Genomic DNA, 72,089 nt, shown 5'->3' with positions numbered 1-72,089 from the left:
GTGAAGGACCAGAGAAGGGGGCTAAAAATGTTAGTCTAGGTAAGAATGGGAGAGTAAAGAATGAAAGTAGCAGACTGTTCAGAGTAATGACCAGTAGTATGCTCAGTCAGGATTAGAGCAGGGGCTCTACACAAGATTACCACAAGATCAAGAAAAAAACATCTTAAATAATCAAAACTTTCAACATTATCTCCCCATTGTAATTTGTTTACTTGGAGATTCCGACATAGAAGTTTTTACACTCCACATAAAATATCTTTGATGTTTAACAAACAAGACAGTTGCTGGAGATGAAACTTGAATGTAGAGGCTAATTGGGAGCATATTTTTTATGATTGTATAAAGCTAAAGTCTTATTGGTCTACTATTAATATCTTCTTTCAGACAATATTTGATGACAATTTTGAGTTAACTAAATCACTGGTGTTGTTTAACTCACCAATCCCTAACAGTGTTTCAAGAAATAGACAACCAATACTATGGACCTTATCATCCATAACCAGAAAGATAATTACAATAAACTGGAAAAACAAACTTCTCCAACATTTAAAGAATTTAAAAACCTTACAATGACTGTTGGACAGATTAATTTGAACACAATAAAGAACAGAACCAACAGAACTACTTCATTCAAGAACTCCTGGATAATAGTAATGGATGCTTTGGATAAAATGGACAACACATCTAACTAAACAGATATTATATACTATGTTATATATAACATTTTCAGATGTTTAGACACCTATGTAAATACCAGAAATAAGGGGTAAGTCCAGAATAAAAAATTGAAACCCAAATGCTGGACAAGGAAGGAAGGAAAACCAAACTGCTTGTGGATTTATTTATTTATTTTACATTTTTTGACCGGGCTAGTCTAGCTGGATACATGTCCAATTTCAGTAGAAGCCCGGGGAGAAACACTCGCAAACAGAATCATAAAAAAATTGTAAGAAAAAAGTAGTACAAAAACAATGCTAGTAGAACAGCCAACAAAAAGACATCAGGTGGAAAAATTGCTAATCAAAGGTATTGCTAAAATGAGAGAGAAAACATATGTAACACTGATATACACAAGACAGAATTTGTTAAGTAAATTACATAAGGGGACTAACATTGATTATTTATTTATTTATTTTTGTCACTGTAGACTAACCATCACAAACAACACCCATACCACACCTGACCCCAATCTCCCATTTATACACATATCCACTGACATACTCATACTAAACCTAAACATTCACCCTATCATAAATAAAACAGAACAGCTACATGGAACCATCTCTGTATATAACTCAGATATTATAGTGATTACAGAAACATGGCTTAAACCCCAAATTAGAGATAACTTCATAACTCCACCTGGTTTCAATATATTAAGAGTAGACAGATCTCACAGAAAAGGTGGTGGCATTGCCCTTCTTTACAAATCCAATTTAAAAGTTCAGCTACTTCAAAAAGAAACCCCAGATTTCAAAACTGCTGAGACCCTATTCACCAAAATCCTACTAAAGCAATACAAACAACTAAACCTACTCAGCATTTATATACTACCAGGAGACAACATTAATACACTAGATTCTACACAAACAAACAAACAAAACCACCAAACATGAATCCACCTTAGACGGGATCCTGACTAACCAGCCCAATACTGACCATCTATCCGGGATACTACCTGATTCCCTCAGTGACCATAACCCAACCTTTCCCCTTCGGCACAAACTAAAATCTACCAACACCCTCGCTCTCTTAAAAATCCACTCCCACAAAAACTTCTCCCCAGTACAGTTCTCAGAAGCCCTAAAATCCTGTGACTGGGCTCCTATAAAAACCCTTCCCCTGGATATTGCCGTAGAATACTTTAATGCCAAATTCCTAGGGATTTTAAACCAACTAGCCCCACCGAAAACAATAAGATTGCGAAGTAACCCTGCTCCCTGGTTAAACAAAGATACTAAAATCTTACTCAAGACTAGAGACAAAGCTTGGTTAACTTGGCAAAAATACAAAACTCCCAAAACTAGACAAAGCTTTGCTGAGCTCAGAAATAAAGCAAAAAAACAGGTCAGGTTGGACAAGATAAACCACTATATTTCCCTACAAAGGAAACATAACAACAACCCACAGAAATTCTGGGCTGCAGTAAACAACATCCTCCAGCCTGGAAAAGTCACCACACCACCCCCAGGTATCAAAGGTATTGATTCACATATAGCCTCTAGTTTCAATAACTACTTTACTTCTTCAATACTGAACCTGGTAAGTGCATTATCACCCACAAACCAACCTCAACCCTTAAACTACCAGACTAACTCCACCCCCTTCACACTCACCCTAGTATCAACATCTACCATTCAAAATCTCTTAGCTAAATTCAAACCTTCCACCCTAGCTGCCAACAGTCTTCCAGCTAAATATCTACAAATTGCATCCAAGGCCATCACCTACCCCGTCTCCCTACTTATTAACAGATCTATCACCCTGCATACTATTCCTTCATTATGGAAAACCTCATATATCATCCCCCTCCATAAGGGAGGTCCATCTACTGACCTCTCCAATTACTGTCCCATTGCAATCCTATCACCTCTCTCACAAATTCTAGAAAAATGTATCCACCACCAACTCCTTACCCACATGCTAACCAACAGCCTTCTAACTAAAACCCAACATGGTTTCAGACCTTCCCATAGCACCAACACTGCTCTAATTAATTTTTCCAATACCATAAACTCGCACAGGAACCAAGGAAAGCTGGTCTCTGCCACCTTCTTAGACCTGTCCAAGGCATTTGATACAGTTTCCCATAACAAACTCCTCACCTGTCTAGCAGAACTCAACCTTGATGACTCCACTCTACGATGGTTTAACAGTTACCTAAACAACCGGTCACAATCTGTCAAATGGGGCAACTTCCTATCCCCCCACTCCCTGTAACATGTGGTGTTCCACAAGGTTCAATCCTTGACCCCCTTCTCTTCAACATATTTACAAATAATCTCCACCTAGCTACCACTAAAGTCAACATTGTCCAGTATGCGGATGACACTACCCTAATCTGCTCAGCTACAAACATCCAACTACTTCAAAGTAAAGCCCAAGAATACTTCACTGAGGTAGAAAACTGGCTAAACAACTACCAAATAATACTAAATCCCCAAAAAACACAGCTAATACTATTCCACCCAACCAAAATCTGCAACGCCACCTTTAACATCATGTCTACCATTGGCACCCTCATCACTCCAATAACTGAAGCTAATCTCTTAGGCATCACTATTGATCACCAACTTAAATACAACAAGCACATAACCCAAACTATCTCTAAAGTCCATAAAAAACTAGGTTGCCTATATCATTGCAAACTATTCCTAACACCTGAGACTAGAACAACAATAGCCAGAACTCATATCTTATCAACACTACTTTACGCCTCTCCAGTTCTCACCAATATTAACAAAACCAATCTGAACAAACTCTCTACATGCTACAATAAAATAGCTAGGTTCACTGCCAATAATTGATCACATTCCCACCATTTCCTGTCCCTAACTAAACTGCACTAGTTAGAATTTCCAAACCTCCTATGCTACCACCAACTGATCATAGCCCAACAAATTCTCTTCCATCCATTGATGTGCCCTGTCATTGCCGACATGCTAAACTTTCACAACCCTAAGAGGGAGCTACATTCATGTATCAAAAACCTGACTGAAGTTAATCCATGCAATAAGAGTTCTGAGGAGGCCTTATTCTCCTATGATGTTGCCAAAGCATGGAGCACCCTCCCACCTCAACTCAGGCTACAAAGTCACACAGGCACCTTTAAAGGCCTTCTTAAATTACACAACAATACTAACCCTCTCTGCAACTGCAAAGACCCCCCTCCCCCTTGAAAGCCCACTTTTCCATATGTAAGTGACCCGTTGAAGCCTTTAATGCATACATTATACTCTCACATGAAATGTACTTTTTGTATATATTGTAAATAATTGTACTACTCCTGAGTATCTTATTGTTCTACATAATTGTTTTTGTACTTCATTGTTTCTCTTATCTTGTATTCCAGTTTTATTGTTATCTAAAGCATGTATGTACACTGTTATTTCTTTGGAGCTTTTCTCCCCAGGACTCCACTGAAAAAGGACACATGATGTCCAGTTGGACTTATTCTGGTAAAATAAATGTTACATAAATAAATAAATAAATAAAACAATATATAAAAGAAGGTTCAGGAAAGTCCCTGGAGATGGTTTGCCCTTTGTGAAGGAGAATTTAATGTCCAGCGCTCACTTCTTGAAGTGAAAAAGTAGAGTGAACTGAGGGAAGAAACCAGAAGTGAGTGAAAGAGAGACAGTGAGAGGAACTTCCAGAAATAGTCCAAACAGCATGGAGTTGGCTGCAATCTTGTTCTTACCTCTAAGACTTTTAATCAGATGAAACTGCACTTTTAATTTCTTTTGTATGATAAAAAAGACTGGTGTTTATGCTGCCTTTATTGTTCCATATTGGTGGATTGCAGTGGGTGATGTTTGCACACTATTTTATGTAAAGTTGCAAGACTGTACCAATTTTTGTTGACATAAAGGAGTCAACGATTTGAGTCTGTCTCTACAGAGACTGAGATAGAAAGAGATATAGCAGAAAGAGAGACAGAGAAAAAACACGAGACAGAGTCTTGTGGTGATTACTGTGAAATTTTCTTTTTTTAACAAGAACTGCTGTGTCTGAGTCCATCTACCAGAATAATAATTGCAGAGACCAGCTATCACAGGCCATTGCTGCTGCAGCTGAAGGGATGGTGGCAGGGACCAAACGGATGACTATTTCAAGTATAGTTCTACCACTGAACAGACAAGGTGAAAATTCTAGAGGTGTATCTCATCACTTTTCAACAATGAACCCACCAAGAGGGATGGGACTGAGATTGGCCGAGATCTTTTCCTACTCAAATCTTTTCATTAAAGTTTAAAAGATGTAACAATTCATAATGGAGAAAGAAAAAAAAATGTCAGAACAAGAATGAATGCAATAATGAAAAACACTTTACATCAGTAAATCAAAACTATTTACATAGGTGTCTATTTAAACAAAAGCAATTATTGATCATTCAAATTATAAGTCTATTTCATGTCATATTATGTTCAATTTTTCCAAGTATAAATATAACTTTTGACCAGGAGTTGTAATATGAAGTGACGCTGTTCTCATTTTGATTGTAGAAAATTCCATTTGAAAAACATTAATTGCAGTATTCCTGAATTCTTTAAATGAAGGAGAAGTCTCACTTTTCCAGTTCATACTAATTATTTATGTGCAATAGCTAATAAACTCCATAAAAGTGAATATTTTGATCTGGCAACACGTTTAGGTATTGCAACATTAAAATCAAGGATTTGGTTAACTTAAATTTGTCATTGAAAGCAATTTGCAAGAAAAATTCAAATTTTTACCAGAATGACTTGAGCAATTTACAGTCATAGAACAAATGTTGCCAGTTTGCTTTTAATTTTAATTGACATCTCCAAAATCCCATTTAAACATTAGTTCCATTTCATGAGAAGTAATAAAAGCTCTATATATAAATTTCCAAGAAAATAACCTCCATTCCAATGAAAAGGTTACTTGTTTTTGAGATAGTAGCATTGCTTTTTTATCTTCCTCACAAGGACGTTGATTATTAATTTGTAATAGTTCCCAAAATTTTGTTTATAGTATAATTTTATATTTTTGACTACTTTATATATTTTAGATAAGTACCCTTTTCCTATAACAGTTTGATTTTCTAAAATAATCATACAGTCTATGAATCTGAGAACAGAATATTTAATAGTTAAATGCATTAGCGCTAGTCTATTAATAATGACTTGCCTAAAAGCATGTATTTCTAACCACATTTCACTATTTACATATTTGTTCATAATGTAATCCACATAGAGAACTTTCTCAGAAGTCATTAACAGATGCCAATGTATTACTTTTTTCTTTGAGTGCAATGATTTTTGAGAGAATAAAAGTGCTAAAGTTAGTTATAGGAAATAATAGAAATGACCATGTTATAAATTCTGGGTTATTATTCATAAAACTTTTAAATATAATGTATTGGGTATATATCTGGAACATATAAGTTTGTTTTTGCTGTCCAAAATATATCCCCCTTATCAGTCATAGAACATTATTATAATATTTTACTGTATTGAACTGGTAATGAGTAATTTGATGTTAACCAAATTAATTCTTGTATTTGTTTCCACTTAGCAGAATAATTGGAGTTTAACCATAACATTATTGTCTTAATAATTGATGATAACATACATACTTTTCTATATCTGGAAGACCAATTCCACATATTGTCCAGTCTTTTAGGTAATGAGTTAGTGCTACTCTAGGCTTATTATGGTACCATAAAACGTTCAACATTAATTTATTAAATTGATGTATACACTACTTAGAAAGAGGAAGGGAAATAGCTTGTATAACATATATTTGTTGGAAAAATAATCATGTTAACTAAGAAAAATCTATCTTCCATTGTAAAGAAATGTATTCTATCTATCCATGAGATGTTTTATTTTGTTTAAAGTATTAGTATAATTAATTATGAATATTTCATTAATATCATCTGATAAAATAATCCCTAGGTACTCAATTCTATTGTCCAAAACTGTATATTTGGAGAATTTCTTAGTCATCTTATGTGTTTTACAACTTATAAGTAATATCTTAGTTTTATTGTCATTAATTTAAGACCAGATACCTTTTGGAAGACTTCCATTGTCTCAAATAAAATTTGTAATGAACAGCCATAATTGTTCAAGGTTAATAAAATATTGCCTGCAAATAGTTGAATTTTAGAATGCAAATAATTACTAAAATGAATACCTTTTATATTAGCATTATGTCTAATACAATTAGAAAACAGTTCTATGACCAAAACAAATAGTAAAAGTGACAAAGAACACACATGTTTAATACCTGTAGTAATTGTAATTTGCTTAGAAGTATAAGATCTAATTTATTTTATTTTATTTTATTTTATTTTACATTTGTTGACCGGGCTAGTCTTACTGGACATATATCCGTTTTCAGTAGAGGCCCGGGGAGAAAAGCTCCAAATACACGAAGTAATACAATTATTACAAAAGACCAAAATAAGCATAATACAAAAGTACCAGTGTAGACTTATCTTTAAGCTAAAGATTTTTAATATAACATTCTACTCAATCACACAAAACCATCTGAAAAAATATTCCTCCAAAGCCAGTAACAAATAATCCAAATGAACTGAATCAAAACCACTATTGATGTCTAAACTTACCAAAGTCATTTTAGCATTGATATAGTCAGTTATTGTGAGTATTCTTTTAATATTGTCATATGAGTTCACCATTAAACAAGTTTGATCTTTGTCTATCAGCAAAGGTAAAAACTGTTTAATTCTATTAGCATATATTGCCATAAAAATCTTATAATCAGTATTGGTTAGGGAGATGGGTTATTTTTCAAGCAAGTCTTTAAGTTTAAGCCAAGATTTATTTGAATGTATAATATTAGAAGTTCTGATCGTTATAGTATACAATTCACTACTGCGATTTTTGCCATACTAATAAATTCAATACTAGAGGGGGTAACTTTACTTTTCCAATTTTTAGTAATTACTTTTCTGGCTGTAGCAAAAATATAGCAAAGATGAGGCACTTCGGTTTTTGGAATTATCTCCAGAATCAGAGCATTAAATAAAACTAAAGCTCTAGAAATATTACATCCATTTGAGCATAGAACTTGAATGAAGTTATTAATTCCTTTCCAAAAAGTGGAGATGACTTCACATTAATATACCATATGCATCCAATCAGCTATTATTTCAGAATCATATCTCCAGCATTTAATTCTATTTGATTTATATATAATTGCAATTTTGTTATGAGTGAAAGAAGCTCTGTGTAAGAATTTCCAAGAAAATTTTCCAATATAATGAAGATGTGGTTTTTATCTGAATATTTTAGTATAATCTTCTTGTATTCTTCAGAACAGAAAAGTCTTTAATATTATTTTTTTGAAGAACAGTTCCAATAGGAATTGTCTAAATATGTGAAATCTAACTTAAGAATGTTATAAATTTGTGACAAATATGATTTATTTTTAATTGTATTATTATTGATATTTGTTACGAATTCCAATAATTTGGGGGGCAGTTTCTTATCTAGGTTAACTATCTTATTTATCTCTGTGTTCACAAAGTCTCTAAATATTTGTAAAATTAACCATTTCTCAGAATCTTGATTGTATTTGGACCACAAATTTTCAACAGCATATTACCATTTCAGAATTGATACCAATAAGTTGAGTTACTTTGTTGTTTCAATACTAGCATTGTGTTGAAGTTATGAGTTTCTAAGCAGTCGTTTGTACTTGCAGTCGGAAACATAGAAAATATTAAGTCTTTAATACAGTAATTAGAATATGTGAACTTTTGTAAAGAGGAAATGGTGTTATTTAAATACGGAATTTGAGAAGAGGGTATAATTCCATTTATGCAAAAAATTTTGAACAATGAGATAATGCTGTTAGGGACTATTTGTTTATGACTGGTTGTGATATATTTATTATTTAGTAATAATATTTCTTGATGTATATGTTTGGGTACCTTTCAGAATCTCAAACTACTGAAATCCTGAATTTCAGTAGCCCAAGACCAGAAAGGCGAAAGTGCAGAATACCGAAACCCCAGAAACACGAAATTCAAAATCCTGAAGTTTGGAGATTTTGAATTAGTGGTTCTGGTGTTGCTGTGTGTGAGTGGATGGTTGAAGATGTAGGTAAGTATTTGTGTTTTACGGGTTTTGGGTAGGGGCTTTAGTGTGTGTTCATGTGTTTTGTTAGTGTGATGTGTGTGTACGAGGGGAATATAGCTTGTGTAGTGGTGTTTTGGTGTTTTTGTCCTTGTAGTGCAACCTCAGAGTTAGTACATTTAAGTAGGGGGGTGTGGGGGGCTTGCTCCCCTGCTTGTATGTTGGGTAGGTGTTTGTGTTTGTGTATGTGTAGGGAGGTATATGTTTTTGTCTGTGTGTGCAGTATGTTTTGTATAGAAGTCGCGATTTTAAAATTTCACACTTCTGGGGTTTCAGCTTTATGGATTTTTGGCTTCATGGTCTCGAGATACTGAAATGTGAGATTTCAGTATTTTGAGATTATGAAGTGAATCCATGTGTTTCCATTTTGAATCATAAAATGAATTTATTCACAACACAATAATGTTTACAATTGTTGATGTAGCATACAATTGAATATCAGGAAATCATATTCTACGATTATCCCAACTTTTTCTGTGCCAATCAAGGGAAACACTTGGTTTATTAGGATGCTAAAAAAATTTTAAGTAGGATATTATTTATCTTCATCACTTTTTGGTGGATGTGTTACTAAAGATTGTAAGACAAACAATATTTTAGGGAGAATTAACATCTTAATAAGTATTAATTGTTCCTCTATAGTAAATAACAATTTGTTCCAATTTGTGACTAAACTTAAAGTTTTATGAACAACCTGTTGAAAAGTTGTTTGTGTCATTTCTTTACTATTACACATAATGGTTATACCAAGGTATTTTTATTTGATTGGTATTCCAATTGAAGTTACAATATTTTTGTATGAATGTTTTACATTTTTATTGATTCATAATGTACTTGTTTTATTATAATTAAATCTTAAGTCTGAGATTTCTTCAAACTGACTCAGAACTAATTATATGGTGTAATGAATGTTCTATATTTCCTACTGCTAGTAAAATTTCATCAGCAGAAAGTTGAATCTTTAGTTTGAAATCTTCTTTTATTTTGATACCATTAATTATTGGCTCTAATACTATTAGAAAAGGGTTATATATCTAATGTAAAAAGTAAATTTGATAATGGACAGCCTTGTTTTGTGCCTTTTGTAATTTAAAGGAATTAGAAAGAAAGGAACATATTTTAACATAAGCACACAAGTTATTGTATAACTTAGAATTTAGTGCAATTAGCTCAGATGAGAAATTAGTTACTTTAAGTGTTTTAAGCAGGTACGACCAATTAACTGAATCAAAAGCCTTATCTAAATTGAGAATAATGATGGAAAGTTATTTTTTATTTTTATTTGCATAGTGTTAATGTATGTATTCTTACTATATTATCCTGTACATGTCTAATTAAAATAAACCCATCTTCTTTCATTGAAATCTTCTAAATGCCCCATAGTTTGAAATAGATTAGTTTATAAAGCTAAATTAATCTCCCCCACTTCAAACAGAATGCAGACTGCAGTTTTCCATTTGAAATTGTCAATCCTCAGAAATATGCAGAATGCAATTATCTAAACTTAACTTATTCAATACCATACTTGCTAATGCTACAATTTTAGCATAAAAACAAGGTAGATTATGCAACCTGTTCAGAATCAATATCTCATAAGAATCTTCGATAGTAACTTGATTATTTAAACTAATCTTTACTAAACAAAATGTCTTATGCCACAAAGGTTAGATATCGGAAAAGACTCATCACATATGTTACCAATCTGTGCCAGCATTGCTTATTTTTAAAAGTCCATCCCCATTTTAGATGTAATCCAATATGTTCTTTAAAATATCTTACTCTGTATGGTCTTGGAGGGAACACCACAATAATTTATGCTGTTTCCAAAACATCTTAAAATCTAACACCTGAAGTGAAACTGAAACGTTCTAATTCTACTCTGCAACAAATTATTTTCAAATATATTATGTGTTTATACTTCCATATATTTTTTAGTTTAAATCCTATTAAAAAAGGCAGAGATAACTTTACTTATTGTTTTTACCAGCTTTGCAGTTAGTATGACCTTTGACCTCTGAATATTTGCTTGCTTTGCCATCCAGGTTTTTGCTCAGCACTTTGCACAACAATAGCATAATATGAAGAGAAACAAAACAAGAAGAAACCCTCCAGCTCACAACCTTAGCAGGAAGACAGAGAAACAACCCCAAGTAAGAACAGAACAAGAAAAGCTTCAGGTGTGGCTCAAGCTTAATTTTTTAAAAATCAGTTCCCTCGAGGAGTCGGAAACAAGATGGGCCAACATACACACTGCAGCAGTGAAGCATTCCCCTTCACACATGAAAAATACTGTCCAAACAGCTGCTCACATAAAAATACATAACTCTAAATAAAAAAACACCCGCACTTCGACACACGCCTCAAACACAAAGTATAAAGCAACCTGTGCACAAACAAAACTCCCAAAAATTTCATCAGCCCAAAGAAATCCCTACACCATCAACACAGTATTAAGGAGCAAGACAAGACAAAGATACAACATCCATTTAAGACAAAGGCACGCAGAATCACAAGACCCAGTTAAAACTCTAGAACAAATTATAAGAAGTGATATACAGAAAAACATATAATATCACTTTAGTTAACAGTATTTCAATCTATAATTAATATGTATATATGAATATAATTAATGTTTGTTTATTAAATCAAAGTAACTATATAACACAAAAATGAAAATAATTTAAAAAAATGAAAGAAAGAAGGAAAGAACAGATAATTGTTAAGAGCTTATTTATACCAAATACAGTATATTATATTATATCAAAATAAAACATTAATTACAATAGATAATTTAAGATGTTAAAGAATATAGGGTAGTCATTTAAATCACTTTTGCCTTACATTAATGCACATACAGTACATATTTTTGTTTTCCTGCTTGAACCAGTTAGACCATTTGTTGTAGAAAAGAAAGTAGCACCAAATATATATAATTATAAACTATATAAATCAAAAAGAGAACATGTATTTATTTATCATTTAATTTCTTCTTCTTGTCAGTTGTTTTCCATCCATTTTTTTCTGCATGTCTTTTCAAAGAACTATTGTTCCAATTCATTTCTTCTGTTTGATCCAGAATTATTTTGTTTGTTTTTAAGAAAGGCGTAGCTGATTCCAATGTTTCAAATATTTTAGCACCATCTGTAAGAAAAACTTTGCCTAGCTAGAAATAATAAATACACTTTAATCTGTCTCTGTTTCAATTCTCTTATCAAAGGAAGTAATTACTTTCTTTTTGATATTACTGAAGTTGATTAGTCATTGTCAAACCTTATTGTATTTTCATTTAGTTTAATCAGAGAGTTTGACCAAGCAATTTTTAATAGAAGTTCCTTATCTTGGCAAGAAAAAAAATCTCACAATTATGGATGTCAGATTCGTATTTACTTTTTTGATGATGAAGGAACTGCAAGTGACCTGTGTGCTCTTTTGATGCCATATGATAAAGACTCAGATAAGTTCAAAGTTTTAGGGAGCCAAGTAGTGAGAAAATTAACTATGTTGTCACTTTCTATTATTTCAGGTAAACCACAGATGTGACTGTTGTTCTTTCTAGACCTGTTTTCAATGTCATCTATTTTGTTTAACAAAAAGGTGTTTTGCTTTAATAAAAAATCAGTATCATGTTCTTTTTCTGAAACCCTTCCTTCTATATTGTTTAGTGCATCTTCCATACCAGAAATCTGAGTCTTCTGTTGCATTATTATTTTATGTAACTGGTCCATTTGTTTGTGAATTTTTCTTTGAAATTATATAGTTTATTGACAATTCTATCCAATTTTATTGAGAGTTCTTGCATGTTAGTAAGTCCTGATTGTAGTTCATTCTTTAAAGACAATTCCTGAGAGTTAGTTTTTGAGTAACTCATTCTGAAAAATAAGCAAAAACCTTTCTGTCTGAATAATGACAGGAATTAAAATAGATGGAGATGTAAATTCCAGACATAATCTTCCAAAATCTTGAAAAGAAGATAATTCCACAAAGTTGAGGAGTTTAAGATGTAAAAAAACTTTATAATTCCTGTCAGAAATACAACTTAAATAGCAGAGCAGAGGAACTAAGCTGTTAGCCTGTTACCATCTTGGACACCCCCCCCCACCAAGATCTTTTCAGCCCATCTGACAGGAGAAATGTTAAAAATATTTGAAGATATAGAAGGGACTGAGTATCATGACTATGACAAGGTTAAAAATTAATTGCTTGCCAGGGTTTATGTTATCATAGAGACACATCCTCAAAAGGTTCATAGCTGAGAATTTTTATAACAAAATGATACAATCAAAATTAGGTGACAGAAAATGTATAATTAATTTACTTGTTTGATATTAAAGGTCAACATACTAAATATAAAATGGTAAAAATGTGTTCATTAAAAATATGAAGTTGGTTGTGTCAAACCCTTGCTAAGGACTGGGGCTGTGAAAGTTGAAGCATTTTAGCAATAAGTTAGGCTTGATATTTTTTTCAAATTACCAAAGAGGACCTCAGTTTCGGGATGTCAAGGTAATGCCATCTTGTCAAGTTAAAGGTAAAAGTGCAAAAAGTCCTAACTTAAAACTTTACAGAATACTACATTCACAAAGAAATAGCTTCAGAAAAGGATAGTGGCTGAGTCAAAAAGTGAGCACAGCATCTCCTTAATGTTGCTTCAAGACCTAAGAGGTCTGTTGTGAGAGGAGGTTGAATAATAGTTTAGACTTAAAGGGTTGTTCAAGGCCTATCACTGAATAAATGCTGGAAAAAATAGGAAAGAAAAAACTGGTATTAAATGGGCTACGGCCATTAAAAGTATGAAACCAGCTTGGCTTTACTCACAACAATTCAGATGGTCTGTAAGGTTTATAATCACATAGTCGATCGCACTGTGTGTGATCAATGTATGTGCGTAAATCAGGTAGCAGAACCATTAGTGAGAGTACTATATTGTCGAACCTTACAATAGCGAACAGCCACTATAGCAAAGTATGACAGTTTAGTGCAGATTGCACTACAGTGGGGATTCGGAAATGTACCCTTTCCTCAGTGTAGTGCAATCTCGGAGTTTGTATATATAAGTAGGAGGAGTGTGGGGGGGCATAGCCCCCCCACATGGGGAGTGCGGGGGGGGGGCTTGCCCCCCTGCAAAATATGTTAAAATATGTTTAGCGGTTATGAGAATTTCAGTGAAGTTGAAATGTTCGACATTCGACTTTACTGAAATGCTCAGTTTGTCATTTACTGTGGTCAGTGTTGTGATTTCCGAACATTTTCTTCAGATATCTGCACTTTTGGCCACAGTAGTGTCGAACATGTGATGGTAACCGGTCTGTAAAGGGCAGAAAGGCATCCAGTGGGGATGAAACCAATGGTTTCAAATTGGGAATAGTTAGCTGTAAGACTGCATGGTGCATGTCAGTAAATGGTGAAATATCAAGAGACCCAAAGCTGTGTAAATATTGATATATATATAGTATATACAGAATTTTTGCAGTGAATGTGACATAAATTAACACTTTTGTTTTAAGGCAGAATGTTTCTTTACACAAGTTGGACATGTTTCTTTAAGAGATAAGGGAGAAATTGCTGTATTAGTAAGAAGAGATTTATTTTTAATGACATAATTAAAATTGTAAATTAGGAGGGCTGCGGAAAGGACTTGCAGAGTTTGTCTGCCCTTTGTAAACATTGTAGCTTGATGGCTGTTTTGACAGCTTTAAATGTATCTGTCAAATGCTGTGGATTGGCAAGTATATTTGAAAGAGCTGTCAGAACATGACATTTCAAAACTAAAATAAAGTAAGCAGTTAACCTGACAGTTGCAGCATTTCTATGTAAAGTGTAAATAAAACGTTTTCCCCTTTAATGTATCTTACTTCTCTGTTGTTACAAAATGCTTTGAAAAGTGTTACATTTTCAAATGGACCCCCACTAAGATACATCTCCATTAAAAAAAAATCAAGTTCGGCTATGGAAATTATTAGTACACCACTAAAGTGTCAATATCTAAAGCATCAAATAAAATAAAAATCATCATGTCACAGCTCCTAACCAGACAGAAAAGTACTGCAATATTTTTGGAATAATTTTAAAATACATATGTGTGGTGCACCCTCTGAGGAGGATTGGGCATGGGGTTAGCAACTTGATCCTGCAAAATGTATACCTGCTATGGAAATGAGTGCTGAAGGGTGCTTGTTGCCCGATGTGCTGAATGCACGGGAGCGAATCCACGATATATATATATATATATGCACTAAAACCATATGAGGTGACACATTAAGAGGATTTTGATGATTAGATGTACCGAGCATGAAAAGGAGAGGGGATATATAGATGGAAAGACTTTTACACCCCGGTCAACCAAATGTTTTAATTGATTTATTTTTGTATGCGACTTGGCTGTTGCTCAGTATATGTGCAGTAGTGTATCGATGTTTTCTGTTCGATGTTGTTAACATTGGCATTTGGGAGTTTTGACCAATGTCAGTACATAGCATATAGATACAGAGACAGTGTAAAAAGCAAAGACGGTGGTATTATACCAGGAAGAAGCACTAGTTGTCTGAGTAAAGAGAGTTAAGCAGACAGAAAATGACTTGTAGGAAGAATAAACATAATTTGAAAGGAAATCCAAATAAGGATGGGAAGAAAAAAAAGAGATAAACAATAAGGGAATCAAGATTAAAATGTTGATATGTATTGCAAGATCTAAGGTTGACATTATTATTAATCAATGAATTTTCATGAAGGAAGAAACTTCAAAAGCATAATAGCTACTGTGGAAAAATTACAAAGAGGTTGATTCATTAATACATATAGAAATTGTGTAGATAAATATTGACTGAAAGCAGCGACCAATGAATTAGGAGCAAATTTGAGGTTTCAAGGCAGTTAACTGCATTAGATTTATGTCAGTAGGTCAACAATGCTTTCAGCTAAGCCAAAAATCTGACTTCATCTCACTGACACTGCTTAAACTGAACTTCGGAAAAAAGTTGTTCTTGTGGCTTGTCTCTTAGGCCCTTATGTCGAGGACACCCCTCCAGAGTTTTATATATATATATATATATATATATATATATATATATATATATATATATATATATATATATATACCTTTTCAGAGGTTGCAGAACAATGGAGGAAGATGAAAGTTGCACTGTCCCAGAAAGTGGTTTCAGACAACTGCCTTTGCATGGATGGCATTTACTTAAATGATCATTGGTCTGTTGATATGTTCCTGATGCACTTCATCATGTTACACCACAATCCTATAAAAGTATTTTCTGAGGACCTGTTGTCAGGTAGTTTTACTCAGTTTTCTCACACATACTGACAGTGTATTTCAGACATTAACTCTGACCACAGAAAATCAGGGCACTCCATATGTGCTGTGACAATGTGGTCACGTGATAGCTGGTAAAGTACTTGTACTTTTTAGGTGAGGATACAAAGCTAGAAAACAAAATATGCGCACATGTGTGCATGCAGCATTGTGACTTAGCAAATACAATTGTACACATATCTTTTAAATACAAACACAGGAGGCTGGATAGCAAAACTGAATTTGAAAGAGACATGCAGTCATCATCATTCGTAATATATTTATGAAGAGAAGGTATAATCTATCCAAACAGTTCAGATAACAGCATCCTTTCATTCAGTATTCTAGATGGCATGACTTAAGTTACATAATTTTGATTAGCACAATAAAACTTTATTGTCTGTACTTGTTTTTCATTGAAAGCAAAGTGCATCGGTTTTTAAACACATAGCCGCTGTGAGGGCACTAGGGCATCAAACAGGGTAAGGGTAATACAGTTCATTGCTCCAGTATTACAAACAGATAATGGATACAAAGATCCTATATTGCTCAAGCCATAGAGACTCATACAGTTCATGGCCAAGTAAGAGAACCACAGAGTTCTGAATATTCGACCCTTGCATGCTGAAACCATATTTTCCATTGAAAGATGAAAGAAACAAGACTATGCGGTAGCCCTACAAGTAGAGTAATGATTTATTTATTTTTTTGGTGGGGTGGGACCTCTGTTTCAATACAGTGCAAGTGCCATCCAGGGTGATATTTACTGCTGGTACATAACTCTGCACTTTTAAGTGTGAATAGAAGCACAGCTGAATTTCTTTAAAGTATGTTAGCGATGACATGATAAATCTTTAACTGGAACAGTAGACACTGTGTTTTAAATAAAGTTATTAATCTTTAATACTTCAAGAAGGAAAAAGAAAAACAGGAGGCAGCCTTTTCATTTACATTTTACTGAGAAAATATTTGAAGACCATAGTTTTAATAAACTGTGTAGAAGCAAATGAAAAGTTTTCTGCCTTGTCATTTTCTTCTTCTTAACATCTAGCCTAAGGAATGCAGATATTTATTAATGCTTACTGTTTTATTATTCTATTCATGTGGTTTCAGAAAGGTCATTTATTAAAATGTGCAATTCCTTTTAAGCAGCATTTAAAAAAATAAGAAATGCCACATTTGTATTGTCAAGGAACCCTTCTACTGAAACTCTTGTTACCAAAATATTGAAAGGTACCCAGGTTCTGTGTGATTAAGATTAAAAAGGCCAAAACAAAGACTTTGTCATGTGTTGTGGGCTGTTATACAACAGCAAATGTGCTGCTTTCACATACTGAACATGCCATACTGAGTGTCAAATACCTAAACACTTAGTGCTAAATCTCACTGAACATGCCATATTGAATACCTAAACACTTACTGCTAAATCTTATATTTGCCTGTGAGTAAGTCAGTTAATCATGAAGAACCTAAATTTAAAAAAGGAATTTTGTACATGCAAAGAAAAATATGATATTCAGATATAAACAGCATACTGCATTATGCAAAGTAGTGCAGCTAGCATAGGAACACAGAAGGATAAATTCCTGATTATGCCATCATATACCCTGCCACTGGAATAGGCTGTCCTTCCTTATCAAGCAGAGTACTTCTCTAGCAACCTTTAAAATCAATCTGGATGACTTGATGGGTGATCACAAATTTTCACCGGGGATATATGGAGAAACTCTTGTTTAATGATGGGCATTGCAATTCTTCCACAGTATTGGATGGATGATGTGCCTGAGCTTCTTGATGGTGTTCTTTGTACATAGGCTTAGTAAAAGCCTGCAAACTGATGATTATGGCCCAGAAAATATGGGTTGAGCTAATGGCTTGGACTTCTGAGGTGCTTGCAAGGAAGCATAGCAGTGCCCATCCTAGGGGGAGGTCAGACACACATTGATGCACATCATGATCAATCCCAGGAGGCTGGGGACGGGGTGCAGTGTCCTTAAGAGAAATAGATGTGCGACATCAGCTGACAACAGTATGTCCCCACTGCACATCTGTGCATGGGAGGAATGCTTATTTGTTTATTTATTTATTCTTTGTTGATCAGGTTAGTTTCACTAGGCTAATGGCGTCTTTTCAACAGAGACTTGAGGTGGTATTTATACTACTATGAGAGATTTTGTTGTGGGATCAGAGAACTTCCCTTACTATTTTCACCAGGTGCCATAGGATGTTTACAGCTATCTGAGCTGCAACAACTCAGGCATATAGGACCTTCTAAGAGGTAGCTGGGTGCACAAGACCCAGGATAAAAAAGTGCCCAATCTTGGTAGGCACACTGGTGCCAGGACTGGAAAAAAATGACAGTGTAGAATCCTCAAAATACAGAAACATTCCTACAATGGGGCTAGGCCAGGCCCAGGGGGAGGATGGCCCCCCTACTGTAGATGGAAGTAGCAGTCCACAAAAATTACAACTGATAGGCCAAGGAAGAGCCATAAAGATGATAGAGTGGACTATTGAGCATAAGAAAGAAATTATGTATTGTTACTATTATGCAAAAAGCCAGAATTTGTAGATACAAGATATACAAAAAGATTATGAGAGAAATTAAAAGAAAGAAAAATACTTCCACAAGAAAAACTGTCAGAAGCCTCAAATAAAAATCTGTGTTCATTAATACAACAGATTTGGAAAAAACATTATATAGACTAAGAAACTTTGGTCTGTTTGGAAAAAGTCGCATCTGAGGAACTGTGAAAATATAAACAACAAAACCTAGAGATTTTTGAAAAGTATAAAAAAGAAATATGGACATGGGAAAGAAAGAGAGATTTGATATGGTGTAATATTTATGCAAACCTGAAAACCAAATTAATCAATAAAAAAAAGGCAGCCCCAAAGATATTCGAAGAGACATACAGTTAAAGGCATCCAGATATGGAAAATTTCACAATAAAGAAAATAATATCACAAAGAGGGAATGTAGAAAAGAAGATTAGAAAAGCAGAAATTAAAAAAATAGAAGCTGAAATTATGGAAAGCATGTGAAGTGAAAGATTTGGTGTATAAGGCCTAACACAGGTTACATCACAGCATGATGGAACGAGTTCCCAGAGTAAGGAGAAACAAGAAGATCAGGAGACATCTGAAGACGAAATATGGACACGGGAAAGGAAAAGAGATTTAATATGGTGCAGTATTTTTGCAACAGAGAAAGCAAAACTAACCAATACAAAAAGAGCAGCGCCAAAGATATCTGAAGAGAAATACAGGCAAATGAATCTGGACATGGAAAACCTTACAATACAAAAAATAGGAAGACAAAGAGGAAAAGCAGAAAAGAAGATTAGTAATGGAGAAGTTAAAGAAATAGAAACTGTGGTTATGAAGTACCTGTGAACTGAAGGACTCAATGTAGAAAATATAACTCAGAAAGCACCACAGCAGGATAGAGAAATAGATATCCAAATTAAGGAGAAACCAGTGGAATGGGAAACAACCGGTTAATTGTCATATGAAATTGAAGAGAATGTGCCACAGGAAGATGCTACAAAACTTTCTACAGAATGCCCGCAGAAAATGGAGAGCAGAAAATGTGGCCTCAGTTTAGAAGAAAATGAGCTAAGAGAAGAGTTGCTTGATTTAATATATATATATATATATATATATATATATATACATATATATATATATATATATATATATATATATATATACATATATATATATATATATATATATATATATATATATATATATATATATATATATTAAGCTCAATGAAAGAAATAGACTGAAGAAGGTCAATAAAACCCAAAAAGTCAGAAGTTTGATAAAACAAATGAACACAGTAATTAGGAATGTCCATAGAGATCCATGTGCTATAACGGAAGTAAACAGGATATATTACTGTGCAGCTAAATTAATAACTGATAACATTCTACCTACCACAAGAACACAGAGCAGTAAGGGAAAGGATGGGGAGAAATCGAATACCATCATGGAAATATAGAATAGAGAAAACTATAAACAGTTAAGACAAAAAGTGTCACTGTTAGAGGAGCATAGAAGAGGGAACAGATCAACAAAAATACTCAGAAAGATAGACGTAATACAAGCAATGCACAATATTATAACGGATCAGGATCTATCATGCACTATCGCAAATAACAAACTAACAATATCAGCACAGGCAGAAAAACTTAGAAGATACATAGATAAATATAAAGGAAAAGTACAAAATAAGCAATTTATTGATGACCCCAAAAGGTTTTATAGAAAATTGGGAAACAAGGCTAAAGGAATTGAAAGACCACCCTAAAAAGAAGAAATATATACATTTTGGAGAAGTATTTATGAAGATCCTGTGGAACATAACTAATATGCTGAATGGATAGAATAAGTAAAAGAAAGTATAAGAAGTTCAAAGGTACAGGATATGAAATGGGATGAAGTAACAGCCAGAGAGAGTGAAACAAAGTTAGGATAAGCCTCTATTTGGAACATACCAGGCCCAGATGCAGTACCTAACTTCTGGTTAAAAGTATGAACATCTTTGCATGAAGATTTAGCCATGAGTAAGAACTATTTATATGTATACACTGAGCAGACACCAACAACAGGAAAAACAATGCTCCTGCTTAACAGTGAACCTGAAAGCTACCCTAAAAATTATGGACCAATAATTTGCCTTCCAACTACATGTAAACTACACACCAGAATCGATGGTGCCAGAGCTTATGGCCATTTAGAAGAAAACTCAATTATGCCAATAGAACAAAAGGGCAATAAAAGAAAGTGATATGGAACAAAGGATCATTTGTTGTTAAATAAAGTCATAGTGGAGAACTGTAAAAAGGGGAAGAGTCTAAGTATGGCATGGATTGACTACAAAAAAGCATTTGATAGTCTCCCACATTAATGGATAAAAGAGTGCTTACAAATGTAAAAGATACACCCTACAGTGATTGACTACATTACAGTGACCATGAAACAGTGGCAGACCACTCTGCAATTAAGCCATGTTAAAGGACAAATTATTATTCCAGGGATAAAAATTCAAAAGGGGATATTCCAGGGTGACTCCCTGTCAACTCTGCTATTTTGTCTTGCGCTTATCCCATTATGCTGTCTACTTAACAGCTTGGGCCATGGCTATAATTTGGCTCCTAGAAAACAACAAAGTGTAAAGACTTCTCATCTTCTCTTTGTTGATGATTTAAAACTGTATAGCTCATCAGATGAGGAACTGAAAGCACAACTGCAAATAGTCAAAACCTTTTCATGTGATATAAGAATGTCATTTGGTCTTGATAAGTGTGCAAAAGCAACCTTAAAGCAGAAAAACTGCAGGACCAGGAAAACATCAGTTTGAGACAAGAATGTTATATAAAAGAACTTGAGCAAGAGGGAGTGTATAGATGTTTAGGAATTGAAGTATCAACAATAAAATATGAACAAATGCAAATAAAACTTAGTAATAAATATCTTAGAAGAGTTAAACTAATTCTGAAAACAGAGTTGACATCTAGGAACAAAATCCAAGCTATAAACCAATTTACACTTCCTGTCCTAACTTACAGTTTTGGAGTGATTGATTGGCCCCAAAACTTGTTGGATAGATTAGATAGAAAAACAAGAAGGATACTTCATGCTCACCAAGTGAGTTATAAAAATCAGTGCATACCAAGATTATATATTCCCCTTTCCAAAGGAGGCATGGGTCTCCTTGAAATTGATTACATGTATAGATCTGCAACTGTGGGACTGCACACATATCTACTGACCTCACAGGTCCCAAACATAGTGAAAGTTTTGAAACATGAGGAGAATAAATCTAAGATGACTTACCTGCTTAGTCTAGCAGAAGCATATCGACATCAAGCAGGAATAGAAATCAAACCAGAAGTAAATAAAAATTAACCAGCAACTGAATCTGCCAAAAAACAAAAGAAAGAATATTAGGTGAAGGATCAGATGAAAAGGAAAGAAATGTGGAAAATGCATAAATATAGTTACAAATATAGAAAACTTCTGGAAAAACCTCATGTTGATCAGGATCAAATGCAGGAATGGTTAAGGAGAGGCAAATTCAAGCCAAAAGATGAATGGTTAATATTGGTGACCCAAGATAGTGGACTACACACACATTGGCTTACAAAGCCCATTGAACATGTGGGATAAACAGACAAATATAGGTTTTATAAAACAGAACTGGAAACAGGTGCACCTTGTTGCTGGTTGTGACATACTAAGTACAGAAGACTGTATACTGAAATAATAATGTGGCAAGACTGTTGCACTGGGGATTGTGTAAACATTATGGTACTGAAGTAGCTGAAAAACACTTGAAACATGAGCCAAAAGCATAATAAAAAACGATGAAGTCTACATCACATAGGATCACCCATTAACAACAGTTTAAAAGGTAGATGCGAGAAAACCAGATATAGTGGTCCATGAAAATTAACAAAAGTAGCATTGATCATTGAAATTGCTACACCCAGTAACTATAGTGTCTTGCATACAGAGAGACATAAAGTCATAAAATATCAGGATTTTGCAGGCAGAAACGAGAGCAATGTGGAGGAAAGATACCTAGATAGCTCCAACAGTAGTAGGAGCAACAGGTCTTATAAAAAATAATCAACAGTTCTATTTAGATATGTTAGCAATACATGTAACGCCATATGAATTGTAGAAGGAGTCGTTACTGGGCACATTACAAGTGCTGTAAAGAGCACTTCTGGCTGACATCAAAGATTGAAACAATACTAATTTCATGAACTTGAATCGTACTTTGACTTAGGAATGAGGTCCATTCCCATCATGGTAATAGAAACCCAAAAGACTTGGAGAAATCAAAATGTTTTCAAATAGAATTACAGTGTTGGCTACAGAATGAAATCTCATCTAGTCACCTGACTCTATGGTTCCCACACTACCCCTTACTAGAAATTGAGATGGGATCTGGCACCGATGTGTCACAACTCACACATACAACTTTAACTAAGGTCCATTTCAGTATCTGGAAACTTTAAAGCAATTCCAACATTTCTACTCTTCCTGCAGAAACTAACAAGCTATTCTCTGTCAGCATGCAGACCTGTGAGATAAAGTCTTTATATGCATTTCATCAATTACAACAATGCAGTCTGACATACATGTATGTTTCTTTTCTGTGCTGCAGGACCCACCGTTGATACATTTTTAACAAAAACAACTTTACAAATACATTTTAACACAAGCATCTGTACAAATCAGTTTGACATTCAAATGACATATAATTCTTTACAAAACTCCAGCTAGCTATGCTGGCATATGTTACACATGCACTGCCCTACTCATTATGGCACAGCTGTCACTACTTTACATCATCACAGCTCCACACAGAGGAAAAAAAGTTTGAAAACTGACTTCTCTGCCCTCTAGCCAATAAATAACCACACTTTGAGCTCCCTGCAGTGATTCCCAGCTCAGAGAGCCTAGGTAAACACCTTCTGCCACATGATATCTGATCCTGGAATTTCTTAATGTAAAAGCAAAGGAAAAGCAGCTCTCGAATACAGATTAAACAAAAAACAAACAACTACCAAATAGCTACATCCCTGGCTAATGTGCCCTTCTGCAAAGTGATTTGGAGGTGTGCAGACTAGAAAGGACAACAGAGAAATGACAATTTTTTCCACAAAATTAAATAAATGCTTGCAAATTATTACAACTGTAGGGATCACTGTATAAAGCAAGGACAAGTGTATTTAATCAAGAAAATATTCTTGCCTTAGCTTGGATGACTCTGGGTATAGCTGAAATACTGGAAAGCAGTGCAGATTTTTCTATAAATGAAAAATGAGCCTTTCAACCTGAATTATAGTAAAGAAAAAAAAGCTTATAAACTGACTCCTATGCCTTCTAGCCAATAAACAAGCACACATTGAGCTTCCAGCAGTGGTTCCCAACTCAGAGAGACCAGATAAACACTTCCTGCCACAAGATGTCTGATTCTGTAACATCTTAAATGTAAAAGAACAGCAAAAGCAGCCATTATGTACAAATTAAACAAAACAAACAATTACTAAACAACTAAGTCCCTGGATAATTTGCCCTTCTGCAAAGACATTTGGAGGCACGCAGACTAGAAAAGCCAACAGAGAAATGATTATTTTTTCCACAAAATGATATACATGCTTCAAAGAATTCTCAAAAATAGTAGGAGTCACTGTATAAACCAAGTACAAGCGTAGTTAATCAACAAAATATTCTTATCATAGTTTGGATGGCTTGGGATACAGTTGAAACACTGAAAAAGTGCTGCAAAGTTCACTGTAAGTGGGTGTACTTACTTTAGTCAAATAGCTTCTATATCACCCTCTGAAACATTGAATTCAAAAGGTCAGCAAACCGAAGCTTGACATATTATCACATATGTGCCAAGAAAAAACATCAATGTATGCAATTTTCAACCAAAAAACAAAACAAAACTTTTTTTTTATATTAACTGTGCAATTGCACAATCCCTGGGGAAAGGGAATATTCCCCTATGCAGGGATGGCCAATCTCACACACCTATCTACCATCTGCATATATCCATAAAATGTGGTCAGTTAAATAAATGACAGACCTGCATTTAGACCAAATGCAGGGTGCTCATATAGATATAGATATAGATATAGATATAGATATAGATATAGATATAGATATAGACATAGATATAGATATAGATATAGATATAGATATAGGGGACCACTTCAGATTGTCAAAACCCCAGATCATCAAAGACCACATAGTTAAGAAGAAAATAATGAAAACCCATTTCAGCGAAAGACCAGAGCAATGAAGATCTTCGCAGGGTAAGTCATCTGTTGGCCAACAAGGTGAACTTTGCCCTTTTCCCAACTGTAGTGTGATCCCTGAGTTTGGTATATTTAGTTGGGGGTGTGTGGGGGGTGCAGCCCCCACTTGGATGAGTTAGGGATGGTGTGGTTTATGTTTTGTGAATTTTTGGATGAATGACTACTTACTCTGGGAAGATCTTCATTGCTCCGTTTTTTGCTGAAATGGGTTTTCGTTATTTTCATCTCAACTATGTTGTCTTTCATGATCTGGAGCTTCGATGATCTGAAGTAGACCCAGATATAGATATATAGATATATTTAGATATAGATATTTAGATATAGACATAGATAGATATTGGGTATCTGCCCTTTACATGGTATATACTTGATAAAGTGCAGGAGGAATGAAAGCTGTTGTGTTATATTATTATTTTAGTAAAAATGCTGTGGTTTTATTTGAACCATTGTTGCTTATCTTTCTTTGATTTTATTTGTTTTATACTTTGCTCAGGATTTGCCTTCTTTGAGCTGCCTAAGTTGTTTTGATATCATAATGGTTCCTTGGTCATTGATATATAAACATTCCTCTGTCTGTTTTCTTTTATCCTTCCAAGGCCTGTTTTAATAACATTTACCACATCATACTGATCATTGCTGTTTCTGTGCTGTTATCTTTCTCTCTCATAATCTTCTTTTACTCATGTTGCCTGGCTGTGTTGTTTTTTCCTCCATTTAGTTTCATGTTGTCCCTCAGGATCAGACATGGAATAGGCAATGGTGAGGCAGTAGCCCTCAGAATTTCACAGTCTAACCTCTCCACAGGGTGATGACAGTCATTTTGTGAAAGCTGACAGAGGGGACTCACTGGTGCTGCCTCTCCCATGAGTGGGGTAGGCTTTGTATCAAGGAATGGCATGTATTGGCTCAATTGAGTCACCCAGGCAGAGGTGTGGTAGCTGGTCATGTATGAGTTGAACCAGCAGATCAATCCCCATATTGGCACCATGAAGCCCATCCTCTTCCACCTGATAGTGCCATATCCACTTGACAGTTCTGTTCATCAGAGATGGAGCCCACCCAGATGTCAGCTGCAGAAGTGACTGACACATGGGTGAGTTTCATCTCTGGGACAGTTTGTCAGTCCTCACCCCACCTTATCCTCAGTCATAGTGTTAAACTTCCTTTAGTTTCACTCCTCCTACCCTGTTTGTAGTCCGGTCTTCTGCATTAACTGCTGTTCATCCTTTGTCTTTCCATGTATCTCCATTATGCCCCTGCTTTGTATCAATACCTTCCCTGTCTGTCTTTGTGTTATATGTTTGTGCTCACCCCTCCACCCCCAAAATCCCTGTACCTTACTTCCTACAAACAAGCTTCTGGCCCCATCTTCCTCTTATAGAAATAAAAAAGCAGCTAGCTCCAAAACAGACTACCCTCCTTTCCTCTCATCCATACCAATCTTCCCCTTTCCTTTAGTGTGTTTCCCCATTAGCTCATCCTCCTTTCTGACAATCAGATCATCTGTTTTCTTTATCATTTATATAATCAAAAAGTTGTCACTTTGTTGTGTAACCCTCATATAAACTCAAACTGTTCGCTTGTAATTTATATTAAGAGATTCAAAGTGTGTGTGTGAGCACACATCTTGTCAAGTATGCAACTCACCTGTTGACGGCCTTTAGTCTTGTGATGACTTAAAGCATGGTCTGATTGCCTGCACGGTGACTGTCACTTTAGTGACTGCATGGCTTCATTATACAGCACTATCACAAGATATTTATCACATTGCAGTTGTGTTATCATTTTTCTTATTTAGTTACTTAATATTTGTTAATTGGGTAAGTATGCTGGTCCAGTGACTATCTTCAGGCACAACTCAGTCAGCTGGCAAGGGCTGACAGATAATACAATGTATAAAATTACCATTAAGTCATTAGAGACTTTTCAAGCAGTTAATTATTGCATCGAGTAGCAATAAAGATAACATTACCATATTATAGTAACAGAGAGGTTAAACTTTACAGAGGTATAAATAAAAGGTATGTAAATACATACACTTGATTAAGGTTTCTCTGACTAAAGTATAGACCAATTTAGTAGTTGTTCAGACAGGCTGTATGAAGCAGACACACTTGTTTGATTGGATTAGGTACTTCTTTATTTCTTTTTTTAAATGTGTTTAAGGTGGGAATGTCTCAAATTCGGTTTGGCAGATCATTCCATAAAGTAGGTGCAATCATGTCTCTCAAAATCACAGCACAAGAAATGTGGACAAACCCAAAAATATTAAGGGGGGACAAAGGCACAGAAATAGGGACACATTTTAAATATTGCTCTTATAAAATTAGAAAGTTGCTAGAATAAAAGGTCTTGTGTTTCTAATGGATATGAAGTCTGAAACTCAAATGTGTGCAATTATCTAGTGACTTCAAGCTTCAATTGTTTGGCAGAAAACCAAACATTTTATAAGGATCAGAACAAACATGTGAGGCAGAAATCTAGACATTCTGCAAAAATCTGGACAGCTGATAGGTATGGGTGTGATTTTTGAGAAGGATATTTCTGTTACTGCCAGGGGAAAATATAAGTCTGAATAGAGATATACATTTAGGGTGCCAGAGAGAGTAGGAGATGATCTTTATTTGTAACTTGTTTTTTGGATGAAGGCAGTCATTTTTGTAAAGTTAAGATTTTTGGATGAAAGCAGTCATTTTTGTAAAGTTAAGGTAGATTAAAAAAAAGGTTGCTTTAGCTGTAATGGGGAGCCAATTGGACTTGGCAATAGTTTAATAGTGGTGCTCAGTTGTGATGTTGATATGTATTAGTCTGAATATCTTACTTTCAGTTTTTTGTAGGGTGTTGGTGTTTTATGCAGATAACAAGGAGGTGATTCTGAGAAGTGTATTCTAGCCTGGGTAATTGCACCTTAATGTGATGGTATGCCTAGCTTTCTTTGCGAGAAAATAGGAAGCTTTGTTTGGTATTTTTAGTTGAGCTTGCATCTTCCTGTACTTGAAGTTCTGTACAAAGCAAGAAGGGTAGAGTTTGACTTAATATAAAGCCTAGATAGATGCATTGTGTAACTGTGGGTAACTGCTATCCCTAAGGGTCAGTTAAGAGAATAGATGGAACATTGGAAAGTCTTTTTTAAGAAACAAATAGCATTACAGTATATTTGCTTTTTTAAGGAGCATTTGTTTTTGTGAAGCCAATTCCAGAGTAAAGTTATATCTTTATGAAATAGGTAGCGTAAAGAATGTACACCTTTATTAGCTACATATAATCTTCTACCTTGACCTTATCAAACCATTTCAAAATCTAAACCCCCTGACTTATTTTTCAGTGTTTCCTCCCTTACAGTTTGGTCTCCCATCTTTTTGTCTTGCAAGTGTCCGTCCTGCAATCAGTCGTACTATATTGTAAGGAGTACTGGTAATAAGGTAGAACATCCCCATGCCTTCACAGGGTACTATTCCCCGGACATATGAGTTGTCATCAGGACTTGGCTGAAGCTTCACATTATGAACATTGAATCCTCCTTATCTGTTTTTAGTTTCCTTATTATGTTTTAATATTTTTTAAACAGGATCACACTTTAGGGTACAGCTGAGATTGCTATTCTCAATAAAATGTAACCTTTCCAGCTCCTTCATCCATTTTCTGCTTCCTGCTGTCCAGATACAATACTTTACATTTTTCAAAAGTCATTGAGATGACCAACCACTCCTTTCTGTTTGGTCACGTGCCTCCAACACTTCCTTGTTTAGAAGCTACCACTGTCATAGGTACAGCATGATAAAATTAAACAAGAGCGTCTCAAAAACTACCTAGAAAACAAGGGTGGGTAATGCCCAGTAATTTATTGCATACCTTCTCTTTTTCACTGTAACTGGTCTAACTGCAGCAAACTACACCTTAACAAGTACACAAATGTCTCAACTCTGTCACAGGTAAGTGAGCCTCTTCCATGTAAGTAAGCTAATATGGACATGGGGTTCCACAGAAAGGATCAGTGGCTTAAGGAGTCAAAGCTTTTTCTTAACACCATATAATAAAAACAGTGCTATAAGGTGTTTCCCTTTGGCACACAGGGATAAAGCCCAGATGACAACCCAGGCAATCTGCATTTTACTGATGGTTTGAGAGCTGGAATGGCCAAGAAAGGGATGATGGGAATGAGTGGCTCATGGTGGCTCATCCTCAGGGGAGAGAGACAGTGTGTCTAGTGAGGCACTGACCTCACCCAGAGGGCTGAGGTGTTATAGTGGTAAGCCGTTACAGGACTTTTAGATACTTGCTATCCAATGCCAGGGGAGGTACAGAGGTTGGCAAAGGTATGTTCATAGGGAATGCTATGAGCTCTGGCATTAGCAGACCCAGCTAGCTTCTATGTAGGGGGAGTGATGGGATGGAAGCAAAGCCTAAGGCATACAACAGCCTGCCAGCATCTGATTATCACATCTGCTAGGAAACGAATCAGCCTATAGGATAACACTCAGGTCAGGGAATACACTGGCCATAGGGACCCTACTCTGATCAGTGAATGAATTGGTTAACTGTATACCTTTCAACTGTCTCTGACTTTCCAGAATGTTTCCTGATACTGCCTTATAGTTTTGTCCTCTCCCTCATAACATTTTTGTTTTTTCTCATAATATTTTTGTTTTTTCTAGTAAATCAATGAGGATTGCAGTCAGTCAGTAATGCCAGAGATCATACTAGTGATTATTCAAAAATACAAGCTGATGCAAAAAAAAAAAAAAACAGTTGTTTAACTTTTTAAGTGAATTAGAGTATTATGTAAAAACACTCCCTGATTTTTGGCTTTTGTTCTCCCATTATTTTTGGTTTCATCCAGAAATGCTGACCAATGAAGCAGATGACTGAAGGTGAGGATGACAAAAAATAATAATTAAATAAAAATAATGCTCTTCTGCCTTAAGAAATGAATAAACTCCCATCATATGTACACAATGGTCTTTCTAGGGGAAGATACCTTATTAAGACAATGTACTTTTTAAAGTATCTGGGGGGGTCATTTTAGACTACTCACTTCTACATCAGTATTTTGGAGAACAAACCGACCCCTTGTAAACCTTTGCTGTTTTAGGCCCTATTGTATACTATTCTCTTCTAGATGAATTCCTAATTGTGTGCTATTACCTAGACAAGTCTATGTAACTATGTTATGCTCAAAACTTTGCTCTACACTTGCGCATCTCTGTGGAACACAGAAATGAAGTCCTGTCTGCAATGAAGATACCCATGTTAAACTAGCATTACAATAATATTATGACATAAGAAATATGCCAAACAAAAATAAAATTCTAACTCATCTCATTGCACAAAAAGAAAAAAAATACTGTTTTTTAAGAAAATGTGGCACATATATAGTATACGTCTGACTACACCACACTTAAGATACACACAGTATTAACACCAAAAACCAATAAAAAATAACCAATGCCAGAACAAATACTAGCAGAAACTTGGCAATGGAAAAAGGATGGAGAAAGAGAGAGTAAGGCTGGAAGGAAGATGATCTAATATGACATAAGAAAAAGGAGGATAAAGTAAGTTTGAAAAATAAAAGATATGATAAAGAGAGAAGGGGGAAATGGGACTGTGAGTTAGGCAGAGAATGTAATAAATAAACTTGCTGCAGGACTGACCTGTTAGTGATATAATTGTACTTACACGGCACCTGGCATGCTTGCCCTGACAACCATCTGCCTTAATGAATCTATTTATTAGTAGTGGCACATTAGAATACTTATTCATTTATTTATTTATTTGTCTTTGTTTACCAGGAAAGTCCAACTGGGTAATACCCATTTTCAGTGCAGACCCAGAGAGAAAAGCTCCATTCTCTTACATTGCATTATACCAAGTTCCATTTAAACCCAGAGTGGTTACATTTCTATTTACATTTAAACACATACAGTAGTTACATTTATACATTCTAAGATTTTTCAGAGGTAGAAGTTACTAAAGAGTAAGCGAACATTCAGCTTAGTGGATTGTACAGGCAGCAGTTATGCATAAAAATGTTGTCATTTCAGTGAGAGATTGAGGGTATTCTGTTTAAGGAAACTATTTGGAGAGTATCGTACTGTGAGTACAAAGTCTTAACTTGCATATGCAGGACCAGGACTGGTTAAGATGTTACTATTGAGTTTGTTGGAGAGTTTTGTTTGTGTGGGGAATGGATACTATTCCAGAGTTTAATAATGTACTTGGAGTAGAATGAGTCTACTTCAAAATTATTTGACTTGTTTGTCAGTAAATAAGAATTTGTTACTAAAACAGAGGTCCCTTGCTGGACAGTACGGCAGTAGTAGGTTATGTATTGCAAGGCATTTTTCTGGATGGTGAATGAGTTTGTGTGCTGTAGTTACTTGTGAATATGTTATGTAGTTGTGTAGTTTAAGCCAGTTTAATTGCTTTAAGCTATGACAATGGTGGGTCTTATGAGGGACACTGGTGGCAAATTTACCTATTTTATTGGAGCAGAAGGCAAGTTTCTTTCTTTGAGTTTTATTCAAGTTTGTTGGATAGGAGTGGCGTATAAGACAGTCAGCAATAAGAAGGTGGTGGCTATAGTTTTTCTTGCAGTATCTGTAAGGACTCCACTGATCCTATAACGGCAGCCTAGTTTCTGATGTGTAGATTTAATGGTATGCTGTATATGCTGGTCATATTTGAGACTGTCATCTATTACACCGTCTAGAAGGTTACTGGGCATTACAGTTTCAATGACAGTATTATTTGCTGACTTTATAGTAAAAGATTGCTTTTGATTTTGGCAACTTTTTGAAGTAAAAAAATATTAACTTAGTTTTCTTGGGGTTGGGTAAGAGATCTGATTTTTTATATGGGTGATATCTGTATTAGATATGTGTTAGTGCCTGGTGCTCACAGCTACAGAGCGGCTCACCAGATGTATTGTCTTTGACGGTACATAACATACATATCTGGTTCCTTTAATTACAATTTTCTGTGTAACCTACTTTTTTTATTTGTGCGCCATACACAGCAGTGCAACATCAGCCAACAGTGTGAGAGTTCTAAAACATAACAAGAGCAGGAGATCAAACTCTGGGAATGAGGCACCTGCAGGTCATGTCAATGTTTTGGAGATAGACACTGAAATGGGAATTAACCGATAACAGACAAATAAGAAGAGTTTTTTAAATTCATTATATTATAATATATCCATTTTAACATTCCATTTTAAGCACAAACTACTAAGCCATTCCCTACATTATCAACATTATCCATTCCAAAGTAGAAACACTTCAGAAGTGCTTGTGAGTCTCATTTATTTTGCAACAGGCAAATGTTAAAACAATGCACCTATCTTTTAGTAATACTTCTAGCTACACCACATACCCATGCTTAATGTATTCAAGCATTATACAAGAAATACATTAATTATCAGTCTAACTTTGGTGTGTGAAGGAAGCGGCTGCCCAATGTGCAAGCCATATTTTAATACTCACCAGAATAATGCAGAACATCCCTGATTTTGGCTTATATTTTTGCCTTGTCCTTCATAAAAAATTAAATTTTCTTGTAAATCACTGAGGATTGCTAGAAGTCAAGAATGCCAGACATTAAACTTTCATATTTTTTTAATGTTCAGAAAATATTGATGCAAAACCTGTTGCACTGTTAACTTTTTAAATGAATTAGAGTAATATTTAAAAGCTGTCCAAGATTTTGGGCCATTGTCCCTCTATTATTTTTGACTTTGTCCAGAATTCTTAAACAAAGAAGTAGAGAGTTATGGTGTAAGCTAAGTTGTCAGGGGTGTGATCATCAGTGCTTAGTAATTGCCGATCAATTGCAGCATCACATTTGCTTTGATCATCAATCATTAAACACCATCCACCCAACCATCCATCCACAGCCACTTTTTCCCACATTTTTTTACTTAGGGTCAGGGTGTTACTTTAACAATGCCGATCATATAGAGCATATCATTAAATACCAACGAATCTGTGTGTAATAGATCAAACAGTAGCACTGAGCAAGTCTTTAGGTCTTTGCTTCTGTGCAGTAATGCAAAATAGCTTTTTTTGTGCTCCACTGCTGTGGGACTGATAACGATCAAATGTTCCAATTTATTCTCATATATTTGCTCTGTCATTCATAAAACTGTTGAGTTCCTAGTAAATCAATGAAATTGCAGTCAATTAATAATACCAGTCATTAGAGTTTATTGGCACTTTGTGTTCAGAAAATGCATGTTCTATTAAATATGTAAGAGAAGTATACTAATATTTTAAAATATTCCCTGGTTTTGGAGCTTTTGCCCCCCCCCCCCACCATTTTTGTCTTTGTTCAGAATTCTTGAGCAGAAAGGTTAAAATGTGTGCTTTGTGTTGTGGAGGGTGTGAAGGCTGCCAGCCTAGCTAGATAGAATTTTGTAGATCATTCTGTCATTTGTAAATATTAATGTAAGCCACATGCTTGTTCTCTTAAATGTAAGAAAATTATGGTAAATGTTGAACCTAAAAAATGTAACCACATTGCACTGTGCTGAAGGAAAGCTGATAAGTCAAGCAGTGTGTAACTGTTTGATCTCAAAACTCGGAGTAATGATGTCTGAATGAAGGAATTCTTCCTATTGTTTTGAGACCAGAGTTAATGGCTAGAATTTACATGTATGATGCATTTTATTGCTCTGGCTTCCTGACCAGCTGCAACATCAAAAGGGCTGTTAAACTTTGAGTTTCTGTTAGCCTGGGAAACAGAGAATAATGATGTAATCTGAAATGAGTCAGTGGTATGGTGTTATCAATTTAAGGACAGAGAGAGAGAGAATCAGAGCATTTTACATTTGTCTTCAGAACTGACATCACCAGCACTGCCCTTCTCTATATGTAAGTTTATTTTAGAACTGAGTTTGCTCTTAAATATAGATAGGAAATGGGAAGTCTAGTCTAGCTGTTTTCTGTACTGATGTCAGAACTTTTCTACTGTATTATTTTAAGCATTTTTCTGTGATCTCTGAACTCCTGACTAGCACTGTGTAGTAAAAAGTATTGTCTTGTGTTCTTATTATTTATTATTAAATATTTTAAACCTTTCAACTGTGGCTGTTTTATGTAGAGATAACTTTAGCTCTAGAGGACATTGCATGTATATGGTGATACAGTCCAAGCCACTCCAAATAAGCCTTGTTGTTCGTCACACTTACCATTTGGATAATAATATTGCACAGTAATAATTGGACACCCTTTGATAAGGGCCTTATTAGTAGCTGATATTAGTGGTTGATGGCAATTGGTACTACCGTATAGTCTAGGCAGGAGGGGCATAGCTGGAGAACCTGTGCCAGCCTTCCCCAGGCGTGTCTGTGCATTTGTATATAACTCATATCTCAAAGTGTGTGTGTGTGTGTGTGTGTGTGTGTGTGTGTGTGTGTGTGTGTGTGTGTGTGTGTGTGTATGTGTGCGTGTGTTAGCTACTTGGGCAGGGACATGAAGCACTGGTTGGACAGAGAGGGTGCTAGAGGTTTTAGCTTGACCACTAGGCTGAGATCTGGACCCTATAGCTGTGCCAGTGGGGAGTCTTATTGGAAATATGGAGAGAAAGAGAGAAATCAGCCTCTGACTGACTGTAATCTTGTGTGCTCTTAAGGGAAATTGTACTTTACTGTGTGTGTGTTTTATTCCTTTTCAATATGGACGCCCCTCACTGGTGTTAGTGGTGAGGATTGTGGATCCTTGATTGCTGGGCCAGTGGATGGCAGTCACAGAGGGCATCAGTGTGGGGATTGCACAACTGTCCTAGAATTTGGCTCAAAATGTACCTCCCTTCCTCGTAAACCTTCCTAAAGCAATAATTAAAATTTTAGATCCATTTTTCTTCAGAAATGCATCTTAATTTTATTCTCTTATTCTGTCAATGTCAGAGCTTGATAGTACTAACATTTTAAAATGATTATTTCTGGATTTGCTCCTGGTTCTGGCAGTAAGCAGTCGAGAGCTATGCTACTTAGGCAACCACTTTACTTTCTTAGAGCAAAACATTTGTCTATATGGTGGAGCAAACAACAACATAAAAATGTTTAGGAATATAGCCAATAGCTAGGCATTGACCACTCATTTTCCTACATGCTGGGTGGCAGGATTAGAGATAGACTGATAGCTAGCTAGGTAGATAGATAGATACGTTTTACTGGCCATCTCAGTTTGGTGGGATGAATGAATTATTTTAAATATAAGTTCATTTCCTTTGGTTATCATTCTTTAGCAGTTTTCTTCTTGATTGGCATTTTTTTTTCAAATGGTTATCTCAGTCATCAGAGCTGGTTTGCAGTAAAAGTTAATCATAATAAAGGGTAGCAATTAACAAGAATTGCGGTCACAAGGTTATGATCTATCCAATCAACAGCCTGAATAAACCTAGGAACCTAAAGGATAGCTGCTGGGTACATACAACAATAAATATGGTGACAGTTTGAGATGGAGTTTTTTAAGTAGCACATAAGTAGCATCTGTCAAACATAAATCAAAGCCTTAAATTGCAAATATATTAAATAGCATTATTAGTTAGCTTATCACATCCAGGAGAACATTCACATATCACATAGAAACTGCACTAATCCTCAGATTAGTTTATGCTTTATAAATTAGGTAAATATAACATTCTGACTGCAAAGTCCTAGGTTTGCAAAAGAGAATCTGGTTTTAGTGTGTCACTGCTTGTTTTCATGTCCCTTAGAGAAATCTGAAAAGTTTTCAAGGCAAGATTTCTGCACTGAACTCAACATGCCACGTCACCTCAGGTATGAAAAAAAAACAGATTGAAGTGCATGGCTTTGATACTTAAACTAGGCACCTAGAAACTGAAATACCATCTTAGAGAGAGAATCCACCCACCAACATCTGAAAAAAAAAGGAAATAAAAAATAGTTTTCAAAATAAAATAAGTCCCTTTTCTTGTGTAGTGCATTCTTCTACAATCTCACCATTTGAAATTCAAATGGCTAATTCAGAGTGAAGTAGGAAGCTGTCATTCTGCCCACTGAATTTAGCAACCTAATAAGAAAACAGACCTCTGTTTTTGAGAGGTGCCTCAGGTAAGTACCTTAAGTAAAAAATAAGGATGCCTTTCATGTGGCAAATAATTGCAAGTCCAAAGGAAAGGTGGAAGGGCACAAGTTCTACTTCAGAGACAAAATGAATGCAAATGTCTTTTGTTTTTGATACTTGACAATTGTTATATGTAAATAAATAAATTCCTATTTGCCCCCCCGCAAGGGCCATGTGGGTTGGGTGCCTGCTTCACCTTACCCTTCCTACATCTGGTCATGAACACTATTCATCACGTTTTAACCACACTTTTGTAAAATAATCAGCATGAATTAAGAGTACACACACACACACACACACACACACACACACACACACACACACACACACACACACACACACACACACATAGATAGTGAATTAAGTGCAGCACTTGTTAATTGATATACCAGTCCAATACTCCTTTATTCAGCCTAGCTTCCTTGATGGATCTGAGACCTTTCCCATGTTAACATTTATGTTTCGATCCTTATCAGAACATCAGGTGTAAGAGTGATGAGTTTGTAATGTTGGTCGTGGACTCATATTGCTGGATCAGCAGTAAGAAGGATTAGTTTTATCTATCAGTGTAATGGAAATATAACTCATACTAATGAGAAGAAGAGACGACTAGAAACCTTGACTACCACTTTCTCAGTACTCCGTGGACATGAGATGTGATTGCCAACCAATAGTGTGAAAGACCTGCCCTTGAGGTAGCTGCGAATCCAATGACTAGCCAGTACAGTTAAAAAAGACAGTAATGAACCTAACTTATACCACACAGGCAAAGCTCACTTCAAACCCTGTAATGATTTACAGGATTTTGGATAGGCTATATAAGAGTGATGTACCTACAGGAATCCAGATGATTATTTGTTCCCTTCTATGATAATGCCAAAATGGTTACCATGTTCCAAAATGCAAATAAAGTGCTAGCATATCATGATACTTTAAAAATACATGTTCAAGGATGGCTATAAGAGTGTCACAGGCTCTTAGGACTGTGGGACATTGTCATTTAGAGCCTGGTCTTCCATAAGTAGGTATACTTAATAAAGTCCTTTGACATCAAATAACTACACTGGTTGAGTAGGGAACTCTGTTGAGGAAACCAAATACCTTTCTTGCTGAATCTGTATCTGGCCAAATGAAATTTCAGTGGATTCTTACACACTTCTGACAGAAACATCTGGCTGATATATCAGTTGTTTTTGTAGTCAGAAAGAACAACAGCATATTTCAAACTCTGTATGCTATAATTAACTATTAATCATGGCTGGAGGAATAGATTGTACAACACATACCCCTGAGTACTTCAGTTACATAATGAAGACAAAGCCTGTGTGGTCTAATAAAAGCTGGAATTACTAAGTATTACAAAGACTGCTGCCCCAATGCGCGCGCGTACACACACACACACACACACACACACACTGATAAGTGCTTTTACACCTTGACCCAAAATATGTTTAAATATTTTTCTCTTTTTTAATTCATGCTAGACTGTATGGAGGAGCAATATTTAAATATAGGTTTATTTTTATCCTATACTGTAAGAGACTGACTTTTTTCTTTTCCTTTTCATTGTTTATTTCTGTTGCTTTTTTTTTATTCATGCTTTTCAAATTCAGAAGCCCCCAAAATATGAATATATGAAACTAGACATATTTATTCTATAATGATGCGATGATCTCCCCTCTCCAACACAGTTTTCTAAGATGCAGAAAGTGATATATAAACAGTTATTGATAAAAAATGTTATTTCTCTAGTTAATATATTCTTTTCTCTTTAAGTGAGCACACATCTGGCATTCTTGTAAGGTAACCCAGTTGCTAATGTAATCTCTTCATGTAATGGCTACGGTCAGTCTTTTCAGACACAGATGATCTTTCCCCATTTAAACTCTCTCTCTCTCTCTCACACACACGCACACACACACACTCATACACACACACACACACACACACACACACACACACACACACACACACACACACACACACACACACACACACACACAAAGCTTCAATGTCAATAAAAGCTGAAAAGTCATGAACGCAGAGTTTTGTTTACATCTATTTCAAGGCTAAACGGAAGTCTGACAATGCTGGATCCTGTTTTCATAATTCTAAATCATGGAAGTGAAATGCTGTTCACATTAATGTGCTGCCAGATGTAAATAACAGTTGTGCAGTTATTTTTAGTAAACATATTACTTGCTAATATTGTGGGTTTGTAGTAAAGAAGAAAACATTTGCCATTGAGCACTTATATCAAGATATTTAAAAGTGTAGGCTAAAGCTGTAGGATTCAAAGTGCTTCAAAGTTAAACATTTCTCTAATTCAATACATTATCTATGGCGTGTTGTTTGAATTTGTGTGCGACCAGACTGTGATATTATTATTTATTTGGCTTTTATTGCTTACATATTGTTACTGAAGAGTTGCTGCTGAATGTTAGGAAGCACTTCTTGCTGCATGTTTTTGTTTCTTTTGTGGAAAGTGAATAACGAGTGCAGAATCAGAACGCGGCAGTGAAATCACTGAAGAGTGAGGAGGTGAAGAAAGGTGGTTTTCAGCTGTATTTTGGATAACGTAATGTTTTACTGTTCCAGTTTAACTATGATGGTGGAGTTTGTTTTTAGTGCAATGCCTAGCAATAAAATACTAGCTAAGAATATCTCTGCAGTTATTCTTCTGTTTGTTTCAGTAGCTGGGACTCATTCAGCAAGGGTTGTAAGAAATGTTATAACACTTAGACCCAGGCACTGTTTGCTTCATTGTAGTGATCAATTACATTATTATTATCTTTATTGTTCACTTATGTTATATTACATCATTCTGAAGCTTTTGACTCCGCTTACTGCAATAGCTGTTAGATACAGACCACCTTCTGCTTCATGAGCAGCATCTATTGGACACGTGAAAGTACCTATAACTTGTATTACTGATAATTTTGTGGACAAGGAAGGACGGAGAGACAGCATCTCTTATTGGACACGTGAAAGTACCTATAACTTGTATTACTGATAATTTTGTGGACAAGGAAGGAAGGAGAGACAGCATCTCTTATTGGACACGTGAAAGTACCTATAACTTGTATTACTGATAATTTTGTGGACAAGGAAGGAGGGAGAGACAGCATCTCTTATTGGACACATGAAAGTACCTATAACTTGTATTACTGATAATTTTGTGGACAAGAAAGGAGGGAGAGACAGCATCTCTTATTGGACACGTGAAAGTACCTATAACTTGTATTACTGATAATTTTGTGGACAAGGAAGGAGGGAGAGACAGCATCTCTTATTGGACACGTGAAAGTACCTATAACTTGTATTACTGATAATTTTGTGGACAAGGAAGGAGGGACAGACAGCATCTCTTATTGGACACGTGAAAGTACCTATAACCTGTATTACTGATAATTTTGTGGACAAGGAAGGAGGGAGAGACAGCATCTCTTACTGGATACGTGAAAGTACCTATAACTTGTATTACTGATAATTTTGAGGACAAGGAAGGAGGGAGAGACAGCATCTCTTATTGAACATGTGAAAGTACCTATAACTTGCATTACTGATAGTTTTATGCAGGAAGAGAGGTAGCATCTCTTGTTGGACACAAGAAAGCACCTGTAGCTTGTACTACTGTTATTTTTGTGGACAGGGAGGGGGCACAGCTTTATGACTATAACCAGGACTGCTATGAATCATGTAGTCATAGCTGGCATGTGTTTCACTTCATTATATATACGTATTTCTTAGTGTGCGCCATATGAATATATGTGCACATATAGACATCCCACTATTTACAGGATATTTTTGCTGACCCGGTTACATTATATTTGGGTATTTTGATTTCATTCAGGTGATCTTTTAAAATGTCATGAATCGCTAGTGTGAGTCCCAAAACACGGAAACTAAATGGCCAAACAATGGACTTACATATAATAAGTATGAGATGTCCATTTCTTGAACATATTTGCTAGTGTGAGTCCCAAAACATGGAAACTAAATGGCCAAACAATGTACTTACACATAATAAGTATGAGATGTCCATTTCCTGAACATCCCCTTTTCTCCCAGGTACAGTGATCTTGTAGCTGGTATTTATAAGTTTAGTGGGTGTGGGAGGTTTGTCTCCTGCAAAAAAATGTTTAAAGGAGAAAAGCAATGTTCAGAATTCACTCGTCTCCCATAGTTTTGGTTGTTTTCGACATTATGAGTGCTGCCTTTTCAAAATGGAGCTTTTCACTGTATACATTTTCATATCTTTATTGTCACTGATTCTGTTCTGTGTAGGTGCTGTACTTTGGCAGATGCACTTTAAAGCACATTTACATACAAGTCCTCTTTCTCAGCATCCATCTTTCATGTGCAACCACTTTACCATGTGCAAAATCACTTGTAATAATCCTTGTTTCATATGATCACATCTCCAGGATCTCACTCTACTTTTCAGCTAAGTTATAGTTTGATCTTTTAAACTCTGCATCCTTATAGTATTCAAAGTGATGCCTCAGTATTCCATATGGCTGAGACCTTGTATTCCATATGGCTGAGACCTTATATTCCATATGGCTGAGACCTTAACACACAAAAATGTCCTTGAAGAGAAGCAGCTGTCTCTAAATCCTGCTTATTGTCTAAATAACACAGTGTAATTTAATGTACAGGAAGCTGAAGTGATGAGGTTTACTCATGGGCATTTATGAAAGTTATTTGTAAATTGTACTGGGTGATCCTTTTTTATAGCAATCTTTATGTGTCAAACTACATTTCATTGTTTTCTGTATATTAAGCAGTCACTTATTCTCTTTTTTGAAGATGATGTAAACTAAAATCAGTTGCATTTTCAGTAGAATAATTTCACTGTATTGCAGACATAACTCTCAGATGCCCATGATCTTGACTCTGATTTTGCCTCATATTTTTTGATCTGTCCCTTGCAAAATATTTGATTTTCTGGTAAATCACTGAAGATTACAGCCAGTCAATAATGTCAGACATTAAAGATTCATACTTATTATTCAGAAAATATATGTTGATGCAAACTGTGCTGTTCGATTACCTTTTTGCTTGAATAAGAGTAATATTTAAAAATTGTCCTGGAATTTGGGTATTTATCCCCACATTATTTTTTGCCCTGGTCCTTAATTCTTGAGCAAAGATGTTGACATCTATGAGTAAGAAACATTCTGACTAGATTACAAGAAGTGTCTGAATCAGGTCTATGACCTGCACATTGAAAATCATTGAACGGCATATGTCATCAAACATGCTGTTCATTGAGCTGTTCAAGTAAGATGGCATTATGGTAGTGATAAGGAAATTTGCCCTTTTGCCACTGTAATGTGATCTTGGAGTTGGTATATATAATTAGTGGGGGTACAGCCCCCCACAAGGAATTTCAGTGAACGTCATTTACAATGTAATGCTGTTCAACGATTTTTCTGTTTGATGGCTAAACATAGGCCCATCTGAACCATTTTAGCAATTTGTGTGCATAAAGCAAGGTTGGTAAAGAAGAAAGCAATATTTATTTCATTTGTACTTTTAAATTTTAAGATAATCTTACTTTCAGGGCCCATCTAATGATAATGAGAGAACACCACATTAATGTACAAAGGTATCAAGCATGTTCTTAATGGATAATAAATACACATGCATTATGGGTAGAGCACTGCATGAAGTAGTTTCCTACTGAAATCACATGTGTTTTACAAACAGTCTTGTCTGAAACATGATTTACCTACTTTCTAAAACATTTTGCACAGATGTAACATTACATTTCTATTCTTTACAATAACTTAGATGGAAAACCTCTAGTGATTTTAAAACAACAATTATACGTACTTCTGTATAGTACACACACAAACACACGCACATGCATATGCATACATACAAGCACATACCATATGTCCATGCATCCATTTTCCAATGACCCTTTTTATTCTTTATAGGTTTGCTGGTACAGAGGAGCCTATCCCAGCAGCCAGGGAGAGTAAGGCACTGAAGTCTCTTCTGGACAGGATGGCAGTTTATAGATTCATAGATTAATACTAGGCTAACTGTCCTTGGGGGCCATTTTAAGCCTAGCCAATTACCCCATGTGAGGATCAAACCCTGCACCTTGTGTTTCTAAGGTAAGCACCTTAACCATTATGCCAACCTCCCACCCTATAGTGTATATCAATAGTACCTGTGAAATAAAAATGTACTGAGTGCAGACTTTCAAGATGAGCTAAATACACTGAATTAAAAGTAACTCAGACAAACATTGATATGTCTTCATAATATTAAAACAAAAAGCTGCTGTAAATATTCATGCTATTCTCTAATTCATTTTTTAAAAAAAAAAGGTATTACAAATGAATTGAAAGTACCCCTACAATACGCCAGTTGATGGGCCAAGTCTTTGCCTCAGAAATGGGTTAATCCAGGATCAGTTTTGTAATGCAGAAAAACATGAACCTAATACCACTGCTAAGTCTTGTGTTGTACTTCATGTAGTCAAGAAAATGCAATGAACTACTGCATGAAAACACAATTTAAATTCAGCTTCTGTGATGGAAAAATATCCAAACTAGAATGGAATACTAAAAGAGACCTCCTCTAACACTATTATTGCACCAAGGCAATGCAGTCATATTAACATTTTGGTGTTGCTGTAAACTGTTTACTAATGTTGCAAACCATTTACTAATAAACTATTAAACAGCATCCTGAGCATATATAATTATATTACGTCCCACAATTCTCATCCCTGACATTTACAGAAACACAGATACTTTGCATAACATTATTATATTATTACATTTCCAGTCCACAATACCACAGTATTTATACATTAAAGAAAAGAAAACAGGAAACAGCAGTGTGTGTGCGTGTGTGTGTGTGTGTGTGTGTGTGTGTGTGTGTGTGTGTGTGTGTGTGTGAGTGTGGTCTATATTGTTTTTTTTTTCTTTAGCCAGCCTACATGGAAACATGTTGCAAGAAACCTGCTATTTTGAATCCTGCTACCTTGACTCCTAATCCACTGAAACTTGTAGAGATAATTTATCTCTGGTTCTGCAAGGGGGGCAAGTTTGACACTCATCACATTTCCTCCATGACATGTATGTGTGGTATTAATATGATTTTACATATATACAACACACATTTACTCATGGATCATCTCCAGTCATATTAGCTTTATGACATAATATTTTATAAACGATAACGTAAAGGCTTACCTGGTAATTCTTGCCTATCGTACTCAGCATTCATTGCAGGAACCACAGACTGATCCTTGCTGTTATTTTCCATACGCACAGGCAGATCCTTGATTAGACTACAGTGGTCCTTTTTCCTGCTAGGTCCTTAATCTCGAGGGAAGGAAGGCTTTCCTTGGCCCACTGAGTATTGGGAGGTTCCGTTTGCATCAGTACTAGCTGGAAAGGTGGCTGGGATGGACGTCGAGCCTTGGGGGCATACTCCTTACTTGGATCCTTTCCCCTGCAGTCATACAGCACACAGGAGATCAGGAATACCAACAGCAAGATAATATAGCTAGCAACCAGAATAATCAAATTCAGTGTGACAGGATCGATCTCCAGATAAAACTCCATTTGGTCCCATACTATCGTACAAAAGTAAGAATTACCAACCCATACAGTCTCTGCAAGCACAGACTGGCATGGTCTAACAGGTCAGAATAGATACATATGTATCAGGGTAAAATACTGTAATCCATATGGCTGTTTCAGCAAGACATTTCTCCGAATTACAGGATTACAAACTACTCTATTTAATGACTTAAGCTCCTGTTTATAATTCCGTGTTGCACATGGTGGAACAACACTAGAAATCTGGTAACAGTAACACATTCACAATCAAAGCACAACATGCTGAGAGTAAATGTTGGCTTCATTTATATTTTTGCTGGAAATGTATATCTGACTACTGAATGAATCCTCTAAATTTTATAGAGATGTTTCCATAATGGCCTGTCTTTGTATAATGTTGTTTTATGGCAGGTTACAGCTTTATTTACTACATTGCTAATTTGATTGAAAATAGGCAAATTGAAATGCGCTTTCTTAAAATGCTAAAAATCTTAAAAGCCATGTTTAAAGTAAAATATTTTAGCATTTCATAAACAGTATCAGTAAAGGCTTTCTTATGTGATATATTTTGCAGGATACATGTTGTTGTGATTTTTGAAAATGAGGTAATTAAGCTAAAACAAGCTTTCTAACCTGTTCACTACTACAATGCACACTTTGTGTTCTTTTCTGCTGCCTTTATTAATAATATGTAAGTGACTAGAGTTCTATAAAAGTAAGAAAAGAAAAAAAAAAGCAGATGATGTAAAACTGCCCTGCAGATGAAAACAAAATCATCTGTATAAAACCTAAGGTAATTCTGCCATATCTCTGTTCTATAGCCGGAAAATCAGAAAGTGTGACATTCGTTGTATTAATGTTAATGTCCTAAAGTTCAAAACAGTTACAGATTGGCCAGATTCCAAAGCAGAACTCAGTTTGGGAGAGTTGAGAGTGCATACCCAGTTCCAAGAAAAAGCTTGCATATAATGTATGAAAAACAGGGAATTATGCAAGCTTGAATGTCTCAGTAACATCACCACACCTCATTCCAATACTGATTCTAGGCTGAAAAATAAACTGGTGGTGTGTGTGCCTTAAAATCCGGTTGTGTCACATATCAAATGTAACCTTCTTGTGCAGTCGAGCTACCTCGGGCACACAGTCCTGTGTCCAAAATGCCATCAATTAGTGCAGTAGCACTACTGTGTCTTTGAAATAACCAGTCTGACAGCCATCTGTCAGATGCTATCTATGCAGCCCTTTCCTGAGTGCCATGTAGTAAGATGTTGCCATGTGAACTATATCAGTATAGTGAGACAGGTTAACAAGTCATAGGATCTTACAACCCTAGTATCATAGGACATCCAAGGCAATTGGACCAGAGGCTATGCGTGCCTTGTCAATAACCATCTTCTGGCACTACCATCTTTTTTCAAGGATGGTGAGGGATGTATGTCCCAGTCTACATTTAACTATAATCTTCCTATCATCTAAGCTATGTTTATGTGGCAACAAGAAATGACATTGTTTGACCTGCAGAGAAAGTTTATTAGAGAGCAGGGAGAGATAATGGGTGATGAACCTGTCCCTCTATTTTGTTTATTTATTTCCTGATGTTGGTTTAGATGTCTTGTTCTACTGTTGGCTGCACTAATTGACTTACCAAGGAAAAGGAGGTCGACGACAGCAGCATCTCTAAAGGTACTTGCATATACGTGTGGCACAAATATCTCCTCAAGAGTTTGTATGACACAGAGAACAAGGAAAGAGCTACCAGTCCATCATAGTACAGCGATCTTTTTAGCTAGGAACCTGTGCAGCTTTTTGTTTGTTTTTTATGTGTCTATTGAGATACATGTCAAAGGGTGCATTCTATTCAAAATAGGTCTGCCCAGGGCAGAATATAAAGGAATGATGATTTTTTTGGATTTGGAAAAGATGCCTTTGATAATTAGTTGCAAAATATAGAAGGATTTCCTGACTACAGTAACCACATGTTGATCAAACATTTCTTTCACTATGAAGTATGCTGTTATCATTGAATATGGGGTAGGTTGTGTGACAGAATTAGATAACAATAAAAACCTACCACATCCACTGCATGCTACAGCTGTGTAATGTGAGTTACTGCAACACATCAGTCACAAACAGATAATGGCATTCGTGAAGTTTTTCACCCATTACGCATGACATAACTATTCTTAGAAATGGCTCAACAAGTTAGCTTCCTTATTCTCTGGAAGTGGCCTCCTAACTTCCCTTGCATATTATGTTGTTCAGTATTGCTGTCATCATGTATTAGAAATTGCTTTAAGATTTTGAGAAGAAATAATGATATATTTCTGAACTTCATTTTATTTATTTTACTAATTTGTTAACCAAATTAACCAATTATATACAAAGAACTCTTTTATAGAATGACCCAGGAGCACAGTCTGGCTTAGTGACTTGACAGAGCCATATATTAGGCAAATGGAGGGAGAGGGACTCAAACCAAGGTCCACAAGATGAAGATTATTATGTGCTCATGGGCTTAATCCCCTGCAATAAACAGACAGTTGAAGGTCTAAAGGCAGAACATAGGGATGTTGTCCTACCTTTCTTGGTGAGAACAGGATATGCATCTTTTTTTGGCTCCCATTACACGCGGTTGTGTTTGCTTGCAAACTCATATGAATTCATAGATGCTCTTCACGTTTCACTGTTGCAGTCATTACATTTGGGTTATCTGCTTGCAGGTAGCCCTCAGTCGGCCAGATTAACAAAGTCTTGGGTCCTGCGTCGGTTGCTGTCACTTCTTCCATGACGTCAGTTCGTCATGGGTATAAAGCATGCAGCTGATGCCATTACATCAGTCTTTCTTGCCGTGCGGTGCCCGAAGCAGAAGCAGTTCACAAGGGCCGGTTGGCCGACTCCTGAAATTTTCGTTTTCGAGTTCCAGAACTGAAGTCTTCAACTAAAAGCTTAGTATCCCATTGGTCAGTAAAAGTTAATAATTGTATTACTTGTGGAAAACAAATACCTCATAAAGATTTTCATTCGTACTGTATTCCTTGCCTAGGCCCTGACCACGACGTACCTTGCTGTCGGTTTTGTGCTTTATTTAATCAGTGCACTATCCATCATCGGTACATTTGCTCCTCTAAATATTTTGTTTCTCGGTTTAATTATCCAGATATGTTGTCGGTTAGCCATCCGACTACCGGGATTCCGAAAAAATGCAAAGATAAAGACAGAGAGAGGCCGCCGAGGTCCAAAACTGCCAACGACACTTCTCCTAAGCCAGTCGCCAATTTGCCAGTACTCAGTGAGGCAATTTTGCAGCCCCTGATACCCGCTACTTCTGATTCGCAGGCCTCTACTGAAACCCATTCGGAGTCTGGTATGCCGCGAGATGCTTCAACTATGGAACCCGCAGATGTCTTTACCTTGGATGTGTCCAGAGCCACTGTGCAGGCACCGGCTTCTGAGGGTATATTCAGGCCTACGGACTTGCATATTAAACCGACGTCTCCTACTTCTCTTAGGCCTAAATCTCGAACCATGCCTAAAAATACAATGCCCAGGCCACATGCTCAGGCCTCTATGCCCAAAAAACAAATGATAAGAATGGCTGAAGATCTAATAACTCTAATCTAAGAGGCCTAGGACTGAAGTGGTTTATGAATCTTTTGACCAGGATTCTGTTTTTTCTGACTCTTCTGATGATCTAGATTTGCCCTTATCTACTTATGAAGATTCTGATGCAGAGGACTCCATTCCCTTTGCTTCCCCTCCAGAGGATTTTTCTTTTGGGGAAACCTTACATACTTTAAGGGAGCATTTCCACTGGGAAAGCCAGGATTTTTCTGATTCAAAAAAGAGGCTTAGGGATTTCTTACTCCTGCCTCAGCATAGGCCTTTAGCTATTCCTCTTGTATTAGACAGTGTTGATGATGCTTTTTTGGAGTCTAGTTTGGCTCCTGATTCCCTGCCTCCTGCTCCCAGAAAACCAGTCAGATACTACAGGGTCCCTGAGTCATACAAGTTCCTTTTTAAAAATCATATTGCGGATCCAGAGACTATTTCACAGGGGCCCAAGGGCATTAAGGCTTCTACTGCTAAAAATCCTAACCCTTCGGATAGAGACTCCAGGGTGCTGGATAGATGGGGTAAGAAGGTTTACACTTCTGCAGCCTTGGCCATTAGGGCTTTAAACTGCCAGTTTCATATGTTAAAGTATCAGCAACATGTTACTGGATTGCTTAAACAGAAAATTATGTTGATTCCTGACTGTGTTGAAAATAAAGAATTACAGGATTTAATGCATTCTGCTGAACAAGCTGGAAAACATACTTTGCAATGTAGTTTTGATTCATTAGAGGCCTCTTGCTGGGCCACTGTTACTGGGTGTGTGCTCAGAAGGCATGCTTGGCTTAAGTAACAATCTTTGCCTGATCATGTTAAAGCTAAATTGTTGGATGCTCCTTTAAATCAGGACCGCCTGTTTGGCAACAAGACTGAATAAGTTCTTAAAAAGATGGAAGATAAAGCTAAATCTATGCAAACTGTTAAATATTTCTTACAAGTTCAGCCTCCTAGATTTAGTAGGCATTGGCCCTCTAAGAAAGGGTCCTTTCCAGCCCCTTCCAGGTCTTCACAAACCAAACCCAGACACAGCAAAAACCCCAAGTTTCAGTCCCAGGGGACACACAGGACTAAGCAGTGGGCGGCCTCCACTTCCAAATCTGGGAGTAATAAGACTCCCCCCTATGGTAAACTGTCTCAATGACTTCCTTTTAAAATTTCCAAGCACTTATCAACTGACTGTCCCTTTGGAGGGAAAGATTGCTCTTCATGTAAAGAACTGGAAACTCATTACCCAGGACAAATGGGTTTTAAATATAGTATCCCAGGGATACAGATTTCACTTCCACACATTGCCAACACCAAGCGGGTGGCTGGACCTACTCCCAAATCAGTGGGGAGAGGCCCAAAAACAAGTACTGTCTCTCTTAAGCATGGGGGCTATTCAACTGGTACCAGAACAGGAAAAGGGACAAGGTTTCTACTCAAGACTTTTCCTGGTACCCAGAAAGGACAATTCATGGCGTCCTATCCTGGACCTGTCTACTCTAAACACCTTTTTGGAGATTCCAAAATTCAAGATGCTGACTCTTCACCAATTACTTCCTATGCTAGGCAAAGATGCCTGGTTGGCAACACTAGATTTAAAAGAAGCATACCTGCACATCTCAATCAGGGAATCTTGCAGAAGATACCTACGCTTCAAAACAGGTTACATGCACTATCAGTTCTTTGCACTGCCCTTTGGCTTATCTACTGTGCCCAGGGTATTCATAAAGTGCCTAGCTCCAGTTATTGCATTTTGCAGGCAAAGAAATATTCAAATATACCCATACCTGGACGATTGTCTAATTCAGGCAGAAAGCCAGGACATACTTTGAATCATCTGGCCTTTGTACAAAGGGTTCTAACTTGTCTGGGGTACACCATAAACGAAAAGAAATCACACCTGGTACCCTGTCAACAAATTATATTCCTGAGAGCAAGCTTGAATACAACTTCCCAGATGGCCTACCTCATGCCAGAGAAACAAATTCATTTGACAACCTATTTCAAACAAGTGGCCACAAAAACCCTGCTATCTGCAAGACAAATACTGCAAGCCTTGGGGTTCATGGCCTCCTGCATTCTTCTAATTCCATATGCAAGACTGCATATGAGGAAACTACAGTGGTATCTAAAAAAGCTATGGTGTCAACATTCTCAGGATCTAGAAGCAATGATTCCTATCCTACCTTGCCTACACCTAGAGTTCTTTTGGTGGGCAGAGGCCTGCCATCAAAACAAGGGACTTCCTTTCACACCACCCCCTGCCACCCAAACCATAACAACAGATGCATTACACTATGCATGGGGGGCTCACCTGCAGGGAAGTGCATTCAGAGCAAATAGAACCCAAGTCAAATGCACCTGCATATCAATCAAAAAGAAATGTTAGCTGTACAGAATGCTCTGACAGCCGTCAAGGACCACATTCTTCCAGGACAACTAATGGTAAAGACGGACAACACCACTGTTATGTGGTACATAAACAAGCAGGGGGGTACACATTCTTACCCCCTCTGCAGACTAGTCATGGCATTGTGGAACACAGCCTTGAGCTACCAATGCACCTGCAAGCTCAATTCCTGCCAGGAAAATTAAATACACTGCAGACGGACTAAGCAGAAACCTCATGGAGCCACATGAGTGGAAACTGGAACCAAGGATTTTCAACATGTTGACAAGCAAATGGGGGAGCCCAGATATAGACCTGTTTGCCTGTCCCCAGAACTACCAATTGGACAAGTTTTGCATAAGGACTCCCCACAAATAAGCCTGAAAAGTGGATGCTCTGTCCTTCAGCTGGAAAAACCTATCAGTCTATGCCTTCCCCCCTCTGCCTCTGCTCTCCAAAGTACTACTAAAAATCAAACAGGATAAACCAAGGATGATTTTAATTGCTCCAGACTCACCACATCAACACTGGTACCCCCTCCTGCGCAGTGTGTCATGGTTATCCCCATGGCACCTGCCTCAGACTCCTTCCCTGTTGTCTCAGCAGGGGAACCAGATTCTGCACCCTCAATTTCTAACACTGAACCTTGCAGTCTGGCTAATTGCATAATCTCTCCTTTACCATCCCTCAGTAAACCTGTGATGGATATCATTTTAGAGGCAAGGAGGCCTAGCACTAGAAAATCCTATGCTGAAGAATGGAAAAAATTCTGTGCCTGGAACCAATCTCAAGGGATTAGCACAGCAGCACCCAATTTACCTCAGATTTTACAATACTTAACTGAGATTCTTCACAAGAGCCTGCCTTTTTCCTCCATTAAAATCCACGCCTCAGCCATTTCAGCTCATTATAACACAGAACACCCCCCTTCTCTCATCCACTGCTCAAGCAGTTCCTCAGAGGGGCCAACAATTTCAGACCACCCAGGAGAGCTCCAACCCCAGCCTGGGACACCTTAACTTTGTTTTCCAGAAACTCACTCTACCTCCTTTCGTGCCAGCTGCTACTGCAGACTTAAAATTTCTTTCTTGAAAAACAGTTTTCCTTTTAGCAATCACTTCAGCTAGAAGGGTATCTGAATTACAGGCCCTTATGGCAGTGGAACCTTTCATCATCTTTCATGCAGACAGGGTGTCCCTCAGAACCAATCCATCCTTCATGCCCAAGGTGGTATACAGTGTGGCTCTTAATCAGTCCATTCATTTGCCAACCTTCTTTCCCAATCCACAGAACAAAGGGGAATGGATACTGCATTCCTTAGATATGCACAGACAACTCAGATTCTACTTGGATAAGACTAAACCTCAAAGGAAATCTGAACAACTGCTGGTAGCATTTGCTGCAGGGGCAGAGGGGAAGGCTATTTCAAAGCAAACCATTTCTAAATGGATAGGCCATTGCATTCATTTCTGCTATAAGCACCATGGAAAACCTATCCCCCAGGGGATCAGACCTCACTCCACCAGGGCTGCATCTACCTCTACAGCCTTTCTCAGAGGCGTCCCTACCAGGGACATCCTAGAAGCTGCTACCTGGAGTTCTGTACATACTTTCACCAAGCATTATCATTTGCCAATTTTCTCTAAATCCAGAGCTGGCTTTGCCACTGCAGTCTTGCAGGGCCTTATAGCTGGTCCTAATGCTATCTAAATTCCTCCTCCCAACCATAGCTTTGGGAATCTACCCAAATGTAATGACTGCAACAGTGAAACATAAAGAACATAGTACAGTTGTGTACACTTGCCATAAATGTAGATGTTCGAGTGTATTCACTGTTGCAGTCCTGGTTACCCTCCCTCCAGCCCCCTAACTTCTTTTGGCTATACCTCTACTTTCCTTTACTATGCTTAAAAGCCTTTTTGGTGTATTTGCTTTTTTGTTGGAGGTATATCATTGTACTTTTATATTTAATTGCTCCCCATTTGGGGGGCACCTGACATCTGGGGCAAGAAAAACTGAAGTAATGGTGTCGGCTGCATGCTTCATACCCCTGACTACCTGACGTCATGGAAGAAGGGACAGCAACCGATGCAGGTCCCAAGACTTTGTTAATCAGGCTGACTGAGGGCTACTTGCAAGCAGATAACCCAAATGTAATGACTGCAACAGTGAATACACTCAAACATCTACATTTATGGTAAGTGTACACAACTGTACTTTTTGCCACCATGCATGAACTGGGATAGATTTTTATCCTCAAAGTATATGTATTCAACACTGTCCTTACTTTTTGGAATCTGTCCCATGAGTGCTTTTGCTTATTGCCTCCTTGCCATAAAGGCGCCTATAGACAAGATTATTAGTGGTAACGTGAATGATGGATACACCTCTGCTTAACACCATCTCACTTTCTTCTTAAAAAAGATTACAAGTGATCAGATTACTACCTCCAAAACAAGATGGCAGAGCATGGTTGTTCACAGTCTAATTGCTTCATGGTCTGCTGTCTGATTCCTTAAGTTGCACGGGCCATTTTTAGTTCCTCTCATTCCTCATGTCTTTAATCGATCACTATTAGGTAGTGTGGTTGATCCCTTTTATACTAAATGCCACAGATATTTACATCCGTACCCAAAAGGAGCATTGCAACAGGGTGTGAATATTACACATAACTCTGTGCCTCATCCATTAGTTTGAAATGCTAGCTCAGAGGCATGGCAAGATATATCCTTGACTCTGCTGCATGTATTCAGGGTTTGATACACAGAGTCAGGTACTGGCAGACGCAGTTGGGCAGGGCCAGATGAGTAGCAGAGTTCAATTGGTTCTTCCCAGGGGAAAGGTTTTGACATGTCCTCACTGTTGAACAATACCTGCCACAGTAGTCTGATGTCACAGTGAGTTGGTCCTACCAAACTGCACTCAAGTGCAGTTGGGCTGAGGCTATGCAGACATGCACCCAACAACAGCACTGCAGACCCTACATACTATCTGGTTAAAAGTCTGTGGGGAAAAATAAGATATTTAAAACTCTCAGTGAAATGCTGAGAACGACATGATATCAAACCCACTCTGTAATTCCCTGGCCTGCAGACATTGATGTCTCTGCTTCTGGCCCTCAGCAACCAGTTCTGATACCACTTACATTATCATTGTACATAAATACCCTCTGGTATCACCCAGAGATGGGAATCACCCCTTTTACAGAAGATATGTTAGTGCTCTCTTGTCCAGGTGTCATAAATGAAGCCTTCCAAATGGGCCTACACCAAATCATTTAATGGAATCTCAAATACATTATGCATTAACTTTGAAAATTAATAAAAACACGTTCTTTGATATGCCTGCCAGATTATAACATATCCCTTGTCTCTGAATAATAAGTCTTAATGTTTAGACTTTTAGTTCCTTAGATATAGACATAAATCCTTGGTGGGAATTCAGTAAAGCTTGCATGAATTTTTTTGGACATGAGCGCAGACAATTTTAGATTCAGTAAGCATTGCTGAGTGGTACGCAAGCACATGCAAACAGGGAAAGTTCAGTGGAATGCAAATTACCTCATAAGAAGGACAGAAGGGGCTGTAAAAGTCCACAAATATGGACATAACTCCCAAGAAAATGTTAGCTCACATGCATATATGTGCAGAGGATACATTGTGGATATCTGAAAAAGGAAGGGAATATGTAAAATAAATAATTTTTTTAAAATAATTTTGGCATGTTTGCACTATGCACCACAGTGCACAAACATGCTTAGCAGAAATAGAAAAAAAATTACATTTCTAATAAGGTTCTCATAAATATATTGTAGTTCTTTGTGTTGGGTCCATACAACAGTGCATATGTGCTGTCACCAAGTTCACACGTGTATGAACTGTTTAGTATCTAGGCTGTCAGCATGGATATGTATGCAAATGAGGTGGATTTTCTGAATTGCTAAAAGGAGCAACCGTGTACGCATATCCCCTTTGAGTAGGCTCCTACATGATGTTGATATTCCCAGAGGATGTGGATGATATCAGGGAGGTGTGTCTTATTATTTCTAGGATGTTTTTGTTCCCAGCCGAGCATGTTTGCGTGGTGTGCCACATAGCTGAGCGTGTTTGTGTGGATAGATTACCCACATGACAATGATGGCGTAGGCCACAATCAATTAAAACCAAATATCTTCAACAGATATTTTTGACTTTTATATATGCTATGCTGTGTGTCGTGGTGCATAGTGACGCACACTAAAGTAGGGTCTGCAAATTATGTTAATTATATCCTAGGCAGGTGAACTGCATCATAATTAGCCAATCCCACATGGTGGATCTACAGCAGAACTGTATAAAATATGCATTCACCCTACATTCTGATTTTCCCTCAGAACTCTGAACCATTGGAGTAGAGACTTGGAAATTCTAACTGAGATAGTGCTAGGGGCTGCTGCATCCTTCCTACATCTGTATGTGCTAGATGCTGAAGTCAATGCTGCTTTTGCTGCTGATAATAGGCATAGGCAGAGAAGGAGAGGAGTGTTCAGGCTCAGGGTACCCTTCCAGGAGCTACATAAGCTGGAGATTGTAGAGTGCTACATGATGGACAGGGACATATTGCAAGAACTCACTGAGCTCTGCCGCCCTCAACTTAGAGGCAGAATTAACAGAGGAGGACCCATCCCAGTGGAGACAAAGGTATGCATAGCCCTTAGGATACTAGCTACAGGTACATTTCAAAAACCAACTGGGGACATGATGGGGGTGACACAGGCATCTGCCTACAGGATACTCCAACAGTTCCTGCATGCTTCCACATGCCAATGAGCATATATCCTTTCCCCTTATCTCTGAGGTGAGGGCCAGCAATATGCAACACTTCTCCGGTGTAGCACACTACCCTGAAGTATTAGGTGTCATAGATTGTACTCATGGACACATCAAGGCACCACCTGGTGAGCAGGGTACAATCTACGTTAACCACAAGGGATGCCACTCCATGAACTGCCAGGTTGTGTGCAATGCCCAGAGGATTATCCTGAATGTGTGTGCTGGCAACCCTGGCAGTTATCATGACTCCCATATCTGGCACACATCACAGCTGTACCAGATGTTTACTAAGGGAGACAGTCCACAGGACAATTTACTAGGAGATGCTGGCTATGGCATGGAACCATGGATGATGCCAACCATCAGAAATGCATGCACACCCACAGAAAAATGCCATAATGAGGCACATGCACAAACAAGGAACATAACAGAGCATGTGTTTGGGCTTCTGAAGTCATGGTTCCAGTGCCTTGATATATCTGGTGGAGACCTGCAGTATACTCCAGCCACATGTGCAGAGAAATTCACAGTATGTGCTATGCTATACAATCTGATCCTGCCAAAACAGCTGCAGCTGGATCAGCAAAGTGAAGGGATACACAGCCCCCTAACAGTGTCTATGTTACCACAGCTACAGTCACAGGAGGACTCGGAGGAGGAACCCCCCGCTGATTTTTCTGTAGGCAGACTTAGGCATGCCCAGAGGCAGACATAGGCATGCCCAGTACCCTCTGGCTTTAGCTAAGAGACAATGCATAGCACATTCACTGACAACTTAGGGACCTAAGAACTAACACCTTACTCCTACTCACATACAGATATTAAAACTGATGCCAGACAACTCACGCATCCTGTACCTATCCATGTATTGGCTGTGTACTGCTTGCTTCAGACAGAGTCAGCCCTGATTGACAGTTGTGTCAACTGCTGCATTTGCAGGGTGACTCCATAACCAATACAGTAGCCTACTGGATTATTATGATATGTCAGTGTATGTATGGACCAGGTACATTATGCATCTAACTACAGTGGGCTAGTTTGACAGAAATGACATCCACATGGGACTACAGATACCCATTCCACTAACATATTTCCATTTCTGTTCAGTAGTCCTCATGCATGAGATATTCATGCAGTCTTACTGCAACAGATTACTGGTACATCATGGAAGGGAGATGTTAGACAGCTAGGTTAAGTAATACTCAGACTGTCATGTATCCCAGCAGAACATGTGGTGCTGTTCCCCTATCTCCAACACAGCAGTGTTCCCTTGTAACTGCTTTAACGCTAACTCATCAATGGTATATGAGCATTTCACTCAGTCTCAGGACAGTAATATAGAAACTGATCATACATCATATGTCACATGTAATGGAGGAATAACCAATGTACTTATTTATGCAGGTGATTGCGTGATGAATGACCCCCTATCAAGCAGCTTCTGAGGCTTAAAGGACTAAGGCAATCACCTTGTGTGATAGAGTTCATGATTCTTATCTAGAAGTAGCCACTCGTTTTGGATGTGGGGTATCAATAATTTGTGTTCTACAGACTTTCAGTCTGTGCTGTACTGTTTAACCCCTGTCACATATTAATTACATAATACAACTATAAAAAATCTTAGCCAATGTTAGTGAAGTACAACAATGTAGAAACAGGGACAGATGTCATATTGTGTAACACACAAAATTCCAGACTGGAGTACGTCTAGGTGTGGATTGGAGTCAGGTTTTAACTAGCCAAAACTACCACTGGGCATGCTCATACACTTAGTTAAGCTGAGCGCAAATCTGTTGCTCCTCGTACAAAATGACTTTTATAATATATATATATATATATATATATATATATATATATATATATATATATATATACATACATATCTATATCCATATATTTATAGAGATATAGATATATATCCATATATTTATAGAGATATAGTTATATATCCATATATATATATATATATATATATATATATATATATATATATATATATATTGTGACGCCGTACCACTGGACCGGTAATCAAGGAACCTCAATCCTCACCACTGGCAAAAGTGGGGGACATACAACTGGGAGGATGATGACAGGTACACACAGTATTTCCAGATACAGCTCTCTGCATCAAGTACAATTTCCCTTAAGAGCACACAGAAACCACAGTCACTCTGGGGCTGGTTTCTCCCTCTTTCTTCAGATCCCCAGTAAGACTCCCCACTAGCACAGCTTTAGAGTTGAGATCTCAGCTGAGTGGCCAAGCCAAGACCACAGCACCCCCTCTGTGCAACCAGTGCTTTGTGTCCCTGCTCAAGTACCCGACACACACACACACACACACACACACACACACACACACACACACACACACACACACACACACACACACACACACACTTTGTGGTTTGATTTATACAGACACACACACACACACACACACACACACACACACACACACACACACACACAGTTGAGAAAGACTGGCACAGCTTTACTAGCTATGCCCCCTTTTGCCCAGACTATAAGGTAGTTATCACTGCCACCAGCCAACTCCTTATCAGCAACTTTAAGGCCTTTAACAAAGGGTGTTCCATCTTACTGTGTAATGTTAATATTAATACAAATGGTATTTTGACCAAGAGCAAGGCTATTAGGAATGTCCCACAGTGTCACCAAATAAATATGCAAGTACCCTCAAAACTTAAATATCTCTAGACAGATCAGTCACAATGAAATGTTTAAATATATTTAATAATTAATAATAAAAGAACAACAAAATACTCAGTATATATACACAGTGAAACAACATTGAAGGACAGTCTGAAATAAATAAATAAAAACATCTAAACTATGATTCTCTATATTCCTTACTGAAGAGAATTACTATACCCTAGTTACCTTACTCAAGAGCAAGGCAGACGTGGTGAATGGATCTTCTAGTTGTTGTCAGGTCAAAGACAGAATACAGAATGCTGTGTCTTTCAGATTTCTCAAATTAATATCTCAAATATTACTGCTGGGATAGCTTGCAGAATGACATCATTTCTTGTCATCTGAAATTACCCCAGGTGAAACCCCCACTGCTAGAATCTGGCAGAATTTAGCATCTACCTGTGAAAATACACAGATCGCAGATCTTTGCCAGACACTGGAAGTCATAAAACAATTACATCCCTTCACAATTCAAGACTAGTATTTATTTCACCTTAGAGGAGAATACAGAAAGCTCTTTAGTTTTAGACATTGTGTGTACTTGCTGCATTGCAATTTAAAGATATCATCTTTTATTGCATAGCCATGCATTGCTATTTTTTTTAAGTTTTGCTGGACTGAAGTTAACCCCCTGTGTTCCAGTTTCCACTGTTAAAATATATATATTTAAACAATTGCAATAGTGCATGTACATTTCTATTCCATTCCAGTAGGACACACTATGGATACATTTCAAGCAATTTGCAAAAACCTTTTTCAACACACATACCTGTGCAAACAAGTTTGATATACACATAGCATACAGTTCTAATACAGTTGTAACACAAGCATCTTATATGAATCATGTTGATATTCAAAAATGACATATAATTATTTACAAAATTCCAGATATCTGTGCTGGCAGTATCTCCCTTTGTCACACACACACAGACACGCACACACACACACACACACACACACACACACACACACACACACACACACACACACACACACACACACACACACACACACACACACATATGTCTTTTGCTATCCCTCTCTCCTATATATATATATATATATATATATATATATATATATATATATATATGGTGCATGTGTTAAGAACTGTGATCTGTAGTGTGTAGGGCTAGGTAGGTAGGAGTTCTAATCTCTCTCCAACCTACTTGGTGTGCTTGGGTGTGCATCCCCCCACAAAACAAATGTGGATCCAATACTAACTTTAAACTATGATGGATGTGCACTTTTTGGCCCTTGCAGTTGACACAGGCCTCCAAACTCCTGCCTTACACAAAGCCTGCAGATGTCATCTACCATAAGACTAACAGCTGCCACCTTAATGTCAGATCTGCAGTATGTAAGACTAGACAGGTAGGGGTTCTAATTTCACTCCAGCCCACTTGCTGTCTATGTGCATTTCCCTATGAAACAAATGTGATTACCATACTGACTTTGAAAGATGCAGGGTTTTGCACTATTTTGGCTGTAGTAGGCCTCAAAATTCCTGTCCTCCACAAGGTCTGCTTATTTCATCTAGCATAAGAGCACCTAAAGTGGTGCTAATGTCCGACTTAATGTGTGTTGCATGCATTACATACTGTAATCTGTATCAAGTGAAGGCTTGATAGGTAGGGGTTCTAATATCATTGTAGCCAACTTGGACTGTGTGTGCTCTGCAGTGTCCTGTAAAGATTAATTGGTAGTGATGCTATTCTCACTGTAGCCAAGTTGGTGTGTGTGGATGTCAGTCAGAGCATTTTACATCAGCCTAGGGGAATCATAGGATCACTGGAGTTTCATAGGCTAATGGCCCTAGGGCTCTTATAATCCTATCCAGGTTCTTACCTTAATTTAGATGATCAGCACATATTGCTCCATCCAAGAGGGACATAGCAGAACCTCCATAGTGAACTCATGGTCACAGATCTAATCGTACAGATTGCATCTGAAGAGGGCCAATGAGGTGCGCTGTTTGACATTAAGTTGGAGTCTGTTGCAAAGGCTTGTTAAACCCTGGTAGGCATATCTCTCCCTCCACCATGTTTTATTGATGTCATGTACTAGTTTAAGGTCCTTACAGTGAGTAAACCATAGACCATTTGACTTACAGATATGCAGCATTACCAGTAAAGCAGGGTCACAGATTGCCTCATTTGCAAGACAGAGATCACCTCTGAGTAGTCTGGATGACACAGACTAAAGTTACAGTGATTTTAGATGATCCCTGTAGGACAGATGCTGAAAATTTGAATTTCCCTTGTACAGAACCTTTGTGGTCTCTGCAGTTGCCACTGATGCTAGGAAATGTACATAACAAAATGGCCATTTCACTCACATATTGGCCTGATGAGGGAAGAGTACATGGAGGTTATAACTAATTCATATTCAGGTGACAGTTCCCTCAGTTATGACATGAACAAGATATAATGCCCTTCTTACAACTGTGGAGACATGGTGATCTAAGGTAAGGTGCATGTCGATCCAGGTCTGTGTGCCAGGTCTCTCACCACTGAGTATGTACTTAAGGTGTTGCTATTGATGTGCTACATAGCACGGCCATTGCTAGTACCAAAAGGAATGAGGGTGTATATATTTGCATAGAGCATAATGCCATGATTGTGTCAACAATCATTTGGTCATGCATGACCCTCTTGTAGGATGTTAATGTAATTTGGACAGTCTATGACCGCTCCCAGTTTGCAGGCATCAGCAAACCCTGTGAACCACAGACATTCAGTTTGTTTTTGTACATTGGATACATGGATTCCAAACCTTAGAGGACCCAGGACCGAACCCTGTAAAATACCAATGGTTACAGCTCTTCTATTGGAGGTGGATACCCCTATTCTGACTATATGAGTGCTATCAGTGAGCCAGTTAGTGACCCCTCTAATGATATTACTGTAAATGGCTAGCTGGGTGTGTTTGTCAATGATGCTTGAGGTGGAGATAGTATCAATGACTTGGCTAAGTCCAGGCTGTTGTACACACAGATGTCCCCTCATTCAGGTCATTGGTGACTGCCTCATACATGTCCACCAGGTTTAACAGGCATGATCTCCCTATCACAAATCCAAACAGTGTAGGGTCAAGTGTTTTTAGATTGCCTATATCCTTTTTGATATGTTCCATGATGAGCTGCCCCATGGCCTTGCAGATATGGCTAGTCAGGCTAATAGATCTATAGTTCCCATGGTCAGTGGATGCACCATCTCTGTGCAAGGGGATAACAGTGTCTGATTTCCAGTCAGCTGGGATGCAGCCAGTGGTTACACTATGGTTGCCAATTGTTTCCAATGGTGTTGGTAATCCATGTTGGATACCATGTAGGATGCAGCATGGGATGTTAGCAGGGTCAATAGATGGATGCTGCGTTTGTCTCCTTACAGAGGCCATTTAGTACCTGCTCTTTAGAGATACAAGATATAGGACAGGTTGGAGGGATGTCATGGTGTACATGTGGTGGGGACAGGGGAGTGCACTGCAGTTGTCACAGAACCAGCTGGCCAACATGTTAACTATGTCTACAAGCTCATTATATGTGGTCTCATTAAGTACGAGTTTGGCAACAATGTGGGCCTTTCCTTTAACGTTACACATATAACTGCACAATGCCTTGTGGTTGTCCTTTGTGGAGGAGGCTAATTTAGCTTATACTTTGTTTTGCAGGACTTCACAACAACACTTATTTGCTTGTTTAAGCTGAGTTAGTATCACACCTGACACCCTCCCCCTTGCAGCATATAAAGTAATAAAGTTCAACAAAGCAGATTATAACCTACTATGGAATAGTATAAATTGCTTAACTGCAAGACCACCTCATATGGAACAGGCAACTATCCCAAGCTCTACACCAGTGCTTTATACAAGCACCTGTATAACTGCATTGACTCACCTGTACCTGACAGGGGCAAAACAAGCTTCTAATGGCACAGTAAACGTGTCTAATGGACAACTGCTATTAGCAGGCTTTACAATAAGAGGTACACATTGATGTCTCACATTAAGAGGGAGGAAGCCCCCCTTAAGTGAAATCAATCACTGTGGTCACACCTACAAGGCCTAGGTATGGCTACAGTGTGTACAGTCCAAACATACCTCCACATTTTTCAATCATGCACACAGTACATGTATCCAGCCAGCTAGTCTGGGATAACACTTTAACTAACACCTTGAAGTAAATCTACATCTGTGACAAAAATGTTTTGTGCTTTCCAGTGGCAGGGGCACAGCTTTTATTTATTTTTATTTATTTTTATTTGCAGTTTGTTTGCCAGAATGGTCCATTGGGCCACGAGGAACCCATTTTTCAATGGAGTCCTGGGGAGAAAATCTCCAGAAAAGTACAGATTACTTAAAAGAAGCCAGTTATAACAATAGAAAGTACAGCATTACAGGTAAATGGCATTAGTAAAATGCAAACACAAAGAAATCTTTAAAAAAGACAATCAAAGTTATATACAAAGTTTGTTACTTTCATCAGTTGCTTAGCAGGGTTAAGTGCAGTAGAATGACATTTATAGATGTATTAGCTCTTGGAGTATAGCTTAAGTTGGGGGGACTTTATGTAAGATGGGAACAGGAGCATTCCCAGTGGGATGTTAGGTGGGAGTGAAGTAAAGTTTTGAAGGAAGAGAGGCTGCCAGTGGTACAGATGAGAGGTGGAAGTGAATTCCCAAGGCGAGCTAGAGAGAAGGACAGAAGATGTTTGCCTGGTGGGCGGGAGGGTTTATGCAGTTCAATTAGATTTTAGGAGTTAGATCTTAGGATTCTATCAGGTTGAACCATTTTAAGGGGAGTGGCAAGGGAGGGACTGAGAGCGGGACAGAAGATAAGCTTGTGTGCTTGGATAAGTTGGATATAGGAGAAGTGATTTGGTAGCTCTAGCCAATTCAGTTTATGGAGGGCAATATAATGGTGTGTAGAAGATCTGTGGCCTGTTGCAAATTTTGAAACTTTATTGTAGCAGGCGGAGAGTTTTGTCTTGAGGGAAGATTGCAGGTTAGTAAAGAGTGGGGCACCATATAGCAGGGATGGGATGGGGTATGTGATAGAGAGAATAAGCTTAGTAGAGGGAGAGCTGTAGCAGTTGTGATGATAGAACATGCCAAGTTTCTTATGAGTTTTTTTTTATATTTACTTGTAGGTGGGTATCTAATTTGAGCTGGTCATCGATGAGGACTCCTAGTAATTTTACATTAGATACTATTTTGAGAGGTGTATTGTTCTGACTGGTTGTCTAGCATCCATTTTTCAGTGGAGGAAAAGGCATCTTGAGTTAATTTTGTTAGTATGGAGTTGGATGTGGCAGAACAGATTATAGTTGAATCATCAGCGTATTCGATGAGACTAGCATTACGGATGATCTGATGGAAGTCGTTTATGAAAATGTTAAATAGCAGTGGACCTAGGATTGAGCCCTGGCGTACTCCTGTGGAAGTGTTTGGTAAGGAGAAGGTTGTGAGAGACAGTATTGAAGGCCTCTGAAAGGTCTAGTAGGAGGGTGGATACAATGTGGATGGAGTCACAGGCCTTGTTAACGGTTTCTAGGAAGGAGACGAGAGTGGTGGTAGTGCTATGGCTAGGTCTGAATCCATGTTGGGTGGGAGTTAGAAGGTGGTTGTTTGTCAGATAGGGTAAAAGTTGAAGGTGGATGCATTTTTCGAGAAGTTTAGAAATGGAGGATAGGATGACGATAGGTCAAACGTTTGGGATATTATTGTTGTTACCCCCTTAATGGAGTGGAATAATAAAGGCCTTTTTCCAGAGTTGGGGTACATAGCCTTCTGTGACTAATCAGTTTATTAGAATGCAGATGGGGAGGGCTATGGCTTCTGCATCTGTCTTTAAGAAGTAGGAGGTGATTTGATCAGGAGCATTAGAAGTTGGTTTCAGGTTTTGAAGAATTTGTTATAGTAGATATAGTGATGGGATTTATAGAGAAGGGAGGAGGTTGAGAGGTGGAGGTACTAGGGTAGGAGAGGGTAGGTGAAGATAGGGGTGTGGAAGTAAGATTGTTAGTGAAGGTAGTTGTTAGTTTGGCTATGGAGTCGATGAAGAAAGAATTAAACTGGGTAGCTAGGTCTATGTCAGTAGCATTTGGATCAGGGTGGAGTTTTCTGTTTTACCTGGATTAAGGAGAGAGGAGGTTCCATCCCAGACTTTTTTTGGGTTTGTATTGTGATTTTTGTCTGGAGTGTTGAGAAATAGGCTTTCTGGTCTGAAATAATAAGTTTTTTTTACTTTGTTTCGAAGTATTTTGTAGTCAATGAGGGTGGCTATAGTCTTGTTATTGTGGTAGCATTTCCAAGCTTTATCTCAGAGTCGCAAGATGCTTAATGTTTCTTTGGTTAGCCAAGGGACGGATTTACTTTTAATATGTTTTGTTTGCAGGGGGGCCAAGGAGTCTAACAAGTTTAAGAAAGTTGAATTGAAGTAGGTGATGGCATTATCTAAGGGTAAAGTTTTTAGTGGGTTCCAGTTTATTTCTTTGAGCAAGTTTATGAATGTATTGGGGTTAAGGTTTTTTTAGGCACCGGGTGGAGATATAGGTGTGGGATAGTTGTAAGGAAGGGAAAGATGGTGGGCAAAGTTGGGAAAGTGATCACTGAGTGGGTCTGGAAGGGTAACACTATCAGAGATATTGTGAGGATGAGGCACTAGAATCCAATCAAGGGTACTTCCAGTGGAGAAGTCCTTGGAAGGTCTGGTTGTGGCATTGATAAGTTGGGAGAAGTTGTAGTGGTTTATATTTAGAGGGTTTGTGGAAGATTGAATAGCAGCCCAGCTAATATTTACATAACCCAAGATTATAGTCTAATTTGTTATATTGGTGGAAAACCAAGAGAGAATGTCTTCAAGGACTGGGACATTCTCTCCAGGAGGGATGTAAAGGGTAACTATCCAGATGAGCTTATGTTTGTTTATCTGAAGCAGGGCTGGAATTAGTTCAGTGTTAGCAAATTGGGGAATCTGTTTGGTGAAGGGAGTGAGTAAGAGGGAGGATGAGTAGAGGAGAGTGACTCCCCCACCTTTTTTATGAGTTCTATCTTTTCTAATTATGCAGTAGTTGGGTGGTATTAGTTCAGAGTCTTTTATATGGGGTTTCAGCCAGGTTTTGGAAATGGACAGGATATCTGGCTGATTGTGGAGAAGCCAGGCATGGAGGTTAGGCATCTTATTACATATGCTCTGAGCATTTAGAGCTGTGAAATGGAGGGATTTAATAGTGGGATGGGGGGAGGTTGAGACTTCAGGGGGAGAGGGGCCAGGGTTTGGGTGGATATCATTTCGCTGGAGAGAAGGATGGTGATAAATTGGCAAATATGGGAAAAGAGGTGTTTGGATAGCTTAGTATCAGGTGTATAAGTTACTAGTTTTGTAGGAGTAGTACTAATATGGATGAGAGTTGTAGTTTTGGGAATAGGTTTGAGTTTATAGGGGAAGAGTAAACTAGTGTTGAGGAAGTAGAGACAGGAGGTTATGGAGGTTGGGGAGTCTGCATGTTTTGTGTAGAATGGATTAGTTGTATGAAAAGGAGGAGAGTTGTTAGTGTTAAGATGTCTAGTGAGATAGCTTAGATAACATAGGATGAGAAGAAATAGTAGTTGAGTTAAGAATAAGGAAGATTTAGTAAGCATGGTGTTTGTTCAGGTTGCTAGTAGGGTATGAGTTTAGATTTTATTAGAAGCTGGGATGGGCTGCAGTAAGTGAGCTTGGATTTATTGAATGGAGAGCGGTGGGATGGGCTAAGTTGATTGGGGATTAGAGGGTGTGGGTGTGGTTTACTACCTATAAGAGTAGAGGTGCTAGGGGGTGGATGGGATTTGGGGGCATGGTAGGAGAGCGGAGTGAGCCCGCAGGGCGAATGGATTGGGTAGAGCCAAAGAGGAGGGAGAAGGCAAGTCAGCAAAGAACAATCAGTGGACTGAAGGGCAAGTGCAGAGGTAAGAAGGCACAGGGGTGAGTCACTGTTTTAATATTGTTTGATGGTGAGAGAAGCAGAGAGGTACGCAGGGAGTTAGGGCTGAAACAGGGCAAAGATAGTGTCTATAGATATATTTGCATAGGGCAATAATAGGATATTATAGAAGTGTTAAGGTACTAATTGAACGTAAAAAAGGGAATGGTTAGCAGTGAATAGATGCTGCCATGTAGTGGTTAATCAGTCTAACTGTAAGAAGGGTCACAAGCACTTAGAAGAGTGTGGAGGGACTTAGCAAGGAGGGGATGAGTAAGGTCTACTGTAGTCTGCTAGCAGGAATATGCAGGGTTAAAATACAATAGTAACAGGTAAATATATAATTCACACTGATCCCTGTGTTGCAAGGTTCACCAGGAATTCCTCAGCAGTGGTCCTAAAAAACAATTGATGGAGAGATAATGTAAACAGCACCACATGTGACACTATAACACTGATAGTACGTCCAAATATCCCCCAGTTACAGTAGCTGCTATGATAACAGGTATGTGGGTCAAAATCACTGCAAGAGCTTAAAATAACAGGTAACCTACTTCCCCTACCTCATACAGCACCTGACACCCACATAAAACTATGTACAGCCTGACATGCTAAATCCTACAGTATTCCAATGCTGATTCAACTAAACATACTGGGACACTCCTCTTGGATGGAAATGGTGGCACCCACATCCACAACATATGGTATTAGGGAAGTCTGGGAGCTGTCCTGTATTGCAAGGTTCACCAGGAATTCCTCAGTGGCTGCCAGAGATTATTCCACTGCAAGCCCACCACCATTGACCTGACGATCCCTGTCCTTGGCCACTGCCCTTCTGCATGCCGAGTGGATCATGCCATGGCACGGTGTTGGACCTGCTCATATGTGTGATTCTGATGCCCCACAGCATTTATGTTATGGACCAGTTCATCCCACAAGGCTTGCCACTCTTGCCTATTTCCCCTCCCTCTGGACAGCAGGACTTGGTAGTGTTGTCTTAACACTTCAGTTATGAGGTTGTTTTCCACCTCAGTGAAAGGCAGGCAATGTATGGCATGCATGTTATCACCAAAAATGCAAAATAATGACAACACATGCCAGGCTCACATACATGGGTGTACAGTCTGTACAGATACGGCAATTAAGGAAAGCTATCAGTATTCCCTGCTTGATTGCTCATCTCATATATAACAGTGTGGCAATCATGCAAAGGGTCTGAAGACAACTAAGATAGTAGCAATAGTGACCTACACCTGCTTGTGCCATGGCAGATACTTACATATGATCAGACACCCAACAAACGAGTCCACTTGTAGTGTGGCCCATAGCATATATATATATATATGTTTATAGTTCAGTGCCAAAGCATATCTGTATAGTATCACAGCTACCAACAAAGGCAGTATCCAGGACACCTGTGTCCCTAGTTAACAGACAGCATTAAACCCTTGCTGTAGTCTCCATTCTCTGTAGGTGTTACATAGCTGCAGATTAATGGCATGCCACCTGTGCAGCTCTAAGAAATGCTTACTGATGTAATTCCCATTCCCCCTAATTATATTAAAACATATGCAACATGTTGAAACAAAATGGAGTATAATACTCTTCTTTTGAAAGATACAGATATATACGTGTTGTGACAACGAGTTCACCATAGAAAGTAACTTTCATACACAATAGTTTCCCTAGCTAGTATTTTGCCTTTTTTAAGATGGTTCTCATTAGCAGGTGATTGCCTCTGAACCAATCTGTGGTTGAGTAATGCTAAATGAAGCATACACAGCTGATTTGCAGTGTAATCAGGCTATCTCATGCAACTATTGAAGGAGATATAAGGCCTCAGTGTAGAATCCATCCCCTTTCTCATATGATGGAGTGGAAGTACTGGGGTAGAGATACTACATCAGCACAGAGAGGATGTTTGTAGTAGATACTTGTTACATACACATGTGTGCTACAGGCTGCAGCTGCTGCAGGCAATAGGCATAGTGAGAGAGGCTGGAGAATGTGGAGGACAACAACACTTATGAGTAATGGTGTGAACAGTGGCAGCCCTGGTGTACTGCCAGAGCCTGAATGAGAGAACCTATCCTACAGGATTTTGAGGTGTGTGCTTAAGGTAAGTATGTTAGCCAAAGGTATCACTAACAGAGTAAAGGCAACATGTTTGTTGTGTCCTTGAACAATGTAGGGATACATTTACCATTATGTCAACTATTTGGACAACTGCCAAGCCATGTGTCACATTATGGTAGTCATTAAAAAGTCAAAGGAAATAGCGTGCCAACCCAATCTCAAACAAAATAGTCCAAAAAAATAAAGCACAGCCAAGCAAAGCAAAACAACCAGTTGACAGTGTATCAAACCAATGCTCTTTATTAAAAAAAATTAACACTTAAGTTGTTCACCACATTTTCTTCCTGTCTCCACAGACTTCATCAGATGAAAAAAACATTTAAAATGTCATATTTATACTAGTAATAATTAATTAGCCAATAAAATCATTCAATCCATTGTCCAATTAACTTACATAGAATATCAAAAAAACTGTTGCTTGTATAAAAATATAAAATAATTTGACATGGATAAATCTGTTTCGATCACAGTTTAGTACTCCCTCATTAATATTAATAATAATAAAAAACAGATTGATAAAAAAGTTAGTAAAAATAATAATTCAAAGATCTTTCCATAAGTTATTTCCTGGTCATTAGTTCCATATTTTGGTTAACATTTAAATAGGTTAAACGTGTGCAAACAATGTTGGACTCAGTAAAATCCTAAAAGTCAATAAATGCCATCTATAAAAAATAATAATGTATTTTTTGTTAGTACTTCAAAATGTGTGTAATTTTTGTTGATACTTAAAAAAATTTTGTGTATATATTTTATATGTATATCTCCCACCAACCCTATGCTATGGCAGTCGTCTGGAATCTGTATGCTGGCAATCCTTGTTGCTAGCACAACCTCCATATGTGTATGTTAGTTGTGCACCTCTGCTTATCTGCAATATCAGTAGCAAATGATTGTGTGCTGCAGTCTGATATTACTGGGCCTCTTGTATTTCATAACTTAAAATCCTCTGTGAATGCGCAGTAATGCATGACCTGACACTCTATGCACTTTCTAGTGCTGCAGTAGGAATATGTCAGCTGTGTTCCTATCTGCAGGCCTTTGACTTCCATCATTGAACAGCAAGCCATTCCATCTGAAATGAATTGGGTGTAGATAAATAGTTGATGACACAGTCATTCATTCCAGAATTCACAATGGTGATTTACACATACATTTATTTTAAATGCTACATACCATTGGATTTTTACCCAGGACCATGTGTACCAGAAATTTATATTTATATTTAACGGACTAATTTAAGCTACTGAATCTCTGCTACAGCAGATATATTTTTCAGCATATAATTGCACACTTACAGAGTGTTACATACCTCATTTACATCCATTATTTTGTGCATGGTATTATAGGGATGTATTTCTCCAACAGAGTCTCAGTTAAACACCTATTTTGCCATTGATGTTTTAGCAGGTGTATTTTTAAATGTAGCAGATAGAAGTGCACAGTTACCTCCTGTTAGAGACCTCACTTACATCCATTATTCTGTGTCTGGCTTTCTAGTGATGTATTCCTGTACCAGACTCCAAATTGCACTCACATTTTTTCCATTACTCTTTAAACAAATTTGCACAATGTGGCGCAATGTGCAGCCCTGCTTAAACACGCTTAATGATGGTAACTTGGCAATTGATTTTGCTTAAATCACCTGTAATAATTAACAGCTGTGTGGCTTGGTGGGTTGATGCACTGGTCTGCAGGTGTGATGGCCTTGTGTTCAAAATAGGGTGCAGGTGTACATTTTGAATGTGATTATTATTATTTTACACACGTATATCAACATAGCGCCATTTAGCTGAGCTTAGCGATGCTGAAAAAATCTTTAAAGACTGTGCACTTTAACAGATTTTTTAGATGAATTTGGACTGGCATCCCCAGAGAGAGGGGTGAGGACAACATTAGTGCATTGTCAAGCCAATTAGACCAAATTAAGTGTGACCAGTGGACACGTGTGAAATTTAGAGATATGTATGGGACAATATTTTCTTTTTGGGACAGGGGCTCTTTTTTTTTTTTTTTTTTTTTTAAGGTGAGAGTGGAATGTTGGGGAAGGGATGTATGTACTTGTGGAGGAGGTAAGCTGGGAAGGTGAGGATGCTTTTGCAGACAGACAAGCCAGCAGACAGGGTTGGTGTGTGACACAAGAGGAGGGTAAACACCTTGGTTGGGGACGGTGTTGTGGAATCCCAGTCCCATGGATGTCAGACACGGTAGCAGTGTGACTCAAGTCCTCACCCATGGGACTGTTAGCACTATACCTTCACTACTCCTGTAGAGGCAGTGGTCAATGCCAGCACATGTGGCGAGGACACCCCACCAGGATGGACATGCGCTCCATCCAGCATAGGCGTGCACTGAGAGTTTGGCACAGCAGCCCATGCACCATGCCTGGCAGTTCCTCATTGGTGACATAATCACCCACTCCACTTTCACTCCCAGAGGGGAGACCAACCCCAGTCTGTGGGGCAGAACTATCCAACTGCCCAGGTAGTGCAGGGGCAGCAGAGGGGGTGCAACCAGGCTGTGGCCCAGACGTGCTGGTCCCCAGTGTCATAGCCGGGAGAGCCAAGGTAGATGGATCACCTGGAACCGACCTACCCTGTCACACTGTAGCAAATTAAATATAAACATAAGGTAAAAATAAACAAACGAAACAAATGTTAGTATTAACATAATAGAAATATGATGAGGAACCCAACAACAAATAACATAAATGAAAGTATATTAACAGCAAAGCAATATGAAATTATGCAAAAGGTCAACATGAGAGGTAGTTGCAAATAATATATTAATATCAAATCATAATAATAAATATATAAATTAAAGAAAAGAAGGGGTGGGGTGAGAGAGAAGAACGAAACTATTATCAACTTCACAGGTAATATTACTACACAGACTACTAGTACATACTTCTACATATCTAAACTTTCAGTTGTGAGTGCAGTGACTGCAAATGTTTTATAGATGATGTTGCACATACATAGCTCTCAACCTGTTAGCATGGGACATTATGGGCCAAGCCCTACCAAATGGTGCTACAAAGGCACAACTACAGGGAGCATTGCTATAGTATGCTCATACATTAGTAGCAAGATTTTCTGCTAATGGATTTGCCAATAAATTCCATTCCAAATAATGCCATGTATCTGCTAATCAGACATACGGGGAAGTAGTGATTACATTCTACAAAAATCATGACAGTTGAGAGGTGTGTTCATGTACACTAATTACACTAGACAGCTGGTCATTTGTCAGTTGGCTGCCATGGGATTAGAACCCACAAGCAGTGACTACAGGAATAATGTGCACTTTATTTTAATATAATGAATTCTCAAAACACCATCTCCTTTAAGACTTTTATGCAGCATTTTGTGTGAAATCATACATTTACACACTTGCATAGCTGTGTGTGTTATCCGATTGGAAACCAAATGCAGTGACCACATGAATAATGGGCACTTTATTTGAAAACATTAGTTATCAAAGCACTATCTCCTTTTACACTGTAATGCTTCATGTCACATGAAATCTGGCAGTTACACATATGTATGGCTGTGTAGGATATCTGTTAACATAACCGTATATCCCGTTCATTTATTGAGTGCTATCTACAGCATATTTCAGGGAAAATTATCAGAACAGAAGCTTGGCACTTAATCAATATGGGTATTGAAAAACATACACACACATGCAGTGAATTCAGGAATAAGGATCACTTATTTAAAAAGATTACTTATCAAAGCACAATCTTGTTTTAAACATTATTGATAATGTTTCTTAACATCTGGCATTTAGACACATGGATAGCTGTCCAGGACGTCAGTTATTTTACCCATATACCATGTTCATTTGTGGAGTGGAATATACAGCATTATCTCAGACACAATGAGCAGCACACAGGCTTGAACCCTAATCTGGGTATTGCACTACATTTATTTGTGAAAATTGTTGCTGCATTATTTAGTAGTTAGTATGTAACAGTCAACTGGTGTCAGATTAGAACACAGATGCAGTGAATTCAGGAATAATGAACACTTATTTGAAAAGATTACTTATCAAAGCACAATCTCGTTTTAAACTTTATTGATAACGTTTCTTAAAATATGTCATTTAGACACATAGATAACTGTCCAGGACTTCAGTTAACTTACTCATATACCATGTTCAGTGACTGAGTGGAATATACAACATTATTTCAGACAAAAAGAGCAGAACACAAGCTTGAACCTTACTATAGGTATTGGACTACATTTTCTGACATTTTTTGCTGTATTCGTTACTGAGTTACACGTAACACTTGACTGCTGTCAGATTAGAACACACGTGGAGTGAATACAGGAATAATGAACATTTTATTTGGAAACATTAGTTATCAAAGCACCATCAACCTTTAAAATGTATTGATTAATGTTGCCTCAACTCTGGGATGTAGACCACAGAGAGCTGTGTAGGACTTCTGTTAACTAACCCATATACCCTGTTCATTTATTGAGTGCAACCTACAGCATATTTCAGACAATGACCAGAGCTAAACAGTGACTCAATCTGGGTAGGTCCCAACATTAACTGATCTTTGGAAGCTATACTACACATTACTACATGCTTACTTGCTTTAACTTGCTTTACCATTTCAGGTAGGCAGTGACCCATTAATAAATATGTAGGATGTTTCAGATATGTCATACCTGACTCTTAAGACTGCAAACTGTGTAAGTAATTTATTGTGTAATTACATTATGCATCAAGTTATTACTTTGATGTTTTCCTACTTACTACATGATTGCCTCATCCTGGGATA

The 72,089-nt window shown here is 37.6% G+C and overlaps 1 protein-coding gene across 1 annotated transcript; it reads right to left on the bottom strand.

Moving 5' to 3' along the window:
• Positions 1-43,321: 43,321 nt before the first annotated feature.
• LOC122817391 (small integral membrane protein 36-like) lies at positions 43,322-43,689 on the bottom strand. Its single transcript, XM_044090579.1, has one exon. It carries the CDS (start codon positions 43,687-43,689, stop codon positions 43,408-43,410), a length of 282 nt encoding a protein of 93 aa, XP_043946514.1. The 3' UTR covers positions 43,322-43,407.
• Between the last annotated feature and the right edge of the window lie 28,400 nt (positions 43,690-72,089).

The sequence above is a fragment of the Protopterus annectens genome, chromosome 12.part0 (assembly GCF_019279795.1).
Source record: "Protopterus annectens isolate FY-2018-M chromosome 12.part0, PAN1.0, whole genome shotgun sequence".
NCBI lineage: Eukaryota > Metazoa > Chordata > Ceratodontiformes > Protopteridae > Protopterus > Protopterus annectens.
Note: the sequence above shows the minus strand (reverse complement) of the source record. Positions and strands in the feature narration are given on the sequence as shown.

Coding starts and splice junctions, on each gene's coding strand:
- LOC122817391 (XM_044090579.1), bottom strand. CDS start 43,689: ATGGAGTTTTATCTGGAGATCGATCCTGTCACACTGAATTTGATTATT.